Below are 63109 nucleotides of genomic sequence, written 5' to 3' on the forward strand. Positions count from 1 at the left end.
ATGGGTCGAATTGCATTAACAGTTTGGAACGATGAAATGGAAATGTTTTGGAAACGGGGAATGACATTGAATTTCATTGCATTCTATAGCACAGTATTGATCATCCATGACTTGGACAATCGATATTGATATTGTGGTTGTATTTCTCCCGGTATGGCATGATCTCATTTTCCTTACTCCTATTCCTTGTTGGGTTCATAGGGATTCAAGAGGTGTGTCTTAGGCACCTCCTACTGAGCGATGCTTATCCGTTTATTATTAACATTTTTCAAGGCTCGGGAAAGAAGTAGCGGATGACGGTCCACCACAATCTTAGTTTGAAGATTTGAAGTTCATTTTGCTATCTTTTTGTGCATTTGAAACCAATCTTTTATAAAGCCTCATTTTGAGAATGTATCCGTTTTCTATAGCATGGCCATATACCGTAAATAAAACACTTGATGGTAGTTTGATGTAAATTTGGAACCATGTTGGCATGTTGTAATGAATGGGAAATAATAGTATATGTTGTAAATGATTATGGATGCCTTTAGCTGTATAACAATATGCATTGTTGCTGTGAATTCGGGATTGAATGATTATTAGGTTAGGCTCACAAAGAGCCTAGAATTTTTGGACTTTCAAGCTACACATAATAGCATTCCAGGGCTCATTAGCTAGCTGACAAGGCATGTCAGCCGATTGATAAGCCATCTCATAGCATTCCAGTGAGTTGAGCTATAGAGAACCTTGTTTCGGCCGGTCGAACCTTACTATCGGTTGACCGAAATTCCACCATCAATCGGCCAACATCCCATCTCAACCGGCTGACAATTCATTTTAGAAAAGTCCCGAGAGCATGCATTTTGGAAAATCGTTTCAGTCGATTGACTCTATGGATCAACCGACTGATTTTGTACTTTTAGCTAGCTGACGATGGGCCATCAGCCTGCTGACCTTGCCCATTGACTTGTGCCTTTGATTTCTTCTTCCAAGTTACATTTCAGGAATACCTCGGACCTTTGAATAATCTTTGTATTACCTATGAACATAGTAAGGGACAGGATTGTCCTTAGTTGACCTCAGGTTCGAGTAAGGACCCAGTTAAATGGTTCGGGCCCACGGGTTCGGGTCGTTACAAAATTGGTATCAAGGCAATGGTTTGAATACCATTAGGACGACGGGTAGAGGCCTATCTAGGATTGCATGAGAAGTTGAATTACATGTTTCATTGCTTATATGCAGTGTTTAAATTGTTTGGAAAGCATGCCTACTTGCTTACTTGTTCAGCTGCTTATGTGATTACGTGCTAAATGTTTAAAGTTGATGTTTATTGCTAGCATGATCTTGTTCATCATTGGTCGGGTATTCTGGGAGTATGGAAAATGTTTAAGTGTCGTCATTTCATATCAAGTCATTCATATGAGGACTCCGTTCTCGTGTGTAAATGAGTATCATTGTTTTGATCCATTCTCTTATTTTATAGCGTTATGCTGCCACGAAAGGATCCCGGGGAGAGTTCTAGCTCCAATCCCATGGAAAGGGATCAGGGGCTGGTTGAGGAAGATGTGTTGTTACGGGATTTGGTTCCACCAGGAGGGGGACAAGTGAGGGGAACCATTGACCCGCCGTTTCAAATAAGTGAGGAGTAGCTTAAGTTGGCTGTACAGGCTGTCATTCATGATATGTTTCGGCCGACAGTGGTGTCATTGTCATAGGTTGTGCCACCACTAGCACCACCTCCAAAGAAAAGTGAGTCAGATGACATTCTTTATCACATTACTAAGTTTGTGAAGTTAATGCTGACTCTATTTGAGGGCGGCCCAGATCCGCTCGTTGCGAATAGTTTTATGGATAGGGTGGAGAAGCATCTTAACGCCATGAATTTGGCATCGGACAAGTTGACAATTACATTGGCGACTTACAATTTTATTGGTGATGCCGAGATTTGGTGGAAGATCGTTTCACACACACACGATTTGGACACCATGACCTATGATACATTTAGGAAGTTGTACTATGAGAAGTACTTTCTGGCACCTAAGCGGAGAGAATTGAAGAAAGAGTTCGATGGTTTGAAGCAAGGAAGTATAACTGTTACCGAGTATGAGAACAAGTTTACATCACTTTTAAGGTTTGCACCAGGAATTACTAGAGATGAGGAGGGAAAGATAGAGAAATTTGTTGATGGCCTTGATCTTACCATCAGGCCAATTGTGGTTGCCTCAGAACCGACAGAATATGCAAAAGCAATGCAAAAAGTCTTAGTAGTTGAGGCCGAAAGCAAAGACAGCAAAGCTATTAGAGAGTCTTATAAGCACAATAGGAGCGTGAATGCCATCTCCGAGGGCCAATCACATAAGAATTTAGTTACATGAACAGTTAGGGTTCAGGGGACAACAGTCAATCAGATCCGCACCCACAGTTTCAGTCTCTATTGGTCTTCTAGACCAAATGTTACTTGTTTCAGATACGGGCAATCGGGATATTACAATTCCCAGTGCACTCAGGCTCAGGTGGTTTGTTTCAAGTATGGGAAGTCAGGGCATCACAAGTCCTAGTGCACTCAGATTCAAATAACGTCAAGTGGATGTTTTGGGTGTGGTCAGCAGGGCCACAGGGTGAGAGATTGTCCACAGCGGGGTAGTGAATCTGACAGAGGTTGAGGTTCACAGCACAGGCAAACACAATCCACCATGGTTCAATTAGGGTTTCGACTGCCACCACCACCTCAGCCATCTTAGCCAGTTATGACAGCTCAGAGTTCTCAACCAGGTAGAGAGACTTTTTCTAGTGCACTCACTCAACAATCTGGCTATCAGATAGGTGGTTCTCAGGGGTAGAGGACTCAGGGTCGTGTGTTTGTACTCACTCCAACCGGGCCATCATCCAGTCTTTCAGTTGTCAGGGGTATGTTTCTTGTGTCCCATTCTTGGGCCCGAATGTTGTTTGATTATGGTGCTTCCTATTCATTCATTGATTCATCATTTACACGGGCACTGGGATTGGAGGTCAGTCAGTTAGATCGACCGCTTTGTGTTGACACGCCTATTGGGGGTTCAATTACTCTTAGTAGAGTTTGTCGGGGTTGTTCCATTACCATTGCGTGACAGATACTAGAGTTTGATCTCATCATTCTCGAGATGAAAGGGTTTGATGTCATTCTTGGGATGGACTGGTTATCATCCTTCAGGGTTGTTATTAATTGTTTTAGGGGTAGAGTCTTGATGTGTACCTGGATGGGGATTGCTTCTGTTTTATGAGAGATCGATGTGATCCTCTCACTCCTTCAGTTTATAGTGTTAGAGGTCGGGATCGACAAGAGTTCTTCTTGGCTAGCCTTTTCGCCGATGATCATGTTGAGTTTGGTGGGGTTGATTATCCAGTGGTTGTATGCGATTTTTTGAATATGTTTCCGGAGGACTTGACGGAGTTGCCTCCACATTAAGAGGTGGAGTTTGCTATTGATTTGATGCCTGGTACTGCGCCAATTTCTATGCCAACGTATCGTATGGCACCGATTGAATTAGAAGAATTGAAGAAGTAGCTTAATGATTTAAGGGTGAAAAGTTTCATCCGACCGAGTGTGTCACCGTGGGGCGCACCAGTCTTGTTCGCTAAGAAGAAAAATGGTTCTTTGAGGTTGTGCATTGATTATTGGAAGTTGGATCATGCCACCATCAAGAACAAGTATCATTTGCCAAGGATAGATGATCTGTTTGACTAGTTGAAGGGAGCCAATTGTTTTTCGAAGATTGACTTGAGGTCAAGCTATTATCAGTTGCGGGTTAGGGATGAGGATATCCCAAAGACAGCGTTTTGTACACAGAATGGAATTATGAGTTCCTTGTTATGCCTTTTGGTCTAACTAATGCACCAGCGGCAATCATGGACTTAATGAATCGCGTCTCTCACGATTACTTGGACCAGTTTGTAGTAGTTTTTATTGATAAGACACTTGTATATCTACGGGCTTAAGAGGAGCACGAGATCTATTTAAGTACTGTATTGCAGATTCTATGGGAGCATCATTTGTATGCCAAATATGAGAAGTGTGAATTTTGGCTACAAGAGGTGAAGTTTTTGGGACATGTTATCTCAGAAGGTGGAGTATCAGTTGATCCATAAAAAATTGAAGCAGTTCTAAATTAGGAGCAACCCAGGAATGTTTTTGAGATCCAGAGTTTTCTTGGCCTAACGGGATATTATCGTCGGTTTGTGAACGATTTCTCCCATTTGGCAGCCCCTATGACCAAATTAACTAGAAAATGAATCAAATTTGCATGGAAGGAGGCATGTGAGTCATCCTTTCAAGAGTTAAAAACAAGGTTGACTACGGCTCCAGTGTTTGTGATACCCGAGCATGGCTTGGATTATGTGATTTATTGCGACACGTCACGTGATGGTTTAGGGTGTGTATTGATGTAGGATGGCAGAGTAGTGGCTTATGGGTCTCAACAGTTGAAGACTCATGAGCTTAACTACCCTACTCATGACTTGGAGTTAGCAGCAGTCGTGTTTGCTTTGAAGTGTTGGAGACACTACTTGTATGGCAAGAGATTCAAGGTGATTTCAGATCATAAGAGTCTCAAGTACCTTTTCTCCCAAAAGGACTTGAACAATAGGCAGAGGCGATGGGTTGAGTTTTTGGAGGACTACAACTTTGATTTGCAGTATCATCTGGGCAAGGCAAATGTGGTAACTGACTCCTTAAGGTGGAAATCTCATGGGACTTTAGCCGGATTAGCCATTCAGAAGTGGAAGATACTTGAGGACTTGGTAGAAATGGGATTGTATTGCTTTAATGATGACGACAGCAATTAGTCAACATTTTTATTTAGTCTTGTGGCTCAGCCAATTCTTGTCGGATGAGTGATTGAGTTACAAAGACAGGATCCAGATCTAGATGCCCTTTACACTCTAATTTCTGATGATGAGTGTAATAACCCGAACCAGAGGGTCCAAATTGCTAACCAGGTCAGACCCGAGGTCAACAAAAACGTTATCGTCCTTTCCTATATCAATATATAATATACATGTCATCCCAGGGTTTATAAATAATAATAATAATAATAATATTAATAAAATGAGATCATAGCTACAAAATATGTCAAACAGTCCACTAACCCATCAAAACCTGTGGAGGAACGTCGTCCGCTACTTCCTTCCCGTGACCTAAAAAATGTTAAAATGATGGGGTGAGCTAAACGCTCAGTAGAAAGTGCCAAATACACACCTCTTATGACCCCGTGAATCCACATAGAAAATAGAAAGCAAGAGAACGGGATCATATCTTGGGAGTCAAGTAAAACCACTATATCATCAACAAACATACATATCTCAACCAATTACCAAATGCACCACGTATGCCAATGATGTGACATGCCATGCAATGTCACTCCCCGTTTCCGAAACCATACCATTTCAACTTACAAACCGTGAGTATAATCCGACCCAAGGCACCTCCAAGACGTCATGAAAGGGGGATTGGCTAACCATCCATGACCACAAGGCAACTCCAAGGCGTCGCATCCGGCCTGGTAAATTCAACCACACTAAGGTCTCTCCCTAGTCCCCTCTCTAGACCACACTAACACCACGGACCACTAAGCGCCTCCTAGGCATCCGGGTTTTCACAAACACTTTTCAAAAACTTTTCCCCAAAACAATTTCATTGGTTTTAAAAAATATACTTTTCCCCTTTTTCTTTCCCAATGGATGCATAAATGCTTCATGATTCCAAATGTCAATTTCAATAACTATATTCCATACATTTTACCCATATCATAATCACAACTTGTAAAAGAATATTTTAAACATTTATTTATACGATTATGACATCAATTTTTCATGGCAACTGAAATACATAAAGTAAATAACTTGTCATTTCTAAGCATGCTTCTTTACTACAAGGATGTAACTAAATTTACAAACTCATTTATCACATGGCATACATCCACCACTTTACATATAATCAACCACAATCACATAGTCAAAATAATTGAAATTAAACAAGCATATAGTCAATTTAAGATGGAAAAATCATATAGAACCTAAGAAATTGTGAATTAAAGTACCCTTACCTCAAAAGTAGCCAAAATACATCCCCGGCCGAAAAAAGTCAACGCCGGTCAACGCGGTCAATGACGGTCAACAAAAGTCAATGCCGATCAACGGCTGCGGAACAGAAAACTATTTGGTGGGAATGTAGCTGCCAATGAAGAGATTTTACTGTTCCAAAGGCTCAGCTCCGGAATCCGACTCTAAGTGGCCCAAAACCCCCTCCTAAGCTTTAGATCCATAAATTTCAAAAATTTGTAAAATAATCACCGCTCCTCCAAAAATTAAATCTTTTGACTATGAGATAGAGAATGACGAGAGGAACATTTTCCGTCAAGGAACCAAGACTAGAAACCTGACCGATTAGTCGACAAAAGGAAGAGAAAATTGAAGCCTCAAGAAAAAAGAAAAAGAAAAAAGGAAATGAGAGGAGAGAGAGAGAGAGCTGCGTGAGAAAGAGAGATTTACAGCCAAAAAGAAAGGCCAAGTGACATATGATATATGTGTATATCATGTGGGGCCCACAAAAAAAAAAAATCTGCTTTTTATTCTTTTTATATATAAACATATATACACACACTAAATACTTCACAACCACACATTTCCAAACATATAATAACTACATAAATATACATCATAAAATAATGTATGAAAAATAACGGCCCCGAAAAAAATAATTCCCGTGCACAACAATTCCGGTTGCGGCTCCCGCCCGGTACCTTCTTGCCTGAAAAACTAAAAAATGCCGAAATGGTAAACAATGCATTTCTAAGAGTCCTGGACTCGAAGAAATGCTCCAACCAAGTCTCGGACACACCCAGCACACACCGCAGTGTCTGGCATGTAAAACGAGAAAAGACAAAATCGCTCTCGAAAAATTCAGAAAATGAAAAATGGTAACAATTAGAAACATTACAATCTACCCTCCTTAAATAGATTTCGTCCTCGAAATCTACCCTGCTTATAGAAAAGGCCCACAACCACACAATTTCCGGGACTATGAACTCACTAACATTATTGCCTTTGACACCAGACGTCACCAGGCAATCACATACAACAACCATAAAACTCCAACGCCCATCACCCTACGAGGGCACTCATCACTCAAAACATCGCAACTCAAAACCAACTAGTACGCTCTACACTATACACGACTCAAAACGGACATCACTCTACTCTACACAGTCATGAAATGGTCCAAAGCCCAAAAAAAAAAAACAGTCATCAGGCCACTGAAAAAGATAACATCAAACTTTAACTCATCCTCCAACGGACACGCAAAATCCCAGACAAGGAACCCTATCCATCACACAATCAAGCTAAAACTAAATCTACACATCTCTATCAAACCAACACTCGCCATCTATCACACAGTTACACCATCACATACTAGTACAAGTGACCACCAACCGCGCCATACGACAATCATCATACTAAACAACTTCAAAAAGACAAAACAACAGGTTTCCCAACGACTACATAATTATGAGTCACCTTAACAATAAAACGTACTATCCTGAATCCTGGACACAACTCCTCAAAACGAGATTCTCAATAATCGATGATTGTACCACAAACCCGTTATCGAACACTTGGTCTCACCTAGCACACCCGTTACCCGAGACAACCACCTGAATCCATATTGTCACACCGATACAACCCGTAATTATGTGCTTTCATTGTTCCTACCAAACGAAAACAACCATGGACTTTTGACCCGACATCGTGCTAAAGACGGACTGACTCAGGAGAAATGGTTGGCCAGGCCATTCTCATCCTCGATCTGATCTCAACACAGACGTCGTTCCTGTCCTTAGGTCCAAACCTCAAATACAGTTTCACACAGTCCACAAAACAACAATAAGCTCACTATCAATCCATCACTCTACGTAACCTCAATAATTGTACAGTCACATACCAACTTTAAAATCGATTATACCTCAATCACGCAACCCATAACAAACAGGAAACAACATAGCACCAAACGTCACAATCATCGACCAGCATAAAAGATCTTTAATCTCCTCATAACACCCACACTAGGTAAACAACTCTATGTCATCACTCGGTTCAACTCATATTTCTTCAAAACACATAATGCGACTATTTCATACCTGAGATTTCAAAACCAAAGTCAATCATTCATGTTATTCCTTAATAGAATCACATATTCATTTTCTCTAATCACAAAATTCTAAGGTAACGTCGACACTTATCCTTAATACACTGCTCAAATCAAACGCCTATAGCAATATCCGAGTACATGACACACGTCCCATCACTTAATCATCCTCGAACTCCCAATTCACAACACTAGTATTAGACTCTGAAAACTTACATTCTCCATTCGGCAACTCATACCTCACACTGGTCAAGACCACTCTCAGAGCAAGCACTACAAAACCCAAAGACTCCACCTCCCTCCGTGGAAGTGAGTTAACCCTTCAAACCAGGACTTCTACAGACAAACTCTAACAGCACAACAAACCACACACGAGTCTGTCCATCCACGGATGCACGCCACTCCTAAATGGAAAATAAGACTCACAACAAATGATGTCCTTACCAGGACTAGAACAAATGGAAAGGATAACAAACCTCGCTCTCACAAGAGACTAACGACTCGTACTTGAATGCACCCGATACCTTGTCACATGCTATACACCAACTGTCCAACCATAGACACCTAATCTCACCAGGGATGAAGTAAACTCCTTACACACAAATTAAAGAACCAAATGGATACCCGTACGGAACTACGAACTCAATTCTAGGCGACCCCGCCACTGACGGACTGTCATATACTATCAACACAAAAACCTCGCATACGATACCCCGCAACGCCCATGCTAACCAATACCAATCAGATCCCTACCACCTATTCGTCGAGTACTAAGATACAACTCATAACATAACCATCAGACAGGAGCATCAATGCTCACAACATACCAACACTAGAAACGATCACAACTCATCGGACACCGCATCCTGTCACTCCCAAATGACAACCCCTATGCCATAAAATGACATTTTCCACCCATTCCATTTCTTCCTTCCTAGATGATATTGCCTCGATCACCGTGCACACCAGACCCGTGACCTCAGTCACAACAACCCACTGACTCATAAAAAGAAAAAGGTGCCTATCTAGTAACATCGACCTCACTGGCTCTAAAGATTAAGCTGTCCATAATCGCCTCGAGTGGCGCACAACCCCATCACCTACCTGACAACACACAACAAATAACTCACAATCTCTAATCCATCATCAGATCATACCTGAAACCGTCCTGCTCGTCAGCACTAAACATCACACTATAACACCTTTATTGTCACTCATCCCAAACAACAGTTCAAACCTATCATCCCACCGGACCATCAAGCCACCACCAAGTAATTCTTCCTTAAGTATCCTTAAGATAACACGATCATAACAAGAAAATGAGCATTACTCTCGATACTTTCCCTGGCAACCACTACTTACTATTAGAAAAGAACCTCTATATGGCAATGCCATGCCAACACATCTCCAAGGAAAAATGAGCACAAAAACCAGAATGCTCAAAACCCAACTGTCTTCTTAAAACCATCTACAATGTAATCAATCACAATGTTTAATCGGATACTTCGACCATTCTTCCCAAGACACCCTACACACTCAGTCAAAGAAGCCTTACGCCCTACTGCCAACACCATTACTCTCATTCTTTACCATTCCTCAAAACACCCTTGACCTCGACAAAAGTCAAATGGGGCTACCAGCTAAACCTACGAGGTCACCCTCGTCCCAAACATTCCAATCGTCAGTTTATCTCTTTGAATTCCTTAAACAACAAGCACTACCTCCTCCTACCCTAGACGTAACATGAAATTCAACTCCAGTCCACATCTTTCAAATTTTAAAACACAATCTATTTAGTAACACAATGTCTACCATCAATCACTTCATCCACAACAACCAAACATACCAATGACCACAAACTACCTACTTTATCGTGCAATCCTATACTATACAACTAAAACTGACCACTATACATCACCTCAAGACCCTCTCGACAACCGTGGCAACCTACAACCCCGCTTATCAACTGAGCAATGCAATCAACTCACCGAGAGTCGATTACCCATAACACATTCCCGTAGCTATCAAAATAGGAATCACTCTTCGATAAACCAGTCTCTAAAACAGATTCTCACAACCCATGAACTGAATCACATCAAACGGTCGGTCACCGATACTGGTATGACTCTAGTAAATACCTACGTCACCTTAAACTCATAGAGTCCAACAAGTCCCCTTAACCACTATAACCAACACGGTTCCTTAGACCATACCAGAATAATCGAAATACACGTCTACAACCCATAAGCTACATGCGTAACTCAAACAACTTCTGTCACTCCTACCATGACCGGTTCGAAAAGAACCTCCTCACCAAACTGTGACCCAAGTCACAAACGCCAACCTCTTAAGGTCATACCTTTCTCCCTTGAAACCCTCACTCACACACCTGCCCTCCATGGTCACAGGAACCCATTCTAAAGTCGTGCCCTAAGCACCGCACAAAATGTAACAAGAAAAATTAGGATGACTACACACTGAATAGCTCAATCCATGAGTTAGAAGTCCACGCCATTTGTTCGATAAGAACCGGCACCCCAAACAACCCTGGAGCAACTGAGCTTCTCACCTACTCAGGTCAAAACCCACACAACTATCCATGCTCAACCGCATACTCCTATACATGTATACATATATATAATAACCATATCCCATACCATGATACAATCATATCTCATCATTTAATTTAATTTTTTTTTTTTTTTTTTTTTAACACCCGGTCTTTCATTTTTTTTTTTAAAAAAAATATACTTGCATAACCATGTCTAATAACCATCACAATACCATACAAGACATGCTTGCACCTACCGTGCTCACTACTTGTCACATTATCATTTAAAATAAAATTGCACACACACCGTGCTTACCACTTGCCTTTACCACCTAAATTACACTTGTCATCGTATCATAATTAATATGTCTTCAATTATTTATACATTTCATCGTCATGACAATATAACACACATTTTAGCAATTAAACATCTAAGCATATGAACACTTAGTAAATAAGCATGCCTTCTAAAACCGTAAACACATAAGCAATTAAGCAAGTAAACATGTTCTTAGGTAACAAACACTTTAACACATAAGCACATAAACAGTGCAATCCACCTTCCACACAACCCTAGGTAGGCCTCTACCCGTTGTCCTACTGGTTTTCGAACCATTGCTCTGATACCAAATTTGTAACGACCCGAACCCGTGGATCCGAATCGCTAACCGGGTCCTTACCCGAACCCGAGGTCAACTAAAAACGTTACCGTCCTTTCCTATAGCAATACATAATATACGTGTCATCCTAGGGTTTATAAATAATAATAATAATAATAATAATAATAATAATAAAATCATAGCTACAAAATATGTCAAACAGTCCACTAACCCATCAAAACCTCTAGAGGAACGTCGTCCGCTACTTCCTTCCCGTGACCTGAAAAATGTTAAAATGATGGGGTGAGCTAAACGCTCAGTAGAAAGTGTCTAAGACACACCTCTTATGACCTCGTAAATCCACATAGAGAATAGAAAGCAAGAGAATGAGATCATATCTTGGGAGTCAAGTAAAACCACTATATCATCAACAAACATACATATCTCAACCAATTACCAAATGCACCATGTATACCAATGATGTTCCATGCCATGCAATGTCACTTCCTGTTTCCGAAATCATACCATTTCAACTTACAAACCGTTAGTGTAATCCGACCCAAGGCACCTCCAAGGCGTCACGAAAGAGGGATTGGCTAACCATCCATAACCACAAGGCACCTCCAAGGCGTCGCATCTAGCATAGTTAGCTCAACCACACTAAGGTCTCTCCCTAGCCCCCTCTCTAGACCACACTAACCCCACGGACCACTAGGCGCCTCCTAGGCGTCTGGGTTTTCACAAACACTTTTCAAAAACTTTTCCTCAAAACAATTTCATTGGTTTTAAAAAATATATTTTTCCCCTTTTGCTTTCCCAATGGATGTATAAATGTTTCATGATTCCAAATGCCAAATTTAACAACTATATTCCATACATTTTACCCATATCATAATCACAACTTGTAAAAGAATACTTTAAACATTTATTTACACGATTATGACATCAAATTTCCATGGCAATTGAAATACATAAAGTAAACAACTTGTCATTTCTAAGCATGCTTCTTCACTACAAGGATGTAACTAAATTTACGAACTCATTTATCACATAGCATACATCCACCACTTTACATATAATTAACCACAATCACATAGTCAAAATAATTAAAATTAAACATGCTTATAGTCAATTTAAGAAAGAAAATTCACATAGAACCTAAGAAATTGTGAATTAGAGCACCCTTACCTCAAAAGTAGCCAAAATACATCCCCGGCTAGAAAAGTCAACGCCGGTCAACGTGGTCAATGCCGGTCAACAAAAGTCAACGCCAGTCAATGGCTGCAGAATAAAAAACTGTTTAGTGGTAACGTAGCCATCGACGAGGAGATTCTACTGTTCTAAAGGCTCAGCTCCAGAATCCGACTCTAAGTGGCCCAAAACCCCCTCCGAAACCTTAAATCAAAAAATTTCAAAAATTCGTAAAATAATCACCGCTCCTCCAAAAATTAAATCCTTTGACTATGTGATAGAGAATGACGAGAGGAACATTTTCTGTCAAGGAACCAAGACCGGAAACCCGACCGATTAGCTGAAAAATGGAAGAGAAAATCGAAGCCTTAAGAAAAAAGAAAAATGAAAAGGAAATGAGAGGAGAGAGAGAGCTGTGTGAGAAAGAGAGATTTATGGCCAAAAAAAAAAATCTTCTTTTTACTCTTTTTATATATAAACATATATACACACACTAAATAGTTCACAACCACATATTTTTAAACATATAACTATATAAATATACATCATAAAAATAAAGTATGAAAACTAACGGCCCCGAAAAAAATAATTCTCGTGCACAACAATACCGGTTGCAGGTCCCGCCCGGAATCTTCCCACCCGAAAAACTGAAAAATGCCGAAATGGCCAACAATGCAATTCTAAGAGTCCTGGAGTCGAAGAAATGCTCCAACCAAGTCTCAGACACACCCAGCACACCCCATAGTGTCCGGTATGTAAAACGAGAAAAGATAAAATCACCCTTGAAAAATTCAAAAAATTTCAGAAAATAGAAAATGGTAAATATTGGAAACATTACAATGAGATAGTGAAGGATTTGACCTTTCATGCAGATGGCGGTGTACGATTCAGGGGTTTGTTGGTTGTTCCCATAACATGTCGTGAGGACGTCTTATGGGAGTTTCACACTTCCCGCTTTGTAGTTCATCCAAGTAGTACTAAGATGTATCACAATTTAAGAAGCAGTATTAGTGGAATGGAATGAAGAAGGATGTTGCACAGTTTGTGGCTAGATGCCTTACCTGTCATCAGGTGAGGCCGAGCACTAGAGACCAGCTTGTTTATTACAGCCATTGCCGGTTGTGCAGTGGAAATGAGAGCAAATTGTTATGGATTTCGTGACAGGTCTTCCTAGGACGCAGTGTGGAAATGAAGCCGTATGGGTCATTATTGATAGCTTGACCAAGACGGCTCACTTTTTGCTTATTAAGGCAACAGATGACTGATAAGTGCTTAAATGTTACACATTTCAGCACCTAAACTAGGGTATTTTAGTCCTTACATCTATCTTATTTTCATGTTTTAGTTTTAATTTATGCTTTTGTCAATTTCAGGTCAATAAGGTTCAAATGGACTAATTTTGGTTCACTAAAGCCTTTTTGGAGTCAAGCAAAGACATTCAGAAAAAGTTCAGAAAATGGCAAAAAGAGGTCGCAGCCCATTGCTCGTATAGTGTGTTTATTCTTCAAAAGCGGTCAATCTCAGGCATTTTATTATGTTCCCAAAGATGAAGAAGCAAACCAATTAGCCCGGGGCCAAAACGGAGCTAAATAAAGCTTAAAGGAAATTTCCAACTCTGGGGGATCGATTCCCCAAGGTGGGGGATTGATCCCCCACTATTCATAGAACTAAAAATGCCCTGGGGGATCGATCCCCAAGGTTGTGGGATCAATCCCCCAGGCCCTGGCAGCATTACGGGATTTTATCTTTTGGGGTTATTTGTTTGTAACTTATGGGCTTTAACAATGTTTGTTACTTAAGGGAAACAAGCCCATTATTTTTAAGGTTAGTTTTTCATTAGTTTTGAGAGAGTTTTATTTTTTATTTTTTTTATTAAGAAGTTTTATATTCTGTATTGATATTCTCTCTGGAAAACACGAAGAAGAAAAAAAGCTAGGGTTCTTGGAAAAAGCACAGAGAAGAAGAAAAATTCAGAAAAGATGAAGCAGATAATGGATCTTGTTCTATCTTCAACTCTGTCAATCATGAGTGGCTGATTCTTCTACTTATGGTTGGATAAACCCTGAGCATGTAACCTAAACTTTCTTTCTTTTCACTTTTTGGGGATTTATTTGTGTAATTTTTGTATAGCCTTGAAATATAAATTAATTCTTTCATTTGATTATCTATGTCAACTTCATATTGTCTTATATGTTTTTGATTGATAATTAATCTCTACACTTAATTTCTTTTTGAATTGAATCTTGTGATGGCTATGCATTGTGTTAATTAGATGTAATTGTGTTTTGATTTGATAGAATTTGCTTCTACTAGACGGATTGTACTACATAGTTAATTTAATTAGGTTAAATTCTTGTTGAATTTAGTTAATTTCAGCCTTAATTAGTTTAATTGCACTTTCGTTCTTAGGTAAGTAGATAATCCATGTTTGTGTTTGATTTCCATGCTTGTTGCCATAATTTACATTATCCTCTAGATTAATGTGAGTTGAAATTGTTAATTGAATTGATGGACCATGCTTTGAATTGGTGAATTGATTTACACTTAGTTAATTGTCATTAGGTAAACGATTCAAGCTTTAAATTGATGTTTCATACTTTTCATTGCAATTGTTAGCCACATTTAGATTATACATTTTATTTCCCTAAATAGTTGAAAGTTAGTAAGATAGGGAATGTGCTTAGTGGTGAATCCTACACCCTAAGTCTCTTTCCAATTTCTTAAACTATATTTCTTTTTTGCAATCATTTAGTTTAAAATTAGCTTTAATCACAAACAAAACCCTTTTTAGCAATCACATAAGCACTAAAGTAGAATTTAATTCTAAAAAACCTATAATTGTTTAGATCTCTTAGGATGATCCCTGTTCACTTCATGCTCCATAGTATAAGTATTTAGTGGTTTTATAAATTTTAAAATATGGTGCCCACTTGACATTATTTCTAAACCTAAAGTATTGTGCATTATTTTGTGCACACGCTCGGTCGCACCAATGACGCAGAGGCGCTTGGTGTGCTGTATGTGAAAGAGATTGTCAAGTTGCACGGGGTTCCAATATTTATTGTTTCAGATAGGGATGCCAAGTTCACTTTGAAGTTTTGGGAAAGACTTCATGCAGCGTTTGGCTCACCGTTGCATTTTAGTACAGCATTCCATCCATAGATTGAAGGCCAGTCGAAGTGTACAATCTAGATTTTTGAGGATATGCTTTGGGCACGTGTTCTTGATTTGGGAGGTAGTTGGGAGGATCACCTTCCACTTATTGAGTTTGTTATTCGGTATATTCTTGACAGAAGATAAACTTCAGGAATGATTTAAACTTTGGAAGGTTCGAGTCCGGAATTACCTGAAATTGTAAATGTCATTTGTGTTCATGGATCTCCAAGGAATGATCATTACATTCCAGCTCATTTTCTCACAGATGAAATGGCATTCTTTAATTTGTTTGCAATAGCTAACTAGTCTACTTTAGGAAGCAGGACGATATCACTCTAGAGAGAACACAGGTTTTTTATTTTCTTGCTACAGGTGAACACATTCAACTTGCATCATTTATTGTGCAGTTGGTGATGGTTCATTACAAAAGGAACTCTCGTCGCTATTCATTTCCGTTTCTAATGAATTTCTTTAGGAGACAGAAGATTCTAATTCCTCCAAAAGCATACCATCAGTGTTTCATAACTGAGTTGGATGTTCGTGCCTTGAACAAATCCAAAAAAGCTAAAGAGAATGCTAAGAGAGCTCAAAGAGGATCTGAAAAGACACCATCACAGGTTTCAGAGATTACACAACTATTTCCTCCCAAAGGAAATTTTTTGAGAGAAGATGTGAACTTGTTATACTCTCTTCTCCTTCAGAATCAACAGATTCTCCTTCAAAACCAACAGTTAATGATTTGTGATCTCAGAGAGCTCAAGCTTGAGATAAGACAACTAAGAGTTCAATAGACAGGAGGTTCTTCAGAGGATGTCTACAGACCTGCTCCTCCAGATCCATCTTTGGTAGCTAAGGATGATGATAAGGAGTTTGATGAGGATGGTGATGATCAAGATGATGAAGAAGATGATGTTGGTGGAGATTATTGATACTCTTCTTACATTATTTTTGGGAGATACTGATGCTTAATATTTTGTCTTTAATCATGGATCATGACATCATACTTTGTTAACATGGTCATTATTTTGTGGATATTATCTTTTCGGCTAAAGGACATGTTTAACTGCTTTAATTGTTTCTCTATTTTCTCTGCTCTATAAATTGTTAACTTTGTCAATTTGTTACAAAAAGGGGGAGATACACGATACTTTCTTATGGGGGAGTCAGGGGGAGTTTTTTTTAAAAAAAATTAGTTTATTAAACTTTCACGTACTGGTAGTTTTGCTTGATCACGTGCAGGAAATCAGGTAAAATATTTTATCCAAGAAGTGAAGAGAACAATGAAGAAATTCTAGAAATTCTATGTCATTTGACAAAATTATAATTTGTTTTTTCTTCTTGGGTAGATTACATATTTTTTTAGGGTTTTGTCACAAAATTGCCAAGAGGGAGATTGTGAGATATAATTTTTTGTAATTGGCAAATTTTGGTGTCAAAACAAGTCCAATCGAGTTATAATTTCAAGTTACCATATCAAGATCGAGATCGGTTGTGGAATTGAAAAGTTGTTCAAAGATGATATACTTGGTATAAGGTTAGGACACTTTTTATACTATAAGGTTAGGACACTTTTTATACTTGGTATATTTTCAAACTTACCAAAATAGTATTTTTCCAAGTGTCAGGCCTTCATTGTTCAAGACTGGCCATCTTGAACCGGTTCAAGCTCTTTAGAACCGGTTCAAGTCATTCAACTTCCTTCGATTTTTAACTGGCCATCTTGAATCGGTTCAGCCATTCTTAAACCGATTCAAAGTCTTCAGCTGAATTTGGTAACTTAGTTTCCTGTTCTGATTTTTCCTCCTATTTGGTTTAGAATACTACCAAAAGTCCTATGCATGAAAATTACATTTTCGTATGCATATCTAGGTCTTTGAAAATTCTATATAAACCTTGATATACATCTAGGTTGATACGGTTTTTGCACTACAACTTTAGAATTCTTAAAAGCCTATTAAAGATATTTTTGTAGAAAATTAAAGTTGATTTTTCTGTCTTTCTTTGTAGAACACACACATAAACACAAGAGTAAGTTTATAGTGTTTGTTGAAATCCTGATCGTGATCAAAGTCTTGCATCTTCAACGATCAGAGAAAGCAGATCTAGTTCATCTACATCAAATTCAAATCTTGAAGAACAGAGGTAAAACGATCACACTTTGAAAGGGTTAAAGCATTCGAGGAATGTTGTTTGATCTACTAGCAATCCTTCTACAGAGATCAAGAGTAAACCTGAGGTCAAGAGCTGTTGGACAAGACGTCGCAAAGCCAGAAGATTGTCAGCAATTGGTGTTTGGTAGAATGATAGGGTGTGAGCCTGAGTCAAAGTTCGTTATACTTTGTTTCAAATATAGTGGATCGGTTTACTTTGGACTGCACAATCCACGAGGTTTTCCCGCACAACCAGTTGGTCTATTTTACCAATTGGGGCTTCCTCACTAAAAATCTTAGTGTCATCTTTAACTCTATTACTTTACTTTATTTTATCATGAATGAGATTCATTGATTAATTGCTAAAATAAGTAAAGTTTGAAAGACACAGATCTATTTTTAAAATACAAAACTTTCTATGCAAGTAATCTTCCGTTGCACAACTCACAGGGTTATGTGGATTATTCTAATGATTCTTCCGATGATGAGTAGTTCGTATTTAGTAATCCAGGTAGATGAAACAATCGTGAATTTTAGGTAAAACTTGATCTACTTATTCTGAATGGAAGTTTTATAATTGAAGATGTCTGGGACTGGTTTGAAAATGTTGAAGAATTTTTTTGAGTATTTTGATGTACCTGAAAATAAGCAAGTTCCGCTTGTTGCCTTCAAGCTTAAAGGATCGGCTTCAATTTGGTGGGAACAAGTACAGTTTTATCGAAGGAGGCAAAGATCACACCCTGTGCAGTTGTGGCACAAGATGAAACGAATGTTCAAGGCTAAATTTCTACCACAAAATTATAAGGAGATAATGTATCAAAAATATCATAATAGTCGACAAGAAAGTCCATCTGTTAAAAAGCCTAGAAAGGAAATTTACAAGAAAGATAGTGGCAACAATAATAATAATAATTTTGTTAAAGCAACGACTAATATTATTAAGGTTGTTTAGGAGTAAAATTATGTTGCTCCACCTATTGTAATTAAAAAAGATGAAGTCAAGGGTGTTGTAACGACCCTAAACTGATACCCTTTTTTTAAAAAAATATTTTTGGTATGACCTCCCCTAAAAAGAGAACTACAACCACTTGCTCAAATAAATAAAAAAAAAAACGCAATGGCCCTTCTTGGTCTTTCAAAACACCTCCAACCTATCCCAACACATAATACAATTAATATACTCCAACATCCCATCCATCCGGTCATTATACCTCAACATGGCTCATCTCATGGTGGAACATCTACATACCGTTTAATCCAAATTATCATAATTACAGTCCCAAAATATAGTTACAATAACAAGAGTTCACAAATCTCTATACCAAATATAACAAACTAAGATTTTACAAAAATATGGAACTTAATACAAAAATAGCAAAAAAAAGTCTTCTAATCCAAATTAGGCCTATGGTGAAAAGTCATCCGCCACTTCTTTCCCGTTTCCTGAAAAAAAAAATTATTAAATAATAAGGTGAGCATAAAGCTCAATAGGTAGCACTTAAGACACGCATCTTGTGTCCTTGTAAATCCATACAAAGAATAGATCAATAAGAATGGGGATTACACAATGTCGAGATAATACAACATGCTAACCAAATTCAAATACAATCAATGCAATACCATGGAATGCAATGCATGCCGATGTCATTTCCTATTTTCAACATTCGAAACCATCACTTTCAAATTGTTAATATAACCCGCCCTTTGGTGACCCCGCAGCAACACGAAAGAAGGATTTGCTAGTGTCCCTGACCCTTGGTATCCCCGCGACGTCATTATAGGGCCCAGTTAGCTCAACCACGCTAGGGCGACTCCTTAGTTCCCTCTAGGCTATATTAACACTCCGGCCCTTTGGTACCCCCGCGGCGACCGGGTTTTCATAAAACCATTTCATAAAAACTCTTTCCCAAAATTCCACTTTTTATTTCAAAGGAAAAATTCTCCCACTTCATACCCAATGCAAGTGCATGGATGCATCAATACCATGTACATGTCCATTATTCCATAACCAATTCAACTTTAGTAGTCGAAGCATAGTTTCACAAGGATTTCTAAAGAAATTACAATATGCTTTTGTACAATATAATTTTAGCAAGACGAACATATATAAATCATCCCATAAACATGCTCTTTACATAACTCATTTACCACACATAGTTGCATAATTAATGTATACACATAACAACCAACAATTTACTAAAGTTCTAAACAAATTGATCATGCTAAACAACAATTTAAGAGGGATTAATTCACTAAAGCACAAAACTTCATGGATTAAGAACCCCTATCTTGATTTTGAAACAAAACCCTTAAAATGGGTTCAAATTTTCAAAGTCCCTAGGGAGGCTCAAAGCTGGAATTTCTAGTACACATGCGTAGAGCTTGTCGTGCTCTTCGTTTTGCCTCAAACGACACTCAAAAACTCCAAGGATTGAAGATGGAATCAAGCTTCAAAGATTTGAAGTGAAATGAAAAAGAAAAAGCAAGAACAAGAGTGAGAGAGATGAACTTAAGGGAGAGAGAAATGAGAAGGCAGAATTGTGGTCTCTAGACCACTTTTGATATAGTGGTGGGCCCCACGAATTTTATTTCTTTTCTCATTAGCTTTTACTTGAAATTTTACACTATATAAAATGCATCACCATTTAAATGTCACACCATCATATAAATTAAAATGCACCAAATGCAATTGGACCCAACCACAATCCCACACGAAAAACGTGAAAAGACAAAAATACCCTTATTTTGACGAAATTTCGAAAAAATGGAAAGTGCTGAAAATCGGAAATGTCACAATCTACACTCCTTAAAGAGATTTCGTCCTCGAAATCTACCCTCCTTAAAAGAAGGAGGCTCACAACCACAGTCTTTTCGAGAACACCTCACAAAATCCCGAAACTAAAAACTCAACAACCATATTGCCTTTGACACAAGCGTCAACAGGCAATCACACACTACCGCCAGAAAGTTTAATGATCGCCACCCCATAAGGGAACTCATCACTCACAACATCAAGCACAAAACCCACTAAATCCTATACTCGACTTAAGACCAACACTGGTCTCTTCTACACTGCTACATAATACCTTAGAGCTCGAAGAAAAATGGTCACAAGACCCCGGAACACGACAGCATCCTATCACACTCATCCTTCTAAAGGGCAACCCAGACCCCAAATGAGGAACCTCATCTAACACACAATCAGACTTAAACCCAATATACACGTCACCATCCAACCAATACTCATCATCCAACGTACGGCTATACTCCTACAAAATCATACAATGACCACTAACCACACAAATCGATAATTATAATAATGGTCAACCTCAAGATAACAAAATGATGAATCCCCCAACAATTATTCAATCATGAGTCACCAAAAAAATAAAATGTACTAGCCTGTGCTCTGAACACAAATCCTCAAAACGAGATTCTCTATAATCAATGATTGTACTACTAACTTTTTATCAAACACCCAATACCACCTAACACCTTTTGTCACCCAAGATAAATCATGTAAATCTATATTGTCGTATCAACACAACGCACAGTACCATACTCTCACTATTACCAACAAATCGAAATGATCATTGACCTTTGACCTGACATCGTGCTGAAGAGGGATTGATTCAGGAGAAATGGTTGGCCAGGCCATTCTCATCCTCAATCCGATCTCAACACAGATATCGTTCCTGTCCTCAGGTCTAAACCTCATACACAACTCTAGATAGTTCTTAAAGCAACCACGAGATCCACTCTCTAATCAATCCGTCACTCCAAATAACCTCAACAACTATACAATCACATACCAGCACTAAGAATCTCAATCATTTCTAAATCACATAACCCATAACAACTAAGAGTAACATGACATTAAATACATTAATCATCGATTAGCTCATAAGATCCCTGTTCTCTCCATAGCCCCAAACTACACAAACAACTCCCTAAGATCATTTAATCAATTATTACCTCTTCAAAACACATAATATGACCGTCTCATACTTATAATCTCAAAATCAAAGTTAATCATTCTTATTATCCCTCTATAGAATCACACATTCATTTTCTCCAATCACAAAATTCTAAAGCAATAACGACACTTATCCTCAAAACACTGCTCGAATCAGACACCTACAAAATCATCCGAGTACATGAGTCACATCACATCACGTCACTTATTCATCCTCAACCTTTCCTTCATGACAACATCCTTGCTGCCACCGCAATTAACAACACTAGAAACACAGTCCCTACTCGGCAACCCGTGACTCATATCCTACCAGTCAAAACCATTCATAAAACAAGCACTACAAAACCTAAAAACTCCACCTCTTTTCATAGGAGTGAGTCGACCCATTCAACCAAAACCTCTACCGATAAACCCCAATGGCATAACAGACCACCCCTAAACTTGTCCACCCACGGACATGCACAACTCCTAATTTGTGACGACCCCGGTTTTTAGGCCAGCGTGTCTTGTGATGAACCGAAGATTGACCCGATAACGGATCCGATATGCGGAAGCAAAAACAGAAAACAAGACTCTAAGAAATCAAAATGACCTTTCATGAGGTCGTGGAACTCAATGAGAACTGACGCGGAAGCAAAAGACCAAAAATATGACAAATAAGCCCCCAGGGGCAAAATAGTCATTTCTGAAAACTGTGGACTCAGGTGCCATCGAGTACACCACTGGAAGGACAACGAAAAACTAATCAAGATGGACTTAAGAATCACTTGATTCGGAGTCCGGATGAGGAAAATATGAAACTCCAAAGTTTCATAAAAATCATATTTTTGGGTTTGAAATCAATGCAGCAAGGGTACTTCGCAAGGGGTAAAAAGGTCTTTTTAGACAAAATTGGATGCAACTAAGCATACCGTTAGATAGACCGGGAAAATTTAATGAATCTAGACTCAAAAATCACTTGATTTGGAGTCGGGACGAAGAGGATATGAAGCATCAAAGTTTCAAAAAAAATAATTTTCTGGGTTCAAATCTGGGCAAGACTTGCCCAGATTTTTGGACTTCAAATGTGGTTTTGAGGGCTTAAACCACATTTTTTGGCAAAAAGTTGTGAATAACCCCCCCCCCCCCCCCTAAAATCATGTTTTCTACATGACTATGTCAAGAGAAGATTTTATTTTACAAGTGGAATACCCGAAATGCCCCTTAGATAAGCACTTTTTCCGGAAAAACCTGGAACGACCAGATTTTCCAGATCTGCGAGTTGTTTCAGCATCAAGATGATTTTTTTTGTAAAAACACGAAGAAGAAACCCCCCCCAAAAATCACGTTTTCTACCCAAAATGCCCCTAGATCAGAAAAAGGGCAAGAGGATTAAAAAGTTGCTATATGCATAACAGAAAACTGAACTTTGCGATCGATTTCTGGCACCAAGACGACCTTTTCTGGAAAAACACGAAAAAGAAACCTCTCCTAAAATCACGTTTTCTAAGCGACTATATTGAAAGAAGAAAATAAAACTGAGGTAAAAGGTCCATAATGCCCCTAGATCAGAATATGTAAAAAAAATGTGAAATGAATTCACAAGAGGCTCAAAACACAAACGATAAGGTTTTGCCCGGAAACGACCATGCACGCAAATGTAACTTATCTATTTGGACGTGCTACAGTGGTCCACGACTTAAAAATACCACCGATACAAAATCCGATCCCCCAACGGGCAAAAAGGCAAAAATGGAACTTGGAATGAAAACTCGGAATCCAAAAATACAAAACGGGGTCAAATGGTTTGGCCCTTGGCCACACTTCAAACATGATTTATAAGACCCTATGAAAGAATGAAAATGGAATTCCCACACCCGATGCAACTATGGTGAACCAATGACTTGCGATTTTTTAAGGTTTTCATAGCTTTTCAAGAAATCAAAAGATACATATGATACAATATAATGGTCATTGGCCTCCGGCCTCATCTCATACATATTAAATACATTGAAAGGAGTGTACTTAAGTACACATTACATACATGGAATCAAATATATATATTTTGATATATAAGTCTACAAAATGACATTTCATGCTAACATTTGCATGAAATAAAAACTTGAAAGCTACACGACATCCAAGGAATGCTAGGCGTCACAAACCAAGTCTTCGTACCTAAAATATGCCCCAGTATCGTAGGGGTGAGTAACATAAAGCTACTCGTAGGAGATGAGCATGCATCGACCTAACATTTTACAAATTTATCACCTTATGGTGAAACATGTTAAAGGGGCTCATGCCACCAAACGTCTATGTCCAAGTGAGACTCGGGGAGCATCCTAAGCTACCTTAGAGTCTAAGCAACAAGAATCATGATATACATACATGTATGAAACGAATCATGGTTGGGATAATCTAAATAACACGACAAGAAGAATGCTTGAACATAGATTAACATGAACTGCATTTGCAATACAATTGAACTAGGTCTAGAGTAATCTATACAACATAACAAAAGCATATTTGAATACAAGTTAACAAGAATCACATTATCCATGCAATCCAACAACAAAAGAGCATGTTATACAATGCAACAAGGTTTAAGTTCTCAAAGCCATCAACTTAGAATCTAAAGCACAAAATAACAGTAGTGGTTCATGCCACCTAACGTCTATGTTATAAATGAATCAATAGGATCAATCATAAGCTTTATTAGAACGTCAAAACACGATTTTCAATATCGATGCAATTTAACCAACGTTGGAACTTCCAATACAACGCATAAAGCACAATTTCGCAAAGTTAACATCCTGTAACTTAAAATGGAATGACAAATAAGAAACAACAATTTATAACATCATCTAGTTATCAACTTGAAAATGAAATGCGAAATCAAACAAAGTGGATACTCGGACGTCACGCCGGATCAGACAGACAACATAGTTACTTTAGGGTTACTAGCCCATGGGTAACCTCCCTATGTGCGCACTAGACCATATAGAGGAACTATCCCCTGTACTAGAACCACATCCTAGCCATAGTCAAACAACGACATCCCCAAGTTTCCAAAATCAACAAGTTGTGCAACAACGCATATATCAACAGGAATATGCAAGATAATCAACTATCTACCAAGCACAACCAAATTTGGAAACCTATACAATATATGCTCTAAGTCCACAACTAATATGATATGATGAATGTCGAATCTTCAGTGTGCGATTCGTTACACGCTATGCATGAATGATGTTAAATACGAAATGTGCAAATCATTACACAAGGCAACAATATATTCAATAAGGAAAACATATTCTCATGAGTATAAACATAGCAACTATGTTATCCAATGCTCAAAACATAACCAAATGAATATATAACAAGTCTAAGTCTATGATTTGAATATAGAAACCACTTCTAAAACACAACTAGATCATGGAGTAAATTGAAAGAATTTAAATAGATAAACACAATTAAATTATCTAGATTCCGATTCAATTCCAAATAACCTCAATTTAATACATGTTAAAGGACATGGTATGGTCATCACCTATATCCATTCTAAAACTCAATTAGGTTATTGGAACAACAAAGTAGAACTTTAATTAAATCATGCTAATTTAATTACCAAGGTTCTAAAACAACTTCTAATAGTCCTAAATTAATATATACTAGTAAACAAGTCATGGCCAATACAAATATCAAGTTAAAACCTTAATTAAGCTAATGGGACCAAAAATAGATTTTAATTAATTCTTTTAATTAAAATCTTTTGATTTTCAAACTTAGCCAAATGCTCTCAAATTAACCTATGTTGGAAAGCATACCAAGAACTAATGTAATATCACATTACAAGTTTATTTCATTCAATTTAAGACTATGTGAATTAAACTTTCACTAAAGTTAAATATAAATTAAAAGTTCTAATTCTCATGCAATTAATCTCAATTTAATATATGTGAACAACTATACCTAAGCTTAATTTTCTAGCATGCCACAATATAATTCCAAGTTGTATATCACCATGAGGATTAAATCTTAAACATGGAATTTAATTAAATAAAAGGTTTCAAAACCTCACCGAATATTCTAAATTAAAAAAATGTGAAGCTATATGGCATGTAGATCAAGAATATCAAGTCAGAATTCGAATGGAGTGAATAATGCACTCGGGGCAAATTAATTAATCAAATTAATTAATAATTACTAATTTTCAAAACACCTCCAATTACTTTCAATTTCAACTATGTTGAAGAGCATGCTAAGGCCTAATGTAATATGCTAACACATATTAATTTCAAGCTAGTTAAGACCATGCGAATTAATCTTTCACCTAAGATAACTATTAAATAAAATCTTTAATACTTATTCAAATGTTCCAATTTTAATACACGACAATGAGCATATCAAGGGGCAATATAAAATCATGCTACATGTTTAAACTAAGTCATGAGCAACCGTGAAAATTAGATCCCATACAAGAAAAATAAATAATAAAATCTCTAGATTTTATATTTAATCATGCAAACAAGTAGTATAAGCATCACAAGCATGCTATATAACAAGAATTTAAACCTAGAACATCTCCTACCTCAATTTGAGATGAAAATCCCAAAGGCCCACCAAAATAAAAGTGCTCCGAATTCGACGACACCGAGAGGTTTTGTCGAGGACAACGCCGTGAACAAGAATCCGCAAGAAGCCCCATGAAAATCATAACTTGACCTCAAAACCAAACTCAAGAAATGGTCAAAACTGAATTCTAATAAGGGAGAAACGTAGAGCACGGCGAGGGGAACAACAAACGTTAAGGCCAAAGACTTTTCATTAAAGAAAAGTGAACCAAAAGAGGAGAGAGAAGATGGCAGCACCCCTTGGGCTGCCATGAGAGCTCCAGGTCGTGCATGAAGAGGGGAGAAGATGAAAAATGAAATATCTCACCCCCCTTTTATAGAAATCTCAAAAAGTGCCCCGAACGGGCCTCGCCGAGTCCGAAAAAGTAAAATTTGAGCAGACGTGCTCAAATGATAAAACTTTGTGAACAAAAAAGATTCAAAATGATAAAATATGAACAACGAAAGAAACGGCATCAAAAACCGAGTCCCGAGCAGAAAGTTATGCCCAAAACAAGTTTGGCAAAAACCGGGGCCAAAAACCCTGAAACTAGAAAACATCGACCAGGAGGAAATTTCAAGAGTACACAACTCGATGAAATGTGAAAATGAATCCCATACGAGGATTCAGGCTCAAAACAAGACATTTTGCAATAACTTTCATTAATTGCACAATGGCCCCTCCAAAAAGTGAAAACTGCACTTATAGCCCAGAATGAAAATATCTTCCAAAAATATTTTCTTAAAAACCCTTGAAATAAAATATCTTCAAAAGATATTTACGAAAAACACCCCAAGAAAAGAAAATAATTTCAAACAACTTTGCATCCATGCCTTTATGGACACCAGGAACAACCAAGTACTTTCTTGCAAAAGTGAAGATACGTATTTCGAGGAAACCACTCAAGATGAAGGCACGTGAAGTCAAAACCAACTCCGAGCATGAGAAGTGAGGTTGTGCCAAAAACTGACAAACAGAGATAAGACGAAATAGGGAAAATGACAGAATAGGGAAAAGACGAAATAACGCATAGTGTCCGAAAAACGAAAAATGTGAAAATGACTCGGTCCTCAAAGAAAGTTGTCAATTCATATGAAAGAGTCTCAGAAACCAATTCTGAACACTCGAGATGACACTAAGCGACACGAAACAGAGCTTAGAAAAGAAAATTAAACGAAAAAATTTCATTCGTAAAATTTCAAGAAAAAGGAAAGGGAGACAAATGACTGGGTCGTTACATAATTGGAGAACATGACTCACGACAATCAACGTCCTTGCCAGGACTAGAATAAACGGAACGGGTAACAAGCCCCACTCTCTCAAGAGACTAACGACTCAAGCCTGAGTGTACCCGACCACTTGTCACACGTTATCCATCAATTGTCCAACCATGGACACCCAATCTCTTCTGAGACGAAATGAACTCCTTACACACAAGGAGTAAACCCAACTAGAACACATACGGAACTACGAACACAATTCTAGACAACCTTGCCACAACCAAACCGTCACACCCTATCAACACAAACACCTCGCATAAGATACTCCAAAATGGCCATGCTAACCTAAACCAATCAGAGAAAAGCACCAGCACCCTTAACATACTAACACTAGGAACCATCACTGTACATTGGACATTGCATCCCATCCTACTTGATAATCCCCCAATGTGAAACTTTATGAATTATAACGACATTTGATCATCTGTTCCACCTCTACCTGTGAAGTCAACACTGCCTCAATCACTGTGCGCGCAAGACCCGTAACCTCAATCACAACTGTCCACTGACTCCTCAAAAGAAAAAGGTGCCAATCCGGTAATACCACTCTCACTAGTTCTAAAAGTTTAAGCCATCCACAACCGCCTCAACTGGCGCACAATCCCCTCACATACCTGTCAGCACAGAATAACACTCATAATTTTCAACCTACATTCGGATCATACCTCGAACCATTATGCTCATCAATGCCAAACTTCATGTCATAACACCCTCATTGTCATTCATTTAAGACAACGGTTCAAGCCTATCACCCCCCCTCAAACCATCATGCCACTACCAAGCGATTCTTCTTTCAATAGCCTTAATGTAACACCATCACAACAATAAAATGAGCACTACTCTCAATACTTACCATAACTACCACTATTTACCACATGAAAGGAATATCCATACAGTAACACCATGTTGACAAATCCTCAAACAAAATGAACATAAAAATCCAAAATGCTCAACACCCAACTATCTCCTTAAAACCATCAATAATGCGATCAATCACCACTGTCTTCCTGAATACTGGGATCACCTCTAAACTAACTTACTCTACAATACAAGAACCTCAAGTACTAATACCCCATGATAATCCTTCCTAAAATGACTGCACCACTCTAATCCTTGGGAAACAACAAACCTCCACTACTAACCGCTCCCTCAAAAGTGACACCAACCTGACACGAAAACACACATCACTCATGATACCCGACACCATAGTCAACAACCCGCTACAAGAAAAAGAATCATACGTAGCATTCTACAAAAACAGCCCCCAGAGGAAAACAAACACTATGTTAAATGGTCAAACACAAAGACTGTAGCAGACGACGAATATAAAACAATGGTCTCCCATTAGTATCCAACTAGACACTCAAGTCATGCCTACAACCACGACTGCCATCCAACACAATGGAATGTCCACATCAATTTCATCCGAGTTGTGTGCCTGTAGCTCGCTCAGTATGCTAGCCTTCAGGTGCCACCTGCACACGCTCACACACACCCGCCCACAAGGCCACAAAACAAATAAATCAAATAGAATAAGCTACCAAGCCCAAGAGGTCACTCCTCATCCTGGCTCAACACAATCTGTGATCAATACTCTATGGTCACCAAACAACATCACACTTAGTTTCTGCCTTCTTCACTAGAAACCATAACAAAAGGTGCAACCTACTCATCCCGTCGCCAACTCAAGATCAACCTTAACTTTTACTCCCAAAATAGCAATCTAAGAGATAACTCGTAATCTTAAACATTAATGAACTTCTAAGTAAAAATTCAAATACAAACCTTGTTCAACCCGCACAATACCTGAACCTTACAAGTCATACACTACATACCACCTCACATCTTGTGACATCACATCAACTTTGCGTACGTGAAAAGAATCCCACGACTCACACACCCTACTCTTCTAATCCATCATCCCAAGAGTCCCTTCGCTACACCGAGGAAACACAACACAAACCCTCTCCTGTGTAAGAAAATGAGGACTTCCATCCAGAAAGACACCTAAGATCAAACCCTTTCACCATTACCAATCTCTAGGAAGAAGAGTCCCAATGGAACAACACGTTCAGGTCAAACTGGACTCATAAGATTGTGCTATTCACATCACCCTTGCTTATAATACTGATACCTACCCCAGTCATAAGGGATAACTTGCAGAATTAAAACAATATAAAAACACGCCTGCTAAACAATTACATATTAAAAACATAGCACCTACTCATGGGTCGTTTAACTTAGTGATGCACACATATAACATATAAGCATTTGATCACATAAGCAAATTAACACGTAGGCAATTAAACAGGTAAGCAAGTAAACAAGTAGGCGTGTTGCTCAACATCTAAACACTTTAACATATACCACATAGGCAAGTAAACAATTTAGCATGCTTCCTCAAATATCTAAACACGTAACAAATAATCCCATACGTAATGCAAACAACTTCCCATGCAATCCTACATAGGCCTCTACCCGTCGTCCTAAGGTTTTCGAACCATCGCTCTAATACTATTTTTTGTAACGACCCTAAACTGATACCCTTTTTTAAAAAAAATATTTGGCATGACCTACCCTAAAAAGGGAACTACAACCACCAGCTCAAATAAAAAAACAAAACGCAATGGCCCTTCCTGACCTTTCAAAACACCTCTAACTTGTCCCAACACATAATAAAATTAATATACTCCAACATCCCATCCATCCGTTTATTATACCTCAACATGACTCATCTCATGGTGGAACATCTACATACAGTTTAATCCAAATTATCATAATTACAGTCCCAAAATATAGTTACAATAACAAGAGTTCACAAATCTCTATACCAAATATAACAAACTAAGATTTTACAAAAATATGGGATTTAATACAAAAATAGCAAAAAGAAGTCTTCTAATCCAAATTAGGCCTGTGGTGGAAAGTCATCTGCCACTTCTTTCCCGTTTCCTGAAAAAAAAAATTATTAAATAATAGGGAGAGCATAAAGCTCAGTAGGTAGCACTTAAGACACGCGTCTTGTGTCCTTGTAAATCCATACAAAGAATAGATCAATAGAAATGGGGATCACACAATGTCGGGATAATACAACATGCTAACCAAATTCAAATACAATCAATGCAATGCCATGGAATGCAATGCATGCCGATGTCATTTCCCATTTTCAACATTTGAAACCATCACTTTCAAACTGTTAATATAATCCGCCCTTTGGTGACCCCGCAACGACACGAGAGAAGGATTGGCTAGTGTCCCTGACCCTTGGTATCCCCGCGACGTCATTATGGAGCCCAGCTAACTCAACCACGCTAAGGCGACTCCCTAATTCCCTCTAGGCTATATTAGCACTCCGGCCCTTTGGTACCCCCGCGGCGACCGAGTTTTCATAAAACCATTTCATAAAAACTCTTTCCCAAAATTTCACTTTTTATTTCAAAGGAAAAATTCTCCCACTTTATGCCCAATGCAAGTGCACGGATGCATCAATACCATGTAAATGTCCATTATTCCACAACCAATTCAACTTTAGTAATCGAAGCATAGTTTCACAAGGATTCTTAAAGAAATTACAACATGCTTTTATACAATATAATTTTAGCAAAACGAACATATATAAATCATCCTATAAACATGTTCTTTACATAACTCATTTACCACACATAGTTGTACAATTAATGTATACACATAAAAACCAACAATTTACTAAAGTTCTAAACAAATTGATCATGCTAAACAACAATTTAAGAGGGATTAATTCACTAAAGCACAAGACTTCATGGATTAAGAACCCCTACCTTGATTTTGAACAAAACCCTAAAAATGGGTTCAAATTTTTGAAGTCCCTGGGGAGGCTCAAAGCTGGAATTTCTGGTACACATGCGTAGAGCTCGTCATGCTCTTCGTTTTGCCTCAAACGGCACTCAAAAACTCCAACGATTGAAGATGGAATCAAGCTTCAAATCTTGATTCAAAAATTTGAAGTAAAATGAAAAAGAAAAAGCAAGAACAAGAGTGAGAGAGAGGAACTTATGGGGAGAGAAATGAGAAGGCAGACTTGTGGTCTCTAGACCACTTTTGATATAATGGTGGGCCCCACGAATTTTATTTCTTTTCTCATTATCTTTTACTTGAAATTTTACACCATATAAAATGCATCACCATTTAAATGTCACACCATCATATAAATTAATATGCACTAAATGCAATTGGACCCAACCACAATCCCACACGAAAAACGTGAATATACAGAAATACCCTTACTTCGACGAAATTCCAAAAAAATGGAAAGTGCCGAAAATCGGAAACGTCACAGGTGTGAACACATTAATTTCTTTGCACAAGTTAGTAGATACAGAAAAGGACTTTAGCACAACAAAAGAAGAAGATGGTGACAAGAAGTTTGATGCTAAAATTAAGCAATAAGACTTAATTAATGATCAGCGGGTTAATGATTTTTTCCAAATCAGATGTCCAAGATGGTATGGAAGAATTCGGGCTTCAAATTGGTAAAATATCATTATTTGACGAGATTGTGAATGGGGAAGTTTTTATTCTAGAAGATGCCAATGAAGATATTTTGGTGCCGTGTTTTGAACGTTCTCACAACAATGAACAATATGCTTTTGTGGTAGGCAAGATTTCAGGTTATTCGCAGCCAAACTTGAGATTGAGTTTTTTTTAAGTGGATGGGATTGATGTAGGACATAATTTCAATCAGTTCGACAAGTCCGTTTTCGACTCGAAAGGAGTGTTCTTTGGGTGGAAACAACGCATTGAGAAAAACCACTCAGGGTCATGTCATTTTGCGGCTAAAAACCTTCATTTATGACTCCGAAATCGCGATTTATTGTGTTATAAGAGGCCTGCTAATTATTTCAGAAGTTTGTTCAAGGCCTAACAAACTTCGATTGCCCTCAAATTTTAGATTTAATAGTTTTTTTTTTTTTTTTTTTTTAATTAGGTTTCTTATTCTATTTTTTTTTTCTTAGTTTCTTTATTTTTTAATTTGCAAGAGCATAATTTAACTATTGATTAATAATATTTTTAATTATTTTGTAATTTTTATTTAATTTTGTGGATTCAATGTTACCCTTGTGAATTGAAAGTAATTAACCATGTTTCTTGTGAACGATTTCACAGCTTCAGCTAGGTCAAATGAAAGAATCCAAGTCCAATGTGTTATAATTTACTTATACCAATTCAATAACTTATACCAGTCGAGACTTGGTCTAGTCCAGTTATTTTTTTTATTTTCTACGTAGTATTTTTTTTTCCCAGTCAGAAACGAAAGAAGTACAGGGAAGAAACAACAGAATATTCAAATTAATGCAGTTTTTTTTATTTTCTACGTAGTATTTTTTTTTCCAGTCAGAAACGAAAGAAGTACAGGGAAGAAACAACAGAATATTCAAATTTATGCAGTTCGGTCAGAAACGAAAGAATTACAGGGAAGAAACAACAGAAAAAATACTACGCAGAAAATAAAAAGAATAACTGGACTAGACTTTGATTAAACATATATAACAACGTACGTACGTACCCACGTCTTAAGAACAGATTTGGAATGCCAAACAGATTGTGATATATCAATCGTGGAATACAAGTACCTCTATTGGATCCATTGAAAGTTCAATGTTCTTCCCTTTCCTCTTCACACGCAGTGATCATGATATTTCCTAGTGTCTTCGCTTGTCCATCTTTCTCTCTCTCTCTCTATATATATAGTAACGTACGCAACCTCGATAAACACAGCTCTATGTGCTTAATCCCTATACAAAGCTAAGTATACACCTATACTCCATGAGCATCTATCATAAAATACAATTCATGGATGCACCATCTCTGATCCTTGTTCTTTCTATGCTACTATCATCAGTACCATTTGCATCTTCAACAGTACCTCATAGTTTAACTAAAGGCTATTCTCTCGTAGTCGAGAGTCAGAACCACTTTCTGCTTTCACCAAACGGCCTATTCTCTGCTGGTTTTCAGAGTGTTGGTGATAATGCTTATTGCTTTGCAATATGGTTCACTGAACCATTCCAGAATGGAAACCACACAATGGTTTGGATGGCCAACCGAGACCAGCCAGTTAATGGGAAGCTCTCAACCCTCTCCCTACTGAGAAACGGTAATCTTGTACTAACGGATGCTGGGCAACTCACCATTTGGTCCACCAACACTGGTTCGGTTTCTGTAGTGCAATTGCAGCTTCAAAACAATGGTAATCTTGTCCTCATTACCTCTGAGGGTTTTACTATTTGGCAAAGTTTTCATTCACCAACAGATACACTTCTTCCAAATCAACCTCTCACCAGAGAGACAGTTTTGATCTCGTCACGTAGCCAAACCAATTATTCTTCTGGTTTTTACAAGTTCTATTTCGACAATGATAATGTCCTTCGTCTTGGCTTTGATGGCCTTCAAATATCTAGCGTTTATTGGCCCACTCCTTGGCTAAGTATTTTTCAAAATGAAAGGTCCCCATACAATCCAAATAGAACTGCAATACTCGATGAATCAGGCCGTTTCAGGTCATCTGATGATTTCCAGTTCAGAGCTACGGATTTTGGTGTCGGGCCTCAGAGGAGATTGACCATTGACGCGGATGGTAATCTTCGATTGTACAGTCTAGATGAGAGGAGACGAAGTTGGGTAGTTTCCTGGCAAGCCATGGCTCAACCGTGCCAGATTCATGGCGTGTGTGGACCTAACAGTATGTGTACTTATGGTCCACATGGTAGGAATTGCGCTTGTGTACCCGGATATAAGTTGAAAAATCACACTGATTGGTCCTATGGATGTGAACCAGAATTCAATCTGTCTAGTAACAAGGATGAAACTGGTTTCATCCATCTTCCTACTGTTGAATTCTATGGCCACGATAGTGGCCTCGTCAAAAATTACACCTTAAAGAGTTGTGAGGATGAATGCTTGAAGTTTCCTAATTGCAAAGGGTTCCAATACAAATCTAATTCGGGTAAAGGTCAAAATGCCTGTTACTTTAAGACACTGTTGTGGAATGGGTATCATTCTCCGAGTTTTGAACTTTCAATGTACATAAAATTGCCCAAAAGTATAGTCTCCTCGTATAACAAGCCGGTTCAACAATTCATATTAGATTGCTCCGCCCAACTCAATATGCAGCTCTATAGACCTTATAAGAAATCTCCTGAAAATGGGATAGTGAAGTTTGCACTTCGGTTTGCTTGTGGAATTGGAGGAGTTGAAATCATGTTGATCATGCTCGTGTGGTGTTTCTTATATAGAACCCAAACAAAGTCACATGCAGCTATGCAAGTTTACCATCAAGTTGATTATGGATTCAAGCGATTCACCTATGCGGCACTAAAGAAGGCGTCTAAGAATTTTAGAGAAGAGATTGGAAGAGGAGGTGGTGGTGTTGTATATAAAGGCACACTATCTGATAATCGTGTAGTGGCAATAAAACGTCTCAATGGAGCTAAGCAAGGAGAAGCGGAGTTCTTGGCAGAGGTGAGCACAATTGGGAGGCTTAACCACATGAATTTGATAGAGATGTGGGGATATTGTGCGGAGGGAAAGCACAGGCTTTTGGTGTACGAGTACATGGAGCATGGATCCTTGGCCGAAAATTTAAATGCTAACACACTTGATTGGGAGAAGAGGTTCAATATTGCATTAGGTACAGCTAAAGGGCTTGCTTATCTGCATGAAGAGTGCTTGGAATGGGTTTTACATTGTGATGTGAAGCCACACAACATACTCCTGGATTCTAATTACCAGCCGAAGGTGTCAGATTTCGGGCTGTCTAAACTATTGAACAGAAGTGGTGATAACAATTCGAGCTTTTCCAGGATAAGAGGAACAAGAGGTTATATGGCTCCTGAGTTGGTATCCAATCTCCCTGTCACCTCAAAAGTTGATGTTTATAGCTTTGGAGTCGTCGTATTGGAGATTGTAGCCAAAGAGAGGGCAACAACAGGCGTTGACACCATCAACGGTAACTGTGATAAAGGCAAGGTGGAAATTCTGGTTGGAGTTGCTTTACGATGTGTAGAGGAAGACAAAAATGCCAGACCAACAATGAGCCAGGTAGTTGAAATGCTTCTACGCCATCAAAATGATAATTAGAAGAGGCAATTCATTGTTGCGGCGACGGACATTAATGCATACTTAATGATCATTGCATGTAGTTCTTTTTTTCTCTTTTTTTTTCTTTTTTTTTTTTTAAATGAGTTTTTATTTCTGTGTGTTTGTTTCACAATTGTAGCTTAGTAAGTCCATACCTATGGACCTACTTTTTAACGTTTAACGTCCCTTGTATTTTTTGCAAAGAATTTATGGTATTGATAATGGGAGGATTATTTAGATTTGCGTTTGAATTGGTATTGTATGTATACAAGAAATGGGGAGTCAGTTAATCATCTTTGGTGCATACATTCTCTCGTGACTCACCTTGGTTGGAATTTTATTTTTGTCTTGTTAGGTGTTGAGTGGGTTATGCCTAAGTTTAGGACAGGATTGATTGATGCTCGGAGAGACGGTCATGTGGGCCCTCAGGCTCAAGAGGTTGGGAGAGTGGCTCCCTCTTGTGTTTGCTAGTACATTTGGAAGGAAATAAGAGATCCTTCGATGGAGAGGACTCTCCTTCTAGGGTTTAAAGTTTTTCCATTGTTTGCTATCTTTTTTGTTAGGTTTTGGAAAGAAATTGTAAAATCTTTAGAGGAAATAATTGGTTTTTTGGGCTCTTTTAGTCTTTAAGGCCTTTCGGCTTTTGTTCAGTGTGTAGTTCTTATCATTCTTTTGTGATTACAAATATGAAATGATATAAGAATAGAATGATTATCACTATTCTAGTGTTTGATTGGATCAATTTATAACTTATAATAGAATGAATTTTAAATAAAATTCACCAAAATCCCCCTCTCAATAACAAATCTATTGAAGGGCAAAATGTTCCAACACCTCTCAAATTTGCCTTTATTACTGATAAATTAAACTAGTGGAATAAAAAGCTCAATCAAACCTCCCCTCAAAAGTCAACTAATTTTAAAAAATAAAATATCAAAACTGCTCCGCCCTTCATTTAATTACGGGTAAAATACAGCCACACCCCCTAAGGTTTAGCAAAAAGACATTCAGAGAAAACTTATCTCTTTTTTGGACAAAGATACCCCATGAAGGTTCAAAAATGAACAAAGACATCCCTTTATATGAAAAATTGACCAAATTACCCTTTGACCATTTATGAGACTTTTTTAACTTTACAATTTAATAAATTGGACCAATCTACCCTCATGAATAATTTATGCATAAAAAAAAGTAAAAAAAAAAATACTTTATATTGTTCACTTTTTTTTTTTTTTTTTTTTGTTATTTACTTTATAAATATATGTCCCAACTTCTTAAAAAGGTAGACGTTTAAAATGATTTTTTAATTCAATACATATATTTCAAATAAATTATATTTGTTAATAATAAAAAAAAAGGAAAAATAAAAAAATAAAACTAAGGGGAAAAAAAAAAAAAGTATGCATAAAGTTAAGATGCATAAAGTTATATTGGAAAATGCATAATATTTTATATATAATTTAAGATGCATAAAGTTATATTGGTACCATATTTTTTATTTTTAAGGAAAAGAGATTGGTTTAATTTTTTTAGATGAAAGAATTAAGAATCTTAATTTAAAAATAAAAAAGAAAAAGAAAAAAAGTAATAACAAAATATAATTTATTTGAAATATATGTATTGGATCAAAAAATTATTTTAGACGTCTACATTTTTAAGAAATTGGAACATTTATAAAGTCAGGAACAAAAAAAAAAAAAAAAAGTGAACAATATAAAGTTTTTTTTTTCGTTTTTTTTTTTTTTTTTTTTTTTTTTTTTATGCATAAATTGTTCATGAGGGTAGATTGGTCCAATTTATTAAATTGTAAAGTTTAAAAAGTCTCCTAAACTGTCAAAGGGTGATTTGGTCAATTTTTCATGTAAAGGGGTGTCTTTGTTTATTTTTAAACCTTCAGAGGTATTTTTGTCCAAAAAATAGGTAAATTTTGTCTGAGCGTTCTTTTGTCAAATTTCAGAAGGTGTGATTGTACTTTACCTTTTAATTAATTAACAAGATATTTTTAAGTGTAGACCTCATTTTACCGTTATACCCTTTGTATATGCTGGTTGTATGGGACTTGTTACACGTTAGTTCTTTTATCTCCTCTTCTTTGCTACACGGTGCCGCCGCAACGAAGCTAGAGCCACCAATAACCAATACCCACCACAGCCAGCCGCCACCAGCGGCGCCAATTCTAATTCCGGCCTTGTAACCATTTGACATTTTCGACCACCAAATTTAACTCCGGTGCCGTCAACTGCCCCCTATAACCCTCATTCACCCTATTCTGACAACCATTGCGACCTCCATAACCTCTGCCACCACCACCGTTGTAAAAACCACCCCACCACGGTTTGATTTTGCACCACCACTATAGAGTTGTATGTATTTGTAAGGCTCATTAATTTGAAAGTTCCATGTTTATTTATTTTTATCATGTTGATGAAACTGTGAAATGTTGATGATAATGTGTTGGGGTTTTTGGGATTCTGATCTTGAGAGCAATCCAAGTTCTTTCATCGTAGAAAATATGGGGATTTGGGTCTACAAGTTCCAAATCTTGCTCGACCCAATTAAACCTATCTTCAAATATGGGCTTTGTGGCAAAAGTGGGTTTATGGAGGACAAGGAGGTTACCAAAATCAAATATAGGAAAAAATTGAGTGCCCATGGTTGTTTTACCGTTCCACATATCAACCCTCCCTTCACAGCCTCACAAGTATCAAGGTGGCGGTGGTTGTGAAAAAGATGATTGTTGTAATTATGACTGTGTAATGGATTTGAACAAAATCTTGAATTTGAAAGAAAAAAAATAGTAGCAAGTCTATTTAGAAGTTTAAATGGAGGCATTTGTGTTAAATGCCCTTGGTCTTCTGACAATTTACAAGTGTATTAAAAAGAGCAATATAGACATTAAATTTTTTTTGTGTATGTGTCAGCAAAGAAAGGTAGGGGTACAATGGTAAAAATATATTTTTCATTAAAAAATAACTGCAATAAATGTTAACCTGAGAGAATGTGAGAGCATTTTACTCTAAATTAAACTAACAAAATCCTCCTAACAATCTTTTATAATTTTTAAAAGGAAATTAATATTTAGTTTTGGGCCGTTTGGGTTAAACTTATCTCCATTGATCTTTCTAAAAGGAGTTTTGTTACAAGGAATTTATAAGAAAAAATTACGTTTATGCTCTGGGATTGAAAAATAAACGGAAGACATCGTTAGTGAAAAAAGGTATTCTTTCATTTTTTATTTGGTTAGATAGAATGGATATCAGAAAGGAGGATGGGTGATATTATATATATATATTGGATGGAATAAAGGAAAGGGAATTTTTATATTCCTTTTACCAATATAACCAAATTATATACAAATATATAAAAATTAGATATCCATTCTATTTTTTGGAAAGGTTAAAAATGAAAATTACATTATTTTTGTTCTTACTCCTTTCCTCGTTTTTTTTTTTTTTTTTTTTTCTCTCTCTCTCTCCTTCTCCTCTATCTTCCAATTTTATGCAGATAGAAAAATACAAGGAAAAGAGGAATGCTTGTTTCCTCCCTCCTTGTTTCCTCCCTCTTCCATTCTTTCTAATCAAACACGAAAAAGTAATTTTATCTCCCCCTCTAATCCATACCTCCTCAATCCCTTCTCCCAACCACACCATTAAGAATGCATTCTTTTAATAGGGTGGTGGCCGTGATGGAGGTGGCGAAGGTGGCGGTGGTGGAAGGCGGTGAAAGTGTTAGTATGCTGGTGACAGTGGAAGGCGGCGATGGCAATGACGGTGGCAGTGGTGGTGACGGTGGGAGAGGCGGTGATGAACAATAATTAGCAAATTTAGAGGGTGAGAAAAGGATTTTTTATGCCCATAAGTTATTTTATTTTAGTTCTAGGTGGAGTATGGAATGGGCATTTCTTAGGTGAAGAAGAAAAATGATCATTTTAGCTTTTTTTTATTGATGAGCATAGAGCAATCAAGGGAATTACTATTTTTCTTTTTGACCTAAGAAATGCTAAAATGATCCTTTTTTCTTTTTAGACTTAAAAAAGCTAAAAAAACAATCTCGCATGGTTGGACAAAAATTTGAATTAGCTTAGTTGATAAAAACATGTAAAGAAAATCCTGTACAAGCTGATTTTTCTCCTCACATACTTCTTGCAGTCACAAACAAGTGAAGAGCCACATAAATTAGAAAGTTGATTTAGTATAGCATAATTAAAATGTTATTTCCATTCAAAAACTACATTCACAAATACCAACAATGGATGCGACAATTGTGAAACAATATCTGAAACATCATTTACTGAAAACAATAAACAATCTTTGAAACATCAAACATCGAGTTGTTCAAAATGTAAGAGATCAGAAGCATTGCAACACTAAACAGACAACCACAAAATACAATGATTTATGAAGTAAGCAAATTAAAATTACCATGAACCAAAGAAATTTACTAGTGGATAAACTCAAGAAACCCAAAATTTTCATTGGTTTTAAAAGAACATTTTGCCTGTCATTGCATCAATGCATTGGCTCTGCTAATGGTCATTTTGTTGGAGTAGAAGCATCTCTACTACCTCACCCTGACTCATTGTTGGTCTCGCATCTCTGTCTTCCTCCACACATTGCAGAGCAACTCGAACAAGAATTTCCATCTTACTTGTTTCGTAGTTACCCTTCATTGTAGGCTCTATAATTTCTTCAATAAAGGATGTCATTGCAATCTCTTGAGTCATCTTCTCCCTTAACCATTTAACCAACCTCCTCTGTTCCATCTCCCCTTCGTTGTCAATGGCGTCCACACCTGTCGTAGCACTCCTTCCTGTTACCAGCTCCAACACAACAATCCCATAGCTGTAAACATCAACTTTGGAAGTGATAGAGCGATTTAATAGCCACTCAGGAGCCATGTATCCTCTGGTCCCTCTTATTCTCGAGAAGCTTGGATTGTTCTCACCACTTCTACTCGGTAGTTTAGAGAGGCCAAAATCCGACACTTTTGGCTGGAAATCAGAGTCCAAGAGTATGTTCTGGGGCTTCACATCACAGTGCAAAACCCATTCCAAGCACTCTTCATGTAAATAAGCAAGACCTTTAGCTGTACCTACTGCAACATTGAACCTCTTCTCCCAATCCAGTGTGTTTGATTGTAAATTCTCTGCCAATGATCCATTCTCCATGTATTCATACACCAAAACCCTTTGCTTTCCCTCTGCACAATATCCCCACATATCTATAAATTCATGTGATTCAGCCTCCCAATTGTGCTCACCTCTGCTAAGAACTCTGCTTCTCCTTGGATAGCTTCTTTAAGAACTTTGATTGCCGCGACACGTTGATCAGACAATACGCCTTTATAAACAATGCCACCACCTCCTCCTCCTATCTCTTCAGTAAAATTACGTGTCGCCTTCTTTAGCTCGTCATAGGTGAATCTTTTGAATCCAGAATCAACATAAAGGTAACCTTGAATAGTTGCATCTGACCTTTTTTGGGTCCTGTACAGGAAGCACCACAGGAGCAAGATACAGATCATTTCAACTCCTCCAATTGCAGTGGCAAACCAAAGCATAAACTTCAGTGTCTTAGTTGGCTTGAGCACTCTAATCTGAATGGTTGACACGGCTTGTCATATGAGTGTTCATTTTTTGGCAATTTTATATACATTGTTCTTATTAGAGAAGTTTTAAAAACTTCTAACTCTTGAATTTCTATTGGTTAGAAATTCAAAATTCCTTTATAATTAACTGTAAATAATAATAATAAAATTAAAAGAAATTAAAATTAATATTATAATTGTTAAGCCAAACGCCGCATCTCTTTATAAAAATACGTAATCAAATTCTATTAATATCTAGGGTTTGATTAGCGGAGAGATATATAAAATAACAAGTTCTACTCTCAGAAAACCTACTGCGATTATATCCTTTCTTCAATCATACAGTATACTCCTACAATATATATATATTCTCTGTTTCTCTGGGCAACGTGACATCAAATTTGGTGAAAGCTTTGATCGTGCATAGGGAACCATTGGAGTTGTATCTTGGAGTCTTTGGTGGATTGAAATTACCGGGAGACTTCAAAGACTTTAGGACAGCGCATTGCGTGCCTCTCCATCTACCAAGCCAGAACTATTGATCTTTTCCTTTTCTGATTTGTTTCAATGTTTCAATACAATTATATTTGTTGTATAATCATTTTTATAATATTAATTGTTTTATTATAATTATAACATCTTTCCCATTCCATAAATTGTATTTTACAATCTGGAATTCAATATACGTAACAATCTAAAGTCTTTGAATTAATTGTTGAGTGCTTAGATATATATATATATATACAATTTAGTAATTTATTATTCACATGCCGTAATTTATTATTGTGTTGATGCCGTAATTTATTATATATATTATTGCCGTGAATATATTATATATTGTTGCCGTTAATATATATAGTATATATATTGTTTGCTTATAATTGTTGCCGAATATATATAATCTATCTGATTGTTTACATATATATATAACCTTTGCACATGCACCCTGAAAATCGTTACTTTATTAAAAGATATTGTATGTAAACAGATTGTTACTTTAATAGAATCCTTACCTTATAGAATTATTACTGATAGAATCCCTACCTTATAGAATCATTGCTTTATACAAACAGATTGTCACTTTATAAATTTTTATCGGTTTGCATGGTTTGTTTCCAATTTAAATTTTTATTTTTTGTCGGTAATTTTATATAAGAAAGAGACTGTGCTTTAATTTATTTTTCTAAAATCTCTCATTTTGAAAGATTAAACAGTATTGTTTAAATAATTATAATAATAATTTGTTTAATTATAATTTATTGAATGTCCGGTTTAGAACACAAATAATTTATTATTGTATGGTTCAGTGTTACTTGAATTGGAATATATTATTAATATATAAAATAAAAAAAAATTATTAGAATTATATAGTGACATCTTTCTTTTAGTTTCTAACAGATTTATATATCTTGATTTGCCCTTTGTATTTTTGAGGAAACATGAATATGTCTAAATTGAAAGATGCTAATACTGTTAAACCAGAAAAGTTTAGCGGTGTGAATTTTCGAAGGTGGCAAAAACAAATAAAATATTGGTTAACTATCTTAGGACTTACATCTGCCTTAGGAGAATCTCAAGGTAACTTAGAGTTGTCCTCATGGTTAACTCCTGAACAAATTGAATTTCATTGCCACAATAGAATTTTAAGTGCACTATCGGATCACCTTTATGATGTCTATCATACCACTAGTAGTGCCAAAGACCTTTGGAATGCCTTGGAAGCAGAGTATGGAATTGAAGATGCTGGTGTAGAGCGATTTGCAGTCTCAAACTTTAATAACTATTAGATGGTTGAAAATAAAAAAGTTAGTGATCAAATTCATGAATTTCAAGAGCTACTTAGGAAAGTGGAAAGGAAAGAAACTAAGTTAAGTGAGGATTATAGTGTCTTGTCTTATTAAAAAATTACCACCTTCTTGGTCTGATTTTGCTGGGTCTCTTAGACATAAACAAGGAGATCTAACCTTGACCCACGTAATTAATTCACTAAAGGTTGAAGAAAACCATAGGTCAAGTGTCCAAAATAAAAATGAAAAGACAACTAAAGTAAATACAAGTAATTCTAATAACAATAGGAATCACTTTAGGCCTAAAGGAAGGAACTTTAAGGGAACAACTAGAAATAACAACCACCACAAACATTTTAATAAGAATGTCCGGAATAATCAAGGTAATAAATTCAAAAATACTAAGGGCAATGAGGATAAACATTGCTATGTCTGTGGGAGGATCAATCACAAAGCGAGGGACTGCTTTTACAAGAAAACTGAAGTGTACAAGCCCAGGCATAAGTTTTTTCAAAATCAGAGTGGTTCTAAAGCTCAAGTTAATGTATTAGTGGATCAAGAAAATTCAAATGAAAATGCATTAAGGTATAATCTCAATCCAATTATTAATTACACTTCCCACAACAGAGATTGGTGGTTAGATTCTGGTGCTAATGTACATCTATGTTTTGATCGTGATTGCTTTAAAAAATTTCAGAACTCAAGTGGAGGAAGTGTAACTCTAGGAAATGACTCAGTCGCACTTGTACTTGGAATTGGAGATATAGAGCTAAAGATGACTTCTGGAAAGACTTTGGTTCTCAAGGATGTGCGACATGTTCCTGAAGTGAGAAGAAATCTTATTAGTGGATCGTCCTTAGTGCAACAAGGATATAAGGTTGTAATGGAGTCTAATAGAATAGTGATTACTAAGAATAATATTTTTATTGGAAAAGGTTATGTTATTGAAGGTTTGTTTAAGATGAATGTAATTTCTGAAATTAATAAGAATTCTCTTCAAGTTTTTAATGTTCAATCCTGTGATGTATGGCATGTAAGATTAGGACATGTAAACTTGAAAAAAATTAAAAGATTAATGGATTTAAATTTAATTCCAAAGACTAAGATTGATTTGAAGCAAAAATGTGAAGTATGTGTTCAAGCAAAGCAACCTAGAAAACATTTTAAGTCTGTTAAAAGAAATATCCAATTTTTAGAATTAATTCATAGTGACATATGTGATTCAAATAAACCTCCAACTAGAGGTGGGAAAAAGTACTTTGTGACATTTATAGATGATTGTTCAAAATATTCTTATGTATACCTAATTAAAACAAAGGATGAGGTGTTTGAAAGATTTAAAGTGTACAAAAATGAAGTGGAGAATCAACTAGAGAAGAAAATTAAAAGACTTAGGTCCGATAGAGGAGGAGAGTATCAATGGAATGTTCTTGGTACATTCTGTGAAGAAAGTGGAATTATACATGAAGTTACTGCCCCTTATTCACCTCAATCTAATGGTGTGGCAGAAAGGAAAAATCGGACTTTATTGGACATGATAAACGCTATGTTAACTAGTTCTGGTGTATCCGAGAATTTGTGGGGGGAAGCAATACTCATTGCATATTTGATACTTACTAGGGTAACTGTTGGAGATAATGAAAAGACCCCCTATGAAATTTGGAAAGGAAGAACACCTAATATTAAATTCCTACGAGTGTGGGGTTGTTTAGCAAAAGTGGCTATACCTGAACCTAAGAAAAAGAAAATAGGACCTAAAACAGTAGATGCTATTGTGACGACCTTGGTTTTTAGGCCAGCGTGTCCTATGATGAACGGAAGATTGACCCGATAACGGATCTGATATGCAGAAGCGAAAACAGAAAACAAGACTCTAAGAAGTCAAAGTGACCTTCCATGAGGTTGTGGAACTCAATGAGAACCGATGCGGAAATAAAAGATCAAAAATATGACAATTAAGCCCCCAGGGGTAAAATAGTCATTTTGCATAGAAATGACGTCCCTAGAATGTAAATTGTTCTCAAGACACATCCATGACTTCCCGTGAAGTCACAGAACTCAAAAGAAAGTAGCGGAAGTGAATTACAAGAAAACCGGACAAAAATAGCCCTAAGGGCAAAATAGTCATTTCTGAAAAAAATAAAATCGGGTGCTACCGAGCACACTTCTGGGAAGACAGCGAAAAAATAATCAAGATGGACTCAAGAATCGCGTGATTTGAAGTCCGGACGAAGGAGAAATGACAAAACAAAGAAAAACGAGCAATAAAGATAAAAAGGTAAACTGGTAATTGTCCAGAAATATCTGGGTGTAAGAGATACACCGTTGGATAGACGATGAAAGATTAATCAATTTTTAAAAAAAAATCACTTAATTTGGAGCCCGGATGAGGGAGAAAGGTCAAAAACAAAATCGACGTCGCGACGATACGATGAAAGCCGTGACAGCTATAGTGTCGTCAACCCACTACTACTGCAACTGAAAGTAAAAACGGGTATTTAAACAGACTTTTTTGGAAAAACTCAAAGAATAAACCCTCCCTAAAATCAAGTTTTCTACCCAAACCATGGACGGAAACCAAAAAAATGCACTGTGAAATGCCCAAAATACCCTCAAGAAAATCAGGTCTAGAAGTTGAAAATCGTTTCAAGCTACTGCCCAACGAAAGGAAATGGGGATTCGAAAGGTTTTTAAATTGCCTAAATTGAAAATGTAATCTTAAAATACACCCACAAGACCCCCGGAAGTTTCAGATCGGTCGTCACACTTTTCAAAAAAAAGTTGATGAATAGTGCCAAGTACATTTGCACTAAAATCGGCAAAAACCTGGCAGCAATGATTTTTCGGAAAAAAAATAAATTTTTCAGCACCAAGATGGCATTTTCTGGAAAAACACAAAGAAGAAACCCCCCTCAAAATTGAGTTTTCTACGTGACTCTTGAGGAAAAATGAAAAAAAAATACATTGTGAAATACCCAAAATGCCCCTGGAATGAATAGGGTAAAACTCCCTAAAAATGCTACTTAAAGTTTTTGGTTCATCAATGATGCTGTTGTTTGCCAAAGTGAGCATGCAAGCATATGTAATGTGATAAAATAGATGTGTTGCAATGGCCTATGGCCTCATGGCATGTCATATGCAAAATAGAACCCTTCAATGCATTAAATCACATATCTTCTATAGGCAATAATGAAGTTTAAAATTAGCATACATTTCACATAAGTGTCTTTGGCCCTTGCCCTCATTACAAACACATTCTAAGAGTATCAAAAGGTGCACTTAAGTGCACATTACATGACTTGAATAATAAATACAAGTTTTTGACATAGGAGGCAAAATGGAACAAGATATGCTAACATGTGCATATTCTAGCATATCAAAAAATACTCCAAGTAGTCTAGCAAGTCTAAGATTGTTGTGCATCCCACATTATGCTTCTTTACCTGAAAAACACCCAGTAACTTAGGGGTGAGTAAACAAGTTTACTCGTAGGGAATGCATGGGCTTATCTTTGTACCAAGTTTGCAATTCAATACAATTTAATTCATGTTGTCAAAGTGACATTAGAACTTTCAACATAGCACAATGAGATGTAAATTCACAAAGTTAATAACTTGGAATTTAAATGCGAAATCAAGCCAAAGTGAATACTTGGATATTGCCCGGATTAAAACCGTACTCTTGAGATCACTTTAGGGCTATTAACCCATGAGTACCTTCCCCTAGTGCGCACTATAGTTGTAGAGGGACAATCCCCCGTAGTAGAACCAAGTCCTAGCCTAGTCATGTTCTTGATAATATCCCAAGTTTCCAAAATCAAGAAGTAGAGCAACAAGTCATGATATGTGATAAAACACAATGAGTTCCATGGATTACATGACTAAATCATTAGTTTAACATGGTAGAAATTAAGTAGACCAATTAGGTAATTTCTCTAGATTTCAAGAATTGTCCAAATGATTCCAATTTAATATATGACATGGAGTAATTCATGGCCATGCTTTATATCAAGTCACAAATGGATTACAAGCATGGTATAATTAATTTGAATTTAAATCAACATAAATTAATTAATCCTCTAGATTTAAAAGCTTATTTAAATCATGCCAAATTAATACACAACAAAGATCAAGTCATGGTCATGCCATTTATCAAGTCTAAAGTGAATTTCATACAAGTCACAATTAGTCATTTATTTCTTATTTCAATACAAGATATACATATAACTTGGATATCACTATAAGAACAATTAAATTACTTGGAAGATAAATGATAACACCCCCTACCTCATAAGAGGATTGTTCCTCTTGAATCCAAGGCAACCGAGCTTTAAAATAAAAAACCAAACAAGGGTTTTGTAGAGGGGAGTGGGAGGAACCTAAAGTATTCCAAGTTCAAAGTTCTAAGGTGAGTGAAAGGGCATCAAAAATGAAGTCAAAGCTACTAGTCAAGTTTTTCTCCAATGGTGGCTTCCTTAGGGTTCTTGAGAGGAAAGTGATGAATGAATTAAAATGTGTAAACCCTAAGCTAAATTGGTGGGCTTTTCCACTCACTAAGTGCTCTTGCACTACCTCTCACACACACACTAATGCAAGACTAAAGGTGAGTCCTTTACTTGTCATGAATCCAAGTAAGCTTCCAAGATTAAATATTAACCCTACACTTGTCAACCATCCATGCCAACAAGTACACCAATCCTAGGATAACAAGTGGGTGAATCTCCACCCTCCATGTGTCATAAGATTAAGCCTCCAAGTGGTTCCACCACAAAATCAACAAGTGGCACCATAGGAATGTGACACTTGTCACATTTTTTAGAAATTACAAAAAGGTCATTTTTAAAAATATCTTCCAAATTAATTTACAAAATGGTCCCTAAGACAAAAAATAATTACTTTACTTAATTACCCAAAAACCCCTCAAGTTATGGATAATTACAAAAAGTCTTGTTTTCATGGCTTTTACAAAGAAAGTAAGCATTTAATATGCATTTCTACAAAAGTAAAAATGTAGATGTCATAGAATTTAAATATCATGGACGTATGCAAAACCGGAATCAAATCCGAGCACAAAAATGAGGTTGTGCAAGTAAAAGTGAAAAATGAGAAGAGGACGAAAAAATGAATAGTGTCGGAAAACAAAAAATGTGGAAATGACTCGGTCCTTAGAGGAAGTTGTCAATCCAAAGGAAAGAGTCTCAGAAACCATTTCCGAGCACTCGAGACAACACTAAGAGGCGGGAAATCAAACCCGAAAAGGAAAAGACAATGGAAAAAATTTATCCGCAAAATTTGAAGAAAGGGAAAGAAATAAAAATGACCGGGTCATTACAGCTATTTTCTTAGATTATGCTCAAAATAGTAATGCTAATAGATTTTTAGTATTTAACTTTGAAATTAGTGAAATATCAAATAATACAATAATTGAGTCTAGAGACGCGACATTTTTTGAAAACATTTTTCCATTTAAAACAAGAATTCCACACCATATAGTTGATAAACAATCAAACTCTACTTACGAGAAACCTTATTCTAGTATATCTTCCGAAAAGGAACCTGAATTTCAAGTTGAACTTAGAAGAAGTAAAAGACCCCGAATAGAGAAGAATTTTAGAGAAGGGTTAGAAGGAGAACCAAACACCTACAAGGAAGCATTTTCTTTTATAGAGGCTCCTTTTTGGAAGGAGGCTATAAATAGTGAATTTGAATCTATAATTCAAAACAATACTTGGGTGTTGACTGATTTACCTCCTAGAAATAAAGCCATTGGCTGTAAATGGGTATTTAGAAAGAAATTAAGACCTAATGGAAGTATAGACAAGTATAAAGCAAGACTAGTAGCTAAGGGATTTACACAAAAGAAAGGAATAGATTATTTTGACACTTACTCACCTGTATCTAGTATTACCACTATTAGGATATTAATAGCTTTAGTATCCATACACAACTTAGTAATTCATCAAATGGATGTAAAGACCGCATTTTTAAATGGGGATTTAGATGAAGAAATCTATATGGAACAACCCGAAGGTTACATTGTAAAAGGACAAGAACACAAGGTATGTAGATTAGTCAAGTCATTATATGGTCTTAAGCAAGCTCCTAAGCAGTGGCATGAAAAATTTGATAGAGTTATTTTGGATTATGGATTTAAAATAAATGAGCATGATAAATGTTTATACTATAAAGAGAGTAATGGAGATCATGTAATACTATATCTTTATGTGGATGACATATTAATTTTTGGAACAAATTTGGAAATAGTAAATGACATTAAGACATACTTATCTTTGAGTTTTGATATGAAAGATTTACGAGAAGCTTCTATGATCTTAGGAATGAAAATTGAGAGAAATTTAAAAGGAATTACTATAAGTCAATCTAATACAATTGAGAAGATGTTAAGAAAATTTAATTATTTTGAGAGTAAACCTGCATCAACTCCTTATGATCCTAATGTACATTTGAAGAAAAATAGGGGGGATCCTGTTTCCCAATTAAAATATTCACAAATGATTGGATCTTTACTATATTTAGCTAATAAAACTAAGCCTGATATTTCATATGCTGTGGGAAGACTTAGTAGATATACTCATAACCCGAGTATAGAACATTGGATAGCTTTAGAGCGAGTCTTTAGATACCTAAGAGGAACTATTGAAAATTCTTTATGTTATAAAGGTTTTCCTGAGATGGTAGAGGGATATAGTGATGCCAATTGGATTATCGATAGTTTAGAAGTTAAATCAACTAGTGGTTATGTATTTCTCTTAGGAAGAGCTACAATATCATGGAGTTCCAGAAAACAAACAATTATATCCAGAAGTACAATGGAATCTAAGCTTATAGCATTAGATACAACATGCACTAAAGCTGAATGGATCAAGAGTCTCTTATTAGATTTACCATTAGTAAATAAATCAATTCCAGCAATACATATACATTGTGATTGTAAGGCAACTATTGATCTAGTGAAACAATCCCATACAAATAAGAAAATGAATAGACATATACAAGTAAGATATAAGTCTGTGAGGAGCATGTTGAATAGGAGTATAATCTCCTTAGAATATATTAAGTCGGAAAAGAATTTAGCCGACCAATTGACTAAAGGTTTGTTTAGGAGCATAGTCCTAGATTTGTCGAGGGGGATGGACTTAAGCCCATATGGGAGTCACCTTCGGAGGTAACCCGTCCTTTGTGATTGGAGATCCAATGAAGAAGGTTCAATGGGTAAAAACAATCCGTACTGCGTGACTCATTTACAGCACTTTATTTAGGAGGTTTCTCATGAAGATTTTCTCCTACCCATCCCTATGGCATTTGTGCTGTTTAATGTGACGTTAGGAAGGGCATTGCCCTGAATGAGCCCGAGGTAAGCATACTCTTGCAAGGTATCTGTCACATGTACCTTCGGAGGACTCACCTAAATGGGAGCTGTCGTGAGGCCGCGACTATGAGAATTGGGTTGCTCTCTAGTAACTCTCATGAGAATCAAGATACAAGCGCATGGCCATTAATAGCGCTAAAATCGTGAAACCAAGTTTATCGTCAATACTGTGTGTGTGATATGTTAAAGTTTGACTCAAGGGCCGAGTTCAAGACCTAGTCTCTCAGGACCCTCAAATGAAAACTATCGACACTAATTGCAAGTTCAAGTCCGAAAGACTCTTGAACCCATTGCATAGTATTCAGTTGCCCATTATGATATATTTTTTAATTATGATCTTTATTATTTTTATTTTTATTTTTATTTTTTTAAAAATTTAAACTTGTGGGGGATTGTTAGAGTTATTAGAGAAGTTTTAAAAACTTCTAACTCTTGAATTTCTATTGGTTAGAAATTCAAAATTCCTTTATAATTAACTGTAAATAATAATAATAAAATTAAAATTAATTAAAATAAATATTATAACTGTTAAGCCAAACGCCGCATCTTTTTATGAAAATACGTAATTAAATTCTATTAATATCTAGGGTTTGATTAGCGGAGAGATATATAAAATAACAAGTTCTACTCTCAGAAAACCTACTGCGATTATATCCTTTCTTCAATCATACAGTATACTCCTATAATATATATATATATATATATATATATATATATATTCTCTGTTTCTCTGGGCAGCATGACATCAAACTTGGTGAAAGCTTCTTTGTGATCGTGTGCATAGGGAACCATTGGAGTGGTATCTTGGAGTCTTTAGTGGATCGAAATTACCTGCACGTAAGGGAGACTTCAAAGACTTTAGGACAACGCATTGCGTGCCTCTCCATCTACCAGGCCAGAACCATCAATCTTTTCCTTTTCTGATTTGTTTTACTGTTTCAATACAATTATATTTGTTGCATAATCATTTTTATAATATTAATTGTTTTATTATAATTATAACATCTTTCCCATTCCATAAATTGTATTTTACAATCTGGAATTCAATATACGTAACACATGGAACCTTCAAAATTTGGAGTCAAAAGCCCACGCAACTGTGTCTTAGGATAACAAACATAATAACCGTTAATCCGGTCAATTTGGTATTGGAACCCTTTGCAACTACACAACTGCAAGCATTCCATTGCACACCTCTCTAAGGTGTAATTTGAGTAGACCCCAATATTATAGCCATAGAAATCACCACGAGTAAATTCTAGAAAACCAGCCTCACTTTCGTCACAAGACAGATTAGATATTGGTTCACATCCAAAAGTCCAATCTGTCTGATTAACCATCTTGTATCCGGCTATGCAGGAGTACCTCCTGCCTGAATTTTCATCTGAAATATAAGTGCACAGGCTGTTAGGTCCACAAATACCATGCATTCTGCATTGTTCCTTGAAGGCTTGCCACGAAGAAACCCAACGTCCTCTCCTCTCATCTAGACTGTACAATCAAAGGTTATCATCTGCGTCCATTATCAATCTCCTCCTTGGCCCAATGCCCATATCAGAGGCCATGAACCTGAGTGTATCAGATGAACTGAATATACCCGTGTCACTAAGTACTGCATTTCTACTAGTGTTGTACGAGGACCTACCAACTTTCCAGATAGTTTTCCACGGGGTGGGCCAGTAAACACTGGATATGTCAATACCATCAAAGACAAGACGAAGCACGTTGTCATCGTCGAAGTAGAGCTTGTAAAATCCAGAAGAGGGATCGTTTTTGCTACGCCACGAGACTAGTTGTGTGTCTCAAGTGAGCGGTTGATTTGGAAGAAGGGTATTTGTTGGTGAATCAAAACTTTGCCAAAGAGTCACACCCTCCAATGTAAGAGGAACAAGATTACCATTGTCAATAAGTTGTAATTCCACCATGGAAATTGACTTGGTGTGTGACGTTTCCAATTTTCGGCACTTTCCATTTTTCCAAAATTTCGTCGAAGTAAGGGTATTTTTGTCTTTTCACGTTTTTCGTGTGGGATTGTGGTTGGGTCCAATTACATTTGGTGCATTTTAATTTATATGATGGTGTGACATTTAAACGGTGATGCATTTTATATGATGTAAAATTTTAAGTAAAAGATAATGAAAAAAGAAATAAAATTCGTGGGGCCCACCACTATATCAAAAGTGGTCTAGAGACCACAATTCTGCTTTCTCATTTCTCTCTCTTGTAAGTTCCTCTCTCTCACTCTTATTCTGGCTTTTTCTTTTTCATTTTACTTCAAATCTTTGAAGTTTGATTTCATCTTCAATCCTTGTCATTTTTGAGTGCCGTTTGAGGCAAAACGAAGAGCACGATTTATATATATACATTAATTGTGCAACTATGTGTGGTAAATGAGTTATGTGAAGAGCATGTTTATGTGATGATTTATATATGTTCGTCTTGCTAAAATTATATTGTATAAAAGCATGTTGTAATTTTTTTAGAAATCCTTGTGAAACTATGCTTTGATTACTAAAGTTGAATTGGTTATGGAACAATGGACATGTACATGGTATTGATGCATCCGTGCACTTACATTGGGCAAGTGGGAGAATTTTTCCTTTGAAATAAAAAGTGGAATTTTGGAAAAGAGTTTTTATGAAATGGTTTTATGAAAACCCAATCGCCGCGGGGGTGCCAAAGGGTCGGAGTGTTAATATAGCCTAGAGGGAATTAGGGAGTCGCCCTAGCGTGGTTGAGCTAGCTGGGCCATAATGACGCCGCGGGGATACCAAGGGTCAGGGACACTAGCCAATCCTTCTCTCGTGTCGCTGCGGGGTCACCAAAGGGCGGGTTATATTAACAGTTTGAAAGTGATAGTTTCGAATGTTGAAAATGGGAAATGACATCGGCATGCATTGCATTCCCTGGCATTGCATTGATTGTATTTGAATTTGGTTAGCATATTGTATTATTCCGACATTGTGTGATCCCCATTCCTATTGATCTATTCTTTGTATAGATTCACAAGAACACAAGATTCGTGTCTTAAGTGCTACCTATTGAGCTTTATGTTCACCCTATTATTTAATATTTTTTTTTTCAGGAAACGAGAAAGAAGCGGTGGATGACTTTCCACCACAGGTCTAATTTGGATTAGAAGATTTCTTTTTGCTATTTTTGTATTAAGTCCCATATTTTTGTAAAATCTTAGTTTGTTATATTTGGTATAGAGATTTGTGAACTCTTGTTATTGTAACTATATTTTGGAACTGTAATTATGATAATTTGGATTAAACGGTATGTAGATGTTCCACCATGAGATGAGCCATGTTGAGGTATAATGAACGGATGAATGGGACGTTGGACTATATTAATTGTACTATGTATTGGGACAGGTTGGAGGTGTTTTGAAAGGCCAGAAAGGGCCATTGCATTTTTTTTTTATTTGAGCATATGGTTGTAGTCCATTTTTTAGGGGAGGTCATGCCAATTTTTTTTTTTATTTTAAAAGGGGTATCAGTTTAGGGTCGCGGTATTCGTGGACCAAATGGTGAGTTGCCCAGCATCTTTTAGCATAAGATTACCATTTCTTTGTAGGGAGAGGGTTGAGAGCTTTCTATTAACCGGTTGGTCTCGGTTGGCCATCCAAACCACCGTGTGATTTCTGTCATGTAATGGTTCAGTGAACCATATCGCAAAGAAACAGGCATTGTCATGGACAGAGTGAAAGCCGGCAGAGAAAAGGGAATTTGGTGAAATTAAAACCTCGTTCGGTGTCTCTACTGAGAGAGACGAGTCCGCACTTAAGCTACTAGGTGAAGATGAAAATACTGGTGATAATAGGAGCAAAGAAAGGGCAATGATAAAAGATGCAGAACCCATGAAATGTATAATTTGAAAGTAGAAATGTGAATGAACTCCAGATATCATCGCAAATACTTGTGCGCAGGGAAGGAACGCCAGTTCTAACATTGAAGGGTATTGTACTCCATTATTGACTGTTTGTTGTATAAATTTTATGAATGTCATTGACTGTTTGTTGTATAAATTTTATGGAAATTAAATGTTTACGACTATTGTACTCCATTATTATTAACATTTCACTGTTTGGAAGTGAACTCTTGTTACCGTCACTCGGGGGCGGCTTTGGAAGTGAACTCTTGTTACCGTCACCCAGGGGCGGCACAGCCTCCACCCCCAATTTTTTTATAAATTTTTTTTTTTTTATTATTATTCTTGTTAAATAATTTGGAAATCTAGTCACATACGTGATACGTAAAACTGAGAAATTAAATTAACATTTTTTTTTTTAATGTTTTTTTTATTTGTTTTCATAGAAGGATCAAGTCAAATGGTCATCACTTATTCAATAACTGGACTAGAATACTGAAAAAAAAAAAAAAAGGAGTAAAAATTAAATAGAAATATTAAAAGGGTTACTCTCAGAGACTTTCCTTCTCAAATTAGAAAGTAATTTTTTTTTTTTGGTGAAACAGTTCTCCGTCACATGTTTGAAAAGTTGGGAGGTCTCCGTCACATGTATGAAAGTAAGAAATTAAACTTATTTTTTTTATAATTTTTTCTTTTCTGAGTTTTCTGGAAGAGTTCAAATGGATTAGGTAATTTAGGTTATCACTTATGCCAATTCAATAACTGGATTAGATTGCTGGAAAAAAATAATATTAAAATTAAGGGCATACTGTGGAACATTGAATGTTGAAAGGATCTTCTTCCCTTTCCTATTCACATGCAGTAACGATGATATCATGTTCACATACTCGTGGTTGTTTACTAAGGTGGTAAAATAGATCATGACCCACTAATCCGTCTATATTTATTCGCTTTAAAATGAATATGGGTGACCTTATAAGTTAAATATGAATTATTCATTTTGACTCATATTTCATCTATTATATAAGAGAGTAAATTTCACAACCTCTATTTGACTCAAATTCACCTCTTTCTTTCTAAATCTCTCCTCCACAATTCCAAATTCTCTCTCTCTCTCTCCCACTACCTCTCTCTAAAATTCTCGATCTCTCTAAGATTTTCTCTGCATCATGGACTTCTCGTGTATGTAATATTATGGTTCGAAAGAAATCCATGTTTACATAGGTATTTCAAAATAAGACGACCTGATTTATTCATTTAATTATTTATCCTATAAAAAACTTAACAAATGATTTCATATAATATAATATATATATCATATCATAACTTCATGCATATCTAGTCACAAAATAAAATAATATAAATTTAAAAAATTTTCAAAATAAATTAGTGGATTTACAATTATATGGTGTGGGGTCCACTATTTATGAAAATTTGGAAGAAATGGAATTGGTAGCGTGGCGTACTATTAAGAAAAATTGGTAAGCAGGTGTGAATTATGCGTATAGATTCATTGTATATATAATGTTGTAGGTGTAAACACATTAAATACATATAAGCTTGGCTTTTGACTATATATATATAAGTATTGGTGTATATCCGAGATGTATAGAAAAAGCAAAAGAAAATAAAGAAAGCTCTCTCTCTCTACATTTTGTCCTCTCTCACAAAGTTCTTTATTTTGATATTTTTGTTTATATTAATTAATATTTATATAACAATAATGATATCATTCAAAATAATAACCTTAAGGTTGACAAATCACAATGAGTTGACTCGGTCCATTTTCACTCAATTCATAGTTACCTCGTTACAAACGAGTTAAATATGAATCACAACTCATATTCCACCCCCCATATTTAATTCTGCACAAACTCCATTCAACTTGTCCGCTTGTCACCCCCCAGTGTCTACTATCTGTGCTTAATCCGGATAAAAAGCGAAGTATACATCCATAGTCCATGTACACTGCCAACTTTCATAAAGTACAACTCATGGTTGCACCATTTTTTATCCTTGTTCTCTTTCTGCTACTATCATCACCATTTTCATCTTCAGAGGTACCTCATAGTTTAACTCAAGGCTCTTCTCTCTCAGTCGAGAGACAAAACCACGACGTTCTACTTTCACCAAATGGCCTATTCTCTGCCGGCTTTCACAGTGTTGGTGACAATTCGTATTGCTTTGCAATATGGTTCACTGAACCATTATACAATGGAAATCACACATTAGTTTGGATGGCCAACCGAGATGAGCCAGTTAACGGAAAGCTCTCAACCCTCTCTCTACTGAGAAACGCCAATCTTGTTAATCTTGTACTAACGGACGCTGGGCAACTCACCATTTGGTCCGCCAACACTGGTTCGATTGGCTCGGCTTCTGTAGTGCAATTGCAACTTCAAAACAATGGTAATCTTGTCCTCATCACCTCTGGGGGTGTGACGCTTTGGCAAAGTTTTCATTCACCAACAGATACACTTCTTCCAAATCAACCTCTCACCAGAGACACAGTTTTGATCTCGTCACGTAGCCAAACCAATCATTCTTCTGGGTTTTACAAGTTACATTTCGACAATACTAATATCCTTCGTCTTGTATTTGATGGCCCTGATATTTCTAGCATTTACTGGCCCTTCCCCGGGGTACCTATCTTGCAAACCGGAAGATACATATACAATACTAACAGAAGTGGAATACTCGATGAATCAGGCCGTTTCATGTCATCTGATGACTTCAATTTCACGGCCACAGATTTCGGTGTCGGGCCTCAGAGGAGAATGGCCATTGATGAGGATGGTAATCTTCGATTGTACAGTCTAGATGAGAGGAGACGACGTTGGGTTGTTTCCTGGCAAGCCATGGCTCAACCGTGCCAGATTCATGGCGTGTGTGGACCTAACGGTCTGTGTACTTATGTTCCACAAGAAAATTCAGGGAGGAGATGCTCTTGCATACCTGGATATAAGGTGAAAAATGACACTGATTGGTCCTACGGATGTGAACAAGAATTCGATTTGTCCGGCAACATGGATGAATATGGTTTCGTCGAGCTTCCTAACGTCGAATTCTATGGCTACGATAATGTCTTCGTCACAAATTACACCCTAAAGAGTTGCGAGGAGGAATGCTTGAAGGATCCCGGTTGCAGAGGGTTCCAATACAGTGATCAGTTTGTTAATGATCAAAATGTCTGTTTCACTAAGTCAGAGTTGCGCAATGGACGTCATTCTTCGAATTTTAGATTCTCAATGTACATAAAATTGCCCAAACGTGAACTCTCATCGTATGACAACCCGGCTCAACAATTCACATTAAATTGCTCCAGCCAACTCCGTGTGCAGCAGCTCTATAGACCTTATGAGAAATCCCATGAAAATGGGATACTGAAGTTCGTGCTTTGGTTTGCAACTGCAATCGGAGGAGTTGAAATCATGTTGATCTTGCTCGTGTGGTGTTTCTTGTATAGAACCTGAAAAAAGTCACACGAAACCATGCAAGGTTACAATTACGTTGATTGTGGATTCAAAAGATTCACCTACGCGGAACTAAAGAAGGCGTCTAGGAATTTCGGAGAAGAGATTGGAAGAGGAGGTGGCGGCGTTGTGTATAAAGGCACGTTGTCTGATAATCGTGCCGTGGCAATAAAACGTCTGGACGAAGCTAACCAAGGAGAAGCAGAGTTTTTGGCAGAGGTGAGCACAATCGGGAGGCTTAACCACATGAATTTGATAGAGATGTGGGGATACTGCGCGGAGGGAAAGCTTAGACTTTTGGTGTACGAGTACATGGAGAATGGATCCTTGGCAGAAAATTTAAATGCTAACACACTTGATTGGGAGAAGAGGTTCGATATTGCTTTAGGTACAGCTAAAGAGTGCTTGGAATGGGTTTTACATTGCGATGTAAAGCCTCACAACATACTCTTGGACTCTAATTACCAGCCAAAGGTGTCAGATTTCGGGCTGTCTAAACTATTGAACAGAAGTGGTGAGAACAATCCGATCTTTTCCAGGATAAGAGGAACAAGAGGTTATATGGCTCCGGAGTGCGCGTCCAATCTCCCAATCACCTCCAAAGTTGATGTTTATAGCTGTGGAGTCGTCGTGTTGGAGATTATGGCCAGAAAGAGGGCAACAACAGGCGTCGACACCATTGGTGGCGACGAAGGGGAGGTGGAACAGAGAAGGTTGATAAAGTGGGTAAGAGAGAGAATGAATAATGGAGTTGCAGTGACATCGTCAATTGAAGAAATTATTGCGCCTACGATAAACGGTAACTATGACACTCGCAAGATGGAAATTATGCTTGGAGTTGCTTTGCAATGCGTAGAGGAAGACAAAAATGGCAGACCAACCATGAGCCATGTAGTAGAGATGCTTCTACACCATCAAAATGATAATTAGCAAAGGCAATTCATTGTTGCAATAATAGACCATGCATAGTACTGATCAAATCCATAATTGTACTCCACTGTAGCTCAATTGTAACTAAATTCCATAATTGTGAACCTACCTTTTAATATCTAATGTTTGTCTTTCTAAGGAAACCGAAAAACTAGGTTATTGTTTGACAAGCTTGGATGTGTGTTGTATTACATCCAATGGTCCACATCACACGCGTGTGATTGCACAAAAATCATCCAACGCAAAACTTGTCTTGTACTGCCAAGGATTCTTACTAGTTGTTAGGACATAAGAATTGTTGTCCTAACTATAAATTGAGATTTTTATCATTATCATACACATATGTTTAAATTTTAAGTATTTATCAACAAGCTTGTGGTCTAGCGGTACTAGATCCTTACTTTTCAAAGGGAGATAAGGAACTTTAGTAAAGGCATGTGTCTATGAGTTGCCAACTAAGAAAAAAAAAATTTTAAGTGTTTTGAGTTAAATAAGTTCAATCCTCTTTAAATTATAAATAGTGATTTAAGGATTGAATTTAATTTATGCGAAATGGTGGTGGATCCCATCATATGATATAATAGTGACATCATATAATAGGTCCACCACCCAACTCACATAATTTAAATTTGATACCTATCAAATTGAATCCTTAAATTATCAACTTATATTAAGTGGCATCAAACACACTTAATTAAATAACCACTTAATGAATGGAGGGCTGGAGTTACTGTGATATTTTCGATTTTCGGCATTTTTCATTTTTTCCAGAATTTTGATAATGCGAGGGTATTTTTGTCATTTCCCGTTTTACGTACCAGACACCGTGGGGTGTGCCAGGTGTGTCGGATGGTTGGTTGGGGCATTCCATTGAGTTCAGGACTCTTGGAAATGCAAGGTTAGGTATTTTTGCATTTTTTTATTTTTCGGGCCGGACGGTCTTGTATGAAACTCGCTACTGGAACTGTTGCTTATAAAGATTTTAGTTAGGACCATTTGCACCATAATCATTTTTATTTAATACATTTTATGTGGTGGCAATTTAATATGTATGTGTATGTATATATATATGTGTGTGGTGAAAAAAAAAAAAATTCAAAAATGGTGGGACCCACATGTTATTACATAACTTATAATGGCATAAAGCCATTATCTCTCACAATCTGCTCTCTGCTTGTTCTCCCTCGCTGTTTTTTTTTCTTTTTCTTTTCGCAACTTCAAATCTTGATTCTCTTTTATCCTTTGGAATTTTTGAATGCCATTTGCGGCAAATCGAAGCCCACGACGAGGCCTTCGAATCCATACCAGCAATTTCAGTTTTGGTGCTCCCTAGTACTTTCGAAATTTGAGACCCATTTGAGGGTTTTGCATCACACTTGAGGCAGGGGTTCCTTATCCATGAAATTCTTGCTCCCTTGTGAATTATTCTTTATTAATTATAGCTAAACATACTTGATTTGAGATGAATGCCTCTAAAATGATTTGATTTTGTCCATGAAATTCATGATTATGTATATATGTGGATTTATGTAAAAAAAAACATGCTTAAATGTTGATTTTATATGCTTGTGTGTTTGTAAATTTGTTAGAATTTTTTTTCATAAATAACTTGTTAGAATTTACTATGTGGAAAGCATGTTTACGTGTAAATTCTTTTATGCCTATAGTGTTAGTAATTTATTAGCAATTGTTAACTGAAAGCATGTTAATTTGTGTAGTATAAAAGTCTTTCATTGTCATGACGTTGAGAAAGTAGGTAATGTTCATGCATGTCATTGGGCATGAAAATGGGGAAAAGTGTTTCAAAATGAAAAAGGGGAATTTTGGGAAAGAAGTTTTGATTAAAGTATTTTATGAAAAACCAGGTCGCCGCGGAGTCACAAAAGGGCCGGTAGGTTAATGTAACCTAGGGGGAATTAGGGAGATTGCCCTAGTGTGGTTGAGCTATCTGGGCCCCAAATGACGCTACGAAGGTACCAACAGTCAGGGATAGTAGCCATTCCTTCTCTCAGCGCTGAGGAGTTACCGAAGGGGGTTACATTAACTGTTTGAAAGTGATGGATTTGGATGTTGAACATGGGGAGCGACATCGGCATGCATCGCATTTCATAGCATCTCATTGTGTATGTTGAGATTGATCATTATGTTGTATATTTTTTTCAACATTACATAACCCCTTCCCCTATTGTCTTATTCTTGTTTGGATTCACGGGGTTACAAGAAGTGTGTCTTAGTCACCACCTACTGAGCAATTTTGCTCACCCCTTATATTTAATATTTTTTTCAGAAAACGGGAAAGAAGTGGTAGATGATGTTCCACCACAGGCTTAATTTGGACTAGAAGACCATTTTACTATTTTATATCTAAGTCCCATATGTTTTTTTATAAAACCTTAGTTGTTATATTCAGTATAAAGGTTTATGGACTCTTAATATTATAATTATACCTATGGGCTGTAACTTTTATATAAGTTGTTTGAATGTTGTAAAACACAGACATTTGATCTTAATATTGTATTTTGGAACTGTAATTATGATATTTGGATGAAATTGTATGTAGTTGTACTATCACGGAATGAACTAAGTTAAGGCATAATGATTGGAGGAAAGGGATGCTGGAAGATATTATTTGTATTGTGTGTTGGGACAGGTTGAATATGTCTTGAAAGGCCAGATTATTTTTTTATTATTTGAACAGGTGGTTATAGGCCCCTTTTTAGGGGAGGTCATGCCAATTTTTTTTAAAAAAAATTTTTAAAAAGGGTATTGGTTTAGGGTCGTTACAAATTTGATATCAGAGCAATGGTTCGAAAACCAATAGGGCGACAGGTAAAGGCCTACCTATGGTTGTGTGGGAAGTTGTTTGCATTGCTTTTATGGCTAATTGCTAAGTGTGTTGCTATTCGAGAAACGTGCCTACTTGTTTACTTGCTTACTTGTTTATTTGCTTATGTGATCACATGCTTGTATGTTTACAGTTTTGAAGGCATTCCTATTTGCTATGTGCTTACGTGTCTAGATGTCGGTATATGTAAATGAGGCGTATATGTTAAGTGAAAGCATGTTTATTTGTTATGTATTTCCATGTTAAGAAATTATGACTTGATCACCCATTATAGGTTTAAGTTATGATGATGGTGTCGTACGTCATGTATACTTAGAATTGGTTAGTATGCGGCTTTGTATACGATTTTGTGATAGGTGTACACGCTTGGGAAGGGTACGGTTTTATAGGGTGAGTTGTTTGGTGTGCTCTTAAGTGTTGTGTCTCAGTTTCGAGTTATGTGAGTGTTCAAAGCTTTGAGTCAAGGTCGCATGATTGTGTTGTATTTGACTCTTTTCTTTCCATTTTTTTTAGAGTCATGCCTCCGAAGAGACGTAGAGAAGCAAACGATGGTGGGGAGCAGGACGAACTCTTTGATTAGGACTTTTTGGTTAAGAATTTAGTTGAGGCCATGACAAACTTTGTACGTACAGTAGTCATAGAGACTCAGAGGTCGATGGTACAGTCGGAGAGAATAGAGGTTAGGGACAGATCAGAAGATAGGGGCTGATGGAATCAGGTTAAGGAGGTGGGTATGTTATCCGAGAGTCATGTATAAAAGATGTTAAAGGGTGATTCTTCTCATTCTCCTATTGTTTTTACGTCATCGCTAGAGACATCCACTAAAGCCGAGAGGGTTTGCTATAGGTGCAAGCAGACGGGTCATTTGAAAGCAGAGTGCCTTGGAGTCGGATTAGTTATGGAGTTTATTTTATATGTGGTCAGCATGATCATAGGAAGAAGGATTGCCCCAAGAGAGGTGGAACTCCAGTTGGCGGGGTAGGTTCAGGGCAAGGATCGACTCGACCTTCAGTATCATAGATTGGTGTTTAGCTTGGAGAGTCACAGGAATGAGAGACTCAGGGTCGTATAGTTAGTCCGGTTGTTTCTCCTGTTGAGTCACCAGAGGGACCCCCTGTAGTCAAAGGTATGTAATTGCATTTATTTCTAGCATTTTATTAGTGTTTTCTTTTGGTAAGTGTTCTGCCTAAGGGGTAATGGGGATAGTGATGGTAATGGCAATAATATTGGAATAGAAATGAGGAGAAATAATGATGTTGAACTTAGGACATGAAGTTTTCTTGTTTAGGCATGTAGATCGCCTTAAAAAGAGTGGTTTAAGTAGTTGGTTAAGTATTACTGATTGATTGCATAGTTGGTGGTTTTGAGGAGACTGTTGGGTGTTGAGCATTCTAAGATTGTGCCCATTTTATTTTGAGGATTTGTCGGCATAGCATTGCCATATGGAGGTTCTT

General features: G+C 36.8%; 1 protein-coding gene and 2 pseudogenes across 1 annotated transcript; 2 read left to right on the forward strand and 1 right to left on the reverse strand.

Moving 5' to 3' along the window:
- Positions 1–33507: 33507 nt before the first annotated feature.
- LOC132279436 (putative receptor protein kinase ZmPK1) lies at positions 33508–36065 on the forward strand. The gene has a single exon (XM_059781415.1). The coding sequence runs from the start codon at positions 33520–33522 to the stop codon at positions 35770–35772; it is 2253 nt and encodes a 750-aa protein (XP_059637398.1). The 5' UTR covers positions 33508–33519; the 3' UTR covers positions 35773–36065.
- Positions 36066–40297: 4232 nt separating this feature from the next.
- Positions 40298–54176, reverse strand: LOC132277608 (putative receptor protein kinase ZmPK1; annotated as a pseudogene).
- Positions 54177–56368: 2192 nt separating this feature from the next.
- On the forward strand, positions 56369–58810 carry LOC132277609 (putative receptor protein kinase ZmPK1; annotated as a pseudogene).
- Positions 58811–63109: the final 4299 nt, after the last annotated feature.

This window comes from Cornus florida, unplaced genomic scaffold (genome assembly GCF_030987335.1).
Source record: "Cornus florida cultivar Cherokee Brave unplaced genomic scaffold, ASM3098733v1 CherokeeBrave_3.0.0_Hap2_Chr10, whole genome shotgun sequence".
In the NCBI taxonomy this organism is placed as follows: Eukaryota; Viridiplantae; Streptophyta; class Magnoliopsida; order Cornales; family Cornaceae; genus Cornus; species Cornus florida.

Excerpts from the sequence above, each read along its gene's own strand:
- LOC132279436 (XM_059781415.1), top strand. The coding sequence starts at position 33,520 with ATGCTACTATCATCAGTACCATTTGCATCTTCAACAGTACCTCATAGT.